The sequence below is a fragment of the Numenius arquata genome, chromosome 15 (assembly GCF_964106895.1).
Source record: "Numenius arquata chromosome 15, bNumArq3.hap1.1, whole genome shotgun sequence".
NCBI classification, from domain to species: Eukaryota; Metazoa; Chordata; class Aves; order Charadriiformes; family Scolopacidae; genus Numenius; species Numenius arquata.
The window spans coordinates 13,438,416-13,510,504 of NC_133590.1; the positions used below are offsets into that span (position 1 = coordinate 13,438,416).

Here is a 72,089-nt window from a genome sequence, read left to right on the forward strand (position 1 = left end):
CTGGGGGAACATTAGGTTAGGTATAAACTTTGGTTTACCTCTTAATGTTTGCCTGGCAAGGTGAGCCCCAGTTTGTCTTGTTAGAGGCTTCCTCAAGGTCTGATGGGGGTCTGGGGAGGACACAGTCATTCAAATCTTCCAAGTCCCAAGGAAGGGCATTAGCTGCAAGACCATCTTCCCTTCCTTTAGGCTTGATGACTACAACCATTAGCTTGGTATTTTATTGTCTGGGGCAAATCCTTGATGCAGCATTCTTGAAAGTAAAGAAAATACTAAAGAAAATACAAAAACCGAAGAATATGCAAATCTTCAAAACGGTAATCCTATGAGCAGCAAAAAATTTTTAAACACCTACAGCTGAGGTTACTTCAAATTTTAAAGGTTTGCAGTCTAAAATTTCTTAGATGCTTACCAAGACAATGGTGAGGAGTAAATATTTCTCACTAGTCCATTCCTTTTACAGCTGGAGGACCAAATCACTCTGGCACAAGCCACAGTTTCTCTAAAATACACCAATTTACCCCCACCCCTGCTAGGGTGGCTCTTGGAGCCTTTCATCTCTCTCTTTGCCCTGACTTCTCCACTTCTCCAGCACTTCAGTTCCTGAACTGCAGTGTTAAAATTCCCCATTTCCTGACTGTGCCAGCAGTTAACTTCAGCAAATCCTGCCTCCTGCGGTGCTGGACACCTACAGCTTCTGCCTCCTGAGGTGTTATCATACTCGTGCGAGTACACTTACGCTCGTCCAAGTGCTTTGAACCTTCTGGCTTCAGAAGCTCGGGATTTTGATTGCTTGCCGAATTTTTCTGTTTCAAATACCTGTCTTAGCTCATGCTGTGCTGCCTTCAGACCCCCAGCCTTTAATTACACAGCAACGCATACCTACTGGGGTGTTCATTAAGTAATATACACTTCTGTAGCACATATAGAAGAAAGGAAAACTATTGAAAATCAGCTTAATGTAAATGCATAAATTCCATACTTCTCAAACACAGTATTACAAAACCTCAGCCACAGTAATAAGGACAGGATTACTCGGCAGCACCACCTGCTGAAATGAAATACGCTTTATAATCCAGTTTCAGAAAGGCACATATTAACTGTTCAATCAGGCCAGACGTCACTCACGTGGCTTTGAATTAGGAAAAAGTGTTGCAGGATTCACTGTGAGTGATGTGACGCAGCACTGTCGAGGACTGACTCATATGACTATGATTCTATATGCGCCTGTTTGGAAGGTGTCATTTATACGTAGAGGAGGTTTTTTTTAGTCTAAGGAACTTTTTTTTCATGTTTTCATAGTACTACTGAAGCAAAAGATGCTTCAACGTTACTCAGTTTAGCAATATCACTGTGAGGCAGCACAGCACTTAGGAAATACTGTTTTATGATTCAATAAATACTGAACTGACTGCTTAGTGTGCAGCTGTCACATAGGGATTTTTCAGTGAGTATGAATTGCTCGTATGTCCTTTTCCTGGTATACCATGCTACAGGATAACTAAACAATGCACTGAAAAACTCACAGAATTTGGGCTTATGTTTGCCAGTCACAATAAGGAAGTCAGGTTTTTATTTGGTACCTTCAAAATCCATATTAGTTTCGTCGAGGTTTGAGAAAGGATTTTGTATTCGGCAGCCCAGATCAGAGTGAATTTGAAGGTGTGGGGCTACCCCAGTGCTGGCAGGCTCATGTAGAAGTGAGAAGGGGGTATCGTGATGCCAATGTCTCTACGTGAGTAGCATCAATGCCATACTGTGTGCCTACTGGGTATGTTTTGGTCCCAATTCTCCCAGTGCTCTTTGTGTTATGTTGAGTTATGTTACGTGTGAGTTATGTTGAGTTATTTTGAGCCACATATGAATTAAATTGAGTTATGTTGAGTTACATATACATTATGTAGCATAAGAACTGCTTTCCCTCCACCACTGGGTGCGATACTGGGGAAATCTCTGATAAAAGCTTTTTGGGAGTGGATCTCTCATAGGCTGCGAGCCAGGGTAGGGGGCTTTGTCTGTCACCATCAGACATGTCCCTCCTTTCCCCCGGGTTTCTTTTACCTTCTCCTGGTTGTTCTTCGCTGTGGCTGAGCTGGAGCAGGGTCTGGCCATTGCACACTGGTCTTTCGAGCTCCAGCTGAATTTCCAGATATGCCCTGCCCTCTTGTGGTCTCCTGCTGGCCTAATCATGCCTCATTTCTTGCTGGTTTTACTTATACTATTGGAAAATAAATGTCTGGTGACCCCTCAAAGCTGCAGCTGGAGGGAATGGGGTGGCAATGTGCTGCACCCCACCTCTCTGCTCCTGCCCCACACAGACTCCATCACCAGCATCACACCCCACCACCTAAAATCATCAATGTGGTTTCCCAAAAACAGAGCCTAAAATAAAAGCATATTATATTTTTGCCCTCTGTTACCCACCCTCTGGCCCAGAGTCCTGCCCTTGGACTCTCCCTTCCAGAGCCTGCAGGCAGGGATGGAAGATACCCAAGAAATCTTCTAATGCTAACCCTTTTCTCTTCTTAACTCTAAATGCAGCATTTAGCCACTCTTTCAGACTCTTAATCCAGTCAAGTAACTCCTGTTCTCCCGCAATAATTTTCCTATTCCCTTTAATATAGCTTGCTCTTTCCCAAGCCTAAAAGCAGCATTGGACTCTGTTGTATGGGCCAGTCAGAGGGAGGTGAGGAACCTGCATTTCTGCAGATCCGGTCCCCATCCCTCCTGACTCTGAGGTGAGACCTCCCAGTGCAACACACAACAAAAGCCAACTCTGCAGTGGGCTCAGACAATGCCTTCCCAGTCAAATCAACATAGTTTCCCCAGGTTATATCATTATTTTCCTTTCCTAAGCCTTTTCAGATGGTCAAAAAAAAAAAAAAATCCATTTTTTTTCTTTTCATATGACAGCGGTACATCTCCTTCTGCTTATTTTTCTGTCTGATTTCTTTTTTTTTTTTTTGCTACCTTGCTTGGTTTTTACTTTCTTCAGTGCAATTTTGCCCTATCGATTTGTCTCACTGCTCCAGGATTCCATTTGACTCAACTGCAGGATTTCTTTCTTATTTTCTCCCGCCTCCTCCATCCTTTTCTGTAGCTCTTGTATCTCAGCCTTTCCCTCCTCACCCTTCTGTAGGGCCACACTCGTATCAACAGACCGCAGTCTTCATTCCTTTCTATCTCTGATTTCAATGTACTAGAGGAGGAGTTTATATGTGTAGACCCAATTAACCACCCAGGTAATTGGGACCACCTGGGCAGGACAGCACATGGGGCAAACCTTGGCTTCTTCCAGGCCTGGGATAGCTTGGAGATATCCGAGTGTATTTCTGCTTTAATAACTATTTAATGGCAGCTGTTTGCCGAGTGGGGAGTTGGTATTTGCTTTTCTCATAGAAGACCTGTGAAAGCAACAGTCACTTAAATGAAGTCAATTCAGACCCAGAGTAATGTGTATAAATAAATATACACACACTGTGTCACCACAAAGGCTGAGCTGGGAAGACAGAAAATCTGGGAATCATCTAAATTATATTGTGCACTTGTCTGACTTATGGATGTGTCCAACAAGTCCATAAACCAAGAAAAATAAACACTGATGTTTTAAACACTTTTTTTTTCTACAATCGCTTTTTTCAAAATTTCAAAAACTGGGGGAAAAAACCCAATCTGTTTGGCTAAACAGTGAGCAGCCACTGATGAATGACATCTTGCTATGTGTGATGCAGACAGCACCAAATCTTTGGTCTCTGGGAAACACAAAATGTTCCATAATGGGGATGCACTAGTTTTATCTTCATCAAAAGCTAGACCCCCATGTTATTTGCAACTCGTCTGTGGCCTAAGCCTCTGTAGCCTAAAATAAAAAAAGTTTTGGGAGCTGCTCCGAGGCTGGGTTTGTTCTTCCACTGCAATGCTTTGAGCACATTGCACACAACCCTTCCGGTCCTCACTCCCACTCATTAGTAGAGGAGGACATCATTCCATAAGTGCGCAAGACATACCCAGACTGAGGAAAGAATTATTCTGCCCCAACTTTTGATAGTAGATGACAGTGCTTGCCCATGTTTTCCTTGGGGAAGATGCCCTGAGCTTTGCAGTGCCACTGCTGCCATGCAGTAAGTTGTTACCGCAGCAACTGCTGCTTCAGCAACTAAACAGCAATTTTAAAGCTCTTAGAGTTGTATTCGCAATATTTTTCCTCTAGCTCTTCCATGTCTGTGACCCATAGCCAAAAGGAAAGCGAGTGGATGGGGAGACAGGGAAAGGAGAATCATAGAATGGTTTGGGTTGGAAGGGACCTTAAAGATCTTCTAGTTCCAGCTCCCCTGCCATGGGCAGGGGCACCTCTCCGCTAGACGAGGTTGCTCAAAGCACTATCCAACTTGTCCTTGAACACTTGGAGACATGAGGTGTTGCAGTGTGCAGGATCCTGCTGCTGGATTGGGGATCCAGACTGAAGATGAAGGGCATGACTCTTCTGGAGGTAGGGAGCCAGGTACCACCTGCACTCAGAGGTGACCAGAGGTGATGAATTAGTCACTTCATGGGCTTGGGAATTCTCACTCCTGCAAGCATCAGAAGAATCACAACAGTCATTGTAATACAGATGTGCACACAAATCTTCTCCCCTCTTCCCACAGCCTTAGACATCATTAGAGAAAAATGCACTTGGTGGGTGATACCAGGAGAAGGCAGATGGACACCTAGGGACCCCAGCATCCTCAGTGCCCCTCTGCCCTGGCATGCTGGGCGGGTGCAAGCAGCCCCTGACTCTGCCAGCCCAGCTGTGGAGGCATCAACCCACCTACACCTGCTCCAAGGGGTGGTTTTTTCACTGAGAAAACAGATGCTCAGAAATGAGGAGAGTGAGGAATGAAAAGTGTGTCTTTCCTCTGAAGTGTGATACGTTGATTACTATTTGTGTCTCTTCCAAACCTTATTTTCTGCTAATTGTGGCTTAATATGTACACAGCAGGCCTCTAATTTTCAATGGCAGCTTTCAGCTAGGCAGTCCATTAAGCCCCTGCCACGCTGGAAATCATTTTAAGGGCCTTTCTATTGATAGCAGCAGCACAGAGAACCTGCAGAGCTTTCACAGGAGCTGTGACTTAAAAGCAGGGGTGCCCAGCAGGACATATCTGAAATCGGCAGAGATGAGCATCTCCCCAGCCTCAGCCACTGCTGACATCTTTCACCTGATGCTGGCAGAGAGATGGTACGGACAGAAGTGTGGATCGAAGCTCTTAGCAGCATCTCTGCTAACCAGGGTTCCCAAGCCACTGCCTGACAGCGGTTTGGCAGCTGCTCTGAGCGATTTATTAATAACTAGAGTTACCAATACAATAACATGACCCAACAAATTCCCTCAACGCAGCGGTACGTGCTGGATGATGGTCTGCACTGGTGCTGGCAAATCCCCTCGGGGAGGCTGCAGCACAGCAGGACCCCACAACAGCTCACCAGGAAGGACTAAAAGGATGAGGGTGTAGTGAAGTGGGGATTAGTCTCTTTTCCCACGTAATAAGTGACAGGAGGAGAGGAAACGGCCTGAAGTTGAGGTTCAGGCCTCAACTCAGGTTTTCCCAACATCTTCTTGGGAAAAATTGGGAAAATCACCGAAAGGGTTGTCACATGTTGGAACAGGCTGCCCAGGGAAGTCGTGGAGTCACCATCCCTGGAGGTAGTTAAAAGACGTGTAGATGTGGCAATTAGGGACATGGTTTAGTGGTGGACTTTGTAGTGCTAGATTTATGGTTGGACTCCATGATCTTAAAGGTCTTTTCCAACCTAAGGTATTCTACAAGTATACGATGCTGGGGCTGTGTGGAGCCAGTGCTTCTCCATAGGGTTCCCAACTCCTGGCCTGCACCGGAAATTATATTCCTGTGGGCATCTGAAAAGAAGTGGAGTTTTTGTTATTGGTTTTTTTTTTTGCACCTGCCTTTACTTTTTTCAACGTAGAAAAAAATGCGTGTAGGTCCACAGCACAAAGTATTGCCCGTGATGGCCACAGGATGGTACTGCAACACAAGCGTTTTTGTTAGAAACAATAGCTGCTCATGAAACACCTCATTTAACGTCCCTTCATTAGGGGCATCTACCATGAAAAACTTTTTATGACACTGTTGTGCTTTGTCTTTAATAAAAGGACATTTGGCTTAGTTGGGAGATAGGTTCATTTCTTGGCAGAAAGATATATCCAGAACCATGACAACTTCACCATTTATCTTCAGTTTATTAAGCCGGAGAGCACACGTCTCTGCTCTGGACTCAACAGATAACAACGTACCTTTTTCCATGTAAACCAGCGCCTGTTTTTCTTAGCAGGAGATCCTTTGTTTTTACTGTGCTTCTTCCAGCCAAGATGCTTGGCCCGAACACGCAAGGTCTTACAGAAAACACATTTCACATTCTTCTGCAGTAGCAGTGAGAACATTTGGAAACGACCCTTTCCTCGGTGCCTTTGCACTCAGGGAAGCTGCATCTTTCCCCAATTACTTTTGTTCATCAGAGATAAGAGGAAACAAAGTATGAGACAGATTTTCTGAGCTCTTCGCAAAGAGCCACTGCTACGCTTTGGCAAGCATGAAAATATATTGTCTTGATAGTAAGTCCAATTTCTTAGCAAATTACTCTTCTGGGGATGTAGGTCAGCTCAGCGCTACAGTAAATAACAACAAGAATATTGAATTCTTTCACAGCTAGAATTGTCAATAGAAAGGTAAAGGGAACTGGAAGAACTTGGGATGAGCTTTATCCTAGGCACAGATTTGCTGTAAGGCTGTCGTGAACCACTGAATGGCAGTGGTACACTGTCTGCTCTGTGGCTGGAGAGGAAGGCTCTGAAACCCAGCACTGTCACATCACTCAAGAAAATCAAATGTTATTTTATTTCATTCTGAGTCACCAGATCAATACGTTTTTACAGTTTGGACTAGAGAGCAACATCCTTATCTCCAAGATGCCCTGTTGAGAGTTCATTTGCTACTTTTTGATATTTAGTCATGCCACAACCCAACAGTCTAAGTTGCAATGCGTTAAATCAAGAGATGGTATTTTGGAGCTCAAGAAAGAGATGATGGCACAAAAGCAGCCTCATTGGGGACTTCACTTTCAGAAGGACCACAGGCTACTAACGGATCATCTATAGCCATAGCCCCTTCCCCATGTGTCACTGTGCTACACAGAACATGGTGACACTCAGTGCACCAACTGCTCTCTGGTGAGCTTATCCACACTTGAGCACATGTGGTCAACACGGTCCACCTTTGCACAGGGAACCTTCAGCCGTCTCCTTCCACTGAGTCAGAACTAGGCAAGACCTCAATCTACCAGGGTGCTGGGTGTGACAGCCTAAAACAGAAATTTTGACCATGAAGCATATTTTGATTTAGAGTATATACATAGGCAAAGGCCAGAGAGAGTCTCCCCAACCACTGGTGGACTGCATGGGTCTGCTGGCAGAAATTAAGAGTTCAGCACCATATATCAGTGTTGCACTCACTAGTGTGTGTCATTTGTTCATGGAATTAATGTTCATGCTAAAAGATAACATAGATACATTAATGAGCCTCTAGGACTGGTAAAATAATATCATTAGATCATGATGGTAGCTGACAATTAAATGGAAATATTCGACCATAGCAGATCAGGTTAGCAAACATTCTGTATAGTGTTATCGCAACCTCCAATTCAGAGCACAGCTGGCAGAAATCTTTACTGTAAATAAATTGTTGACTGAAAATTTTACATTTGCAAGCAGTGGTGAATTTAGTCTGATTTTCTGAATCATGCTGCCATGATACCTTTTTTTAATTTGTACGGGTAAAATAGTCCATTCTCAGGTCTCTGACTATTTTTGGTCTGTAAGCATTTCTGAACTAGAACTAATCTGTTCTGGATGTCTAGAACTGCTTCCCTAAATTGCTTGCTTTAGGCTTTCCAAATACCAGACTGAATACTTTTTAAACAGCGCGTTACCAGTTGGCAGAAGACCTAGAAATGGACTTCTGTTACAAATAATCTCACATGTCATCAATCATATTCATGTGTGAAATGTTAAGGATTCATGAAGTTTTCAGCATTATCTCTCAATTTAGAAACGCAGGAGGTGAATAACATGTCCCCACAAGGAGGATGGTGAATAGTTACCCTTAGTAGTTGTAAACTCCTTTGTGAAACCATCAACAAGCTTATTGTGGGGTCCAACACAAAAAGGGCACATGAAGCCAACTAGAGATGATTCTTCAGGCTTTTGATACCTGCTATCTAAATACAAGCTTTATTTGACCCACACAACATGCATTCAGGAAAGGAAAAGTCAGTTTAGCCCTTGAAAGGAAATTATCAACAGGAAGCATTTTAATTTGTCTCTTAAACAAGTCCCTAATGCTGGCCAGTCCCACCTGCAGGATGACAGCAGTGCCCCAGCCAGGTGTGTTTGAAATCAAATATTGAGTTACTTCACATTTATATAAAAATTTGTCCATTATAGTCAAATAAAAGCTTTCAGATAGTCCAAAGTTTCTCCATAGCTTTCAAGGCATTTTTTTTTCTCAAGTCTATATCTCAATGTTTTAGACTAGATGTAGACATCTTTCCTGAAGAGGGAAACACAATGTGCAACTGATAATTAATTAACATAGCCTTTCTGTGAGGATGCAAGCTACTCTGCATCCTGTCCATTTCCGCATTTAATAACAAGATTTCATTATTATTTTAAAATGCATTTTTCTTTGCAATGGAGAAGACTAATCGTGTAGAACCTAAAAGAAAACTCCATAAAAGCTCTCCATGGTCAGCAGTGGACTTTACATCAAGCCCATTAGTGGTTTCCTTAGAAAAATGTGTGAGTGACATGAACAGATGATATGTATTTCTATTTACATGAACAAAATATGGAAGACAATGGATTTTTTATGCTAAACACTGAATGTAGCCTGTTGTTTAGATTTCAGTTATCCATTCTTACCTGGAATATAAATTTTTCTAGGAAAGTCCATTTATCTTTGAAGACCTAAATTAGACTTGGAAATTTATGTAAATGCAACTCTCCTTTATCTTTGTTTCAGAATTAAGGAAACATAAAAACCTGAGTGCGAGTGAAGACCGTTGGTGAATATGCTGACAAAAAGAAACAAAATATTGGGTTGAATTCAATTAAAAATTTTAATGACTAAATGACATTGATAGTTTGAAAAAATGAACGAGTAACATGTATTGAAAATGAGATTATATGTGTAATTGTAGGAAACTGATGCTAATTCTGTGTTGCAGCATCTGAGAGAAGGTTAAACTTCAACATCCCCGTGGAGAGTGTAAGACATCGTCTTTGTACTAATGTTTTTCCACTCTATTCTTTTGTCGGGGTAAAAGAAGTTGCAATAAACTGATAAGCAAGATGCTTTACATTCTCACAAGGAAAATGTGGTATAACTGTCGTGAAGTGTGCTGACTGAAGGTGAGAGTCTCAGCTCATCAATCGGCTTCTCTTTGGAATGGGAAAAATGTAAATATTGACACACAAAAATAGAATTTAAAAAAATAAAAACTCCTTTAAGCACTGTATTTGTGGCACTAAATTTACATATTATGTCCTCTTCCATAAAAAAGCATCATCAAAAAGAACTTGTGCCAGTTTTGTATTAAAAGGCCTATAGAAATCTCTTAAAATTGCCTTCGTTGTTGGTAGCATAGGTCCCAGACTTCTGTCTTCAGGTCGTCTAGTGTTTGATGCGGGACTCTTTGTAATCAGAGCTTCTTGTTTCTCACTTAGAGGTCCTGTGGAAAAATAGAACATTATCTTAAAATATTTCACCAAAAATGCCCACGCTGAAGACAACAAATGACTAAATCAGAAGGTTTGCCAAGGGGAGACAAATGGAATTTGTGTTAGCAGTGATGATGTTTCAGAATATTGAATGCAGGCTTAGATTAGTAAAATAAATAAATCACTGTTAGTAAATATGGAAATAATATGTTTTCCTTTCACATTAATTAATCATCTCTACAACAAACAGCATAAATTATTTCTGGAGGAAAAAAAATGTTTTCAGAAAACAACTATGACATTGAATACAATTTCTGTCCATTTTGGAGTTGCAATTATTTTATACTGTTACTTCAATTTATGATGCGAGTTGCTTAATACCTGGTAGAAATTCTACAAGCTTCGTTCCTGTAAGCCCTTTTTTTGTTGATTTTGAAGACTGTCAGTGGATCAAAGTGGTACACAGGTATAGTGATGCCCCTATTCCGGGAATAAATGTAAGCCCTTGACAATGCACTTCAGCAAGATAAAAAGCCACAGACTTTTCCAGCATAAACCATATTCAGGAAGAAGATGCCAACCTCTTCATCTGTTCAATCTGCTACATTCAAACTTTCTCATCATCTAGACCAGTGTTTGGACCAGCCAGACTATTTTGCAGCCACATTTTCATCCTCTTGCTACTGTCAAATCAACATTGGGCAACATTTTGTCTGCCAGCGTTTCTCTGAGGATTAGCAACAGATGTCTCAATCAACACAGCAAAAACACAATTTCCCTCTTCTTCCCGGCTGGAAACGCAACCTTTCATCATTCTCAGATTTAGATTCTGGATCGGTGCATGCTGGCAACAGCATCAAGTTGTTTAAATCATGTGGGGTAGCTCTTGCACTTATCTAAGCCCATGACAAACAAGCCCTGATTGTATTCAGAAGCAAGACTGGCTTCCGTATGGTAAGGTATATCCCTACATTCGGAATGGTTTTGATTTGTTTTTTCCTGATATCCTCTTATTAAGATCTCCTAACACCAGGCTTTCTATGGGAATTTGGGAATTTTAATTTTGCTTGACTCCAGACAACAAGATTAATGCATCCTTCAAGGCAGATTCCCATGCTTCTGTCTTGTCTCTTAAGAAAGGAAAAAATGACCTAGAAGAAGGATAATAATGATTTTTGGCACTTATCTCAAACCAGCCAGAGGACACCTACCCAGATCCAGAAACTGGAACACCATGTGCATGGTGTATTTCACATTTGATGCATGGTCCTCCAAGCGAAGAACGAGTATCTGATCTTTGTTAAAAACTGTCAGCCAGTCCAAAAGATACACCACATAGAGCCCAACCTGCAACCTCACCTGTAAGCACAAAAAACCCAAAACAAATAAAAATTAATTCATCTTACAACCTTCTAGCAACAACAAACACTCACCTCTGTCTTCTCAGCAAAAGTCCCAACAACGTGCCTTTGAGCAACAAAGGCTGAAAAGACAGTATCTGAACATTTTTTAATCTTACTCTTGTTTTCATGAAGCTTAAGGAAATCTTTGCAAATGGCCTTTGTCCTGGTTAGAGATGTCATTTTATCAAGGGCTTGGCTAAGCACTTGCTGCATCTGCCACAGGTCTGCGTAAAAGTGCTGCACAGAGACACCCATATGCAGAAGGATGCTCGGCCACCTCTCCTCCATGCTCGGGATGACTCAACCTTCACAGAATCACTGAGGGCTTTCAACTCCTGAATGAAGAGCAGTGGAAGGGAAGATGCTAAGTCCTGCTGCCTTCTCCAGCCACTAAGGCTGCTTATTTCACCTGGAGACCTGGAGTATCAGCTGCACCAGGTCACGCTGCCATGAGCAATACAAATGTTCTGATTCGGTGTCAGGAATTAGATTTGGTTGTCTTTGCTTGTGTCCTCTAATTGCAATAATTAGATTTAGATCTAAGCTGCAGTAGCAGTGGCTGCTAGACAGTGTTAATGGTGCATTGTCTGAGTCCGCAGTGAGAGTGCCAGGCTGTGTTGGACCAGAGATGTGAAAAGGCAATTTTTCAGCTCGTCCTGACCTAATCTCTGTTTTTCTTCCCTCCTCAATTTTACATAACAAGCTGAAACATAAAAAGGGTAGCCTGGTGTTCTTAAAAGTCCAACTTCCAACTGCACTTATAAATATTTTTCTAAATCCCTTCAGGCTCCGAAGAGAGAAAAATGAATCCCAAGTCATAAGCATCTTTCATAAAATAGACTTAATTTCTTCAAGTCGCATTACCACGGAACCAACAAAGTCACATAACAATAGTCTCTTTTACTTCTTACACTGACTCATGTGACCTACATCAATACTTAAATTCCAGTAAAATAAGCCATATTTTGAATCATTGCTAAGTCATTATTATTGTAATGTATGATTCTATGTGCGTCTTTTGTTGCTTATAGCAATAAGCCTCCATATTTAGTAGGCTCCTTATATATGTGCTACACAAGAATTTGAAACATCTTACTTGATTAAGACATCAACCCATACTGGCAGGGCAGCACTCCAGCCCTCAGTTAATACCTCATTTCACCAAACACCAGGGCAAACGTGTGGCCCAGTGATGGGGATTGCTTTTCTTTCTCCTGGGAGACAGAGGTGAGGGAAAGGCAACCATCAGCTGCGTGGTACTGTTTGGGATTGCAGGACTTTCCCACATGGGCTTAGAATCCTTAGAAAGAGGAACTTTATCGAATATGTCCCTGTAATTTTAATATGTCTCCATAATTTTCAGTTTTCTTAGTATCATCAAGAATCTTCATTTTCTTCACTGTACACTGACTTCTTTTTCATCATTGTTGTTTTGAACCAGATTGTCTCCTTCCATAAAGCTCCAGCACCTCCCCCTAAACATCAAAGGCATCAGGAGAGCTTCCGAAGCCATTCTCCCTTGCATAATACCCATTTCTGCACTTTCAGTTTGATCACCCTGGCTTGGCATGCCTTTCTCTGTGTAATATGTTTTTCATTGACTCTAAGTGAGGATAAGCTGACAAACACCCCTTTCTTTACAGGTGTGCATCTATCAGCAGTGACAATGTCTGTGGCACCTCTCTTGTTTCAGGAATTTATTAACAAATAGCAAAACAAAATTCTTCTAGTGTAGTCGCACAGTTAGCAATCTAATGAGCTCACCATGGAAAATAATCCCTACTTTTTCAATATATAAGCAAACCAGGCACTTAACAGACTTTAGCAACTTGGCTGAAGCAGCAGCTAAAAAAGCCCATTGAGGAGCAGAGCCAGCATTTGTGTTTCATTATGAACACCTGCTTGTGGCTCTCTGGAAAGAGGCACACTCTGCTCATTTCCAAAAGTATCTTCTTCAGAGGGCTGCCTAAGACAACAAAGAAAGATTGGTTCTGCACGCTGAGGATGAAGGTAAGAGGAAAACCTTTCCTTTGGGTTCTCTCTCTGCCTTTCTCTGGAAGAAAGGCATTTTTGCAAGCAGATGGCTGGAGCGTGCTGTGATATCACCAAACAGCAGCTCGTGTGTCTGAGGAGGTCCTGGAGGCTACCATCAAGGAATAGCAGCTCCAGTCTACCTGCCAAAGTAAGTAAGAGGAATGTCCCATTTGCCCTGCTGCTGCGGGGCTCAAGCCTGTGCAATACACTCTTTTATGGGTATTTTATCGATTGGAGGAGGCAATAACTTCACCTTGGAGACAAAGGAGGGAAGTATTCCCTCTGAGTCCTTTATAGCCTGAGCAAATAAAACAGGGCTGAATCGCAAAGTATCACGTCTGGCCAGTTTAAGTCAATCTCTTCCATATTATTCTCCCCCTTCAAGCAAAATATGAAGTCAGTTCTGCACTAAAAATGTGAATTTTGGAATACTGAGCCTGTAATACTTATCCATTCCCCTGCCAGCACTTTCTGTATTTCCTTTTATCATTTTCTGACAGGCACAATTTGAAAAAAAAAAAAAAAAAAAAGAAAAAAAAGAAAAAAAAAAAAGAAAGATTTTATCTAGTTATTGCTAGCCTTTTCTTGAGAAAGAATGCATGATTTATTCTGATTTTGAGGCAATTTTGTACCACAAAGATCCTTGCCAGAGCTACTTTTTGGAGAGATCTGCAAAAAGCTTACACATTAAACTGTAATCTTCACTAAATGTGCACTCCATACACTCGCACAATAGAAAGACTGTATTATTACTGTTGGCATTCATCAGGGAACAGACTGAGGAGACAGCTGAGCCAGTACATCAGCTTTTACAGGCTTACATATATATTTATGTCATCCGCTTTACAAATGAAAAGGGAGAAAGTTTGGTTTCTTGATGCTTATTTGCCCAGTATTTCAGTATTTTAATAACCTTGACCCAACGTACCATTAAACAAGCAAGGAATGGAACATTCTTGGGAATACATACGGGCATGGCATTGTTCAGGGTGTTGTTGTAGACACAGGCTCTCAGTGAGTAATCCAGCATGCAATTTTCAAACAGCTGCAGTGATTCTGCCACTTTCTCGTGAAAGTCTTCCACAGATTTATTAGCACTTGCAAAGTACAGATAATCAGAGTACAATCTGCAAATGAGAGATGTGTAAGTAGATGGCAGATGAAAAGAAGGTTTATTTACATGGAAATGGCAATGGCAATTACACGAATTGAGGGAAAGTGTACATGTGTGTAACATTGCCCCACCAACAGCCTGTTCTGCCAGCGACACATTTTCTGTTCATTTTGATGAGTTTTGGCTCAGAGCAAAATCCACTCTAAGGAGATGCTAAACATCATCCCCGCTTCAAGGTCAGCATCTCTTGAGAACCTGACCCTAGTAATTGCCTGAGCCAGTATTTTCTTCTAAAAGCAAATTTTTCAAATGTATATACTTTAAATTTGTGTTATCTACGAACAGCAGAACTAGTTTCAGCTGGTATTGGTACCCCTCTATATTTGGTGCTCCACACTGTCATGGATAGAAACAGTCCTTATCTCAAAATTTTAAGTTGAAATCAAAACCAACAGAGGAATGGAATGGGTTAGAAAGAGGGATTTTTATGTGATTACCAAGTTGCCCATCACTGAAAATATGAGAAAACCCAGATTTCCTAGTTTTTGGCAGAAAGCTCCATCTCCAATCCCATATTGTTTCTCTGTTGACTTTCCATCAAACCTTCCCAAGTTACAGCATTCCACCTCTTGGGTTTTTCAAGCTGAAATACGACAGCTAGGTGAATGGTTCACATTTGCACCCCCAAAGCAGTCCCACTCCTGCTCTGAGGACAGCAGGAGGTGGTCCCATGTGTGTGGACAGCTTGCAGGCAATCAGAGCCTCTGCTTCAGCTGCTGCTGTGAGCAAGAGCCACCAGCGACAGGAATGTCTCCGAGTTACAACAGAGGAGTATCCCCTCATCGCACATTTTTAGCACAAGTTTTACAGTTGCTTAATATCACTTAAAAAAAAAAAAAGATTATCTACATTCAAGTCCCTTTGGGTGATGGTGGTGGGGAAACAACCCAAAACCTACAGGCAATACAATATCTACTTTAGTGTTAATCCCTGAAACCTTGATTAAACTTTTCCAAGATAAACATTGTTCAAAGAGACAAAGGAAATGCTCTGATGTGGCATAAATATTACATTGTGAATCATCCGCTGAACATGATATTTTAATTTTCTTTCATATCTAGACTTAGAAACTATGACCGGAACCCAAACCAGGCTTTTGGAAACAGCTTCATAACACTTGAGGAGTCCCTTCCCTGAGTGTGTTTGCAGCACAAATATTATGCCTCCATAGCACCCAACTCTTGACACAATTCCAGAAATCCTAGATAACTTTCAGCCTCTTTCAAAAAGCATTAGTTTCTAAGAAATTACCTAAAAAATCTATTTATTTAGGTCCCATTTTATTGCTGCAGTAACCTTTTGTATTGCATTTACTTTATTTATTTTTTAACTCCCTCAGATTTCCACAGGTACTTAAAAATTCATCATTTAATTTAGAAAGTTTAGGCCCTAATCCAGCAAAGCACTTAAGCACAGGAATAGCCCCTCTGCACTCATTATTTATGCTAGTGTTTTGCAAGAACAGGATTTTAATTCCCATGTGAAACAAATGAAGACACTCTGTTCATTTGAAAAGGAAGAGGAAAGATACATTTGTTGCAGGATGCTTTTAATTCAAATTTTTTAATATGTTTTTTTAGAAGAAAAATCACAGCAAACTATAGAAGATGAGGCAGAGGCACTCAGTACTATCTGCAGGAGTCACCAACTAAGAAAGACAAAGACTCTTGATTTTTTGTCCAGTTCTTCCCAGTCTGGTAAATGCAGTTGAGACAGTTTTCGTTATACAAATCAACTCCATCTCAGAGCAGCAGGAGGGAACTGGGCTTGGACCAGACTGATCAGGCAGCCTGTTTCAAAGTGATGCCCACCAGTGCTTGAGGACCACAACCACGGCAACACGTGTGTCCTCTCCCTCTACCATGATAGACCTTGGATCCCTTGTGCTGCACCCACTGAAGAGCCACCCCACCACCTCAGGGTACAAGGACGAGCTGGGGAGAAACTAAGGGACAAAACCAGCCGACTTCAACTAAATTAGGCAGACGGAACTCCTGCTTGCAGAAAAGTGTGTGCATCAACAAGACTCTGGCTTGCCCACCTTGTCCCAGGGCAGGCAGGACTGACCACTCCTGCCAGAGGAGGTGAAAAGCTTCGTGCTGAGGGAAATCAGCCAGTAGGTATCACGTACAGCATAGGCTTGGCTTTAGTTTTCTTAAAAAGGTTTAATATAACTGCTTAGTATTTCTAATCACCCATTAAAATAAACGCATCATTTTTAAAACTTGCTGACATCTTATGGAAAACTATGTTCTTGAAGACAAGTTCTCGCTCCGCAGGGTAGTTGAGATTTTTCCATATATCTTTCCATCTGTTTTTAATTCTAGGGACATCTGCCTGGAAATAAAACCTTTGCCGATTAGGATTTCAGCGGTTCCGGTTACTTGGAGTCATTACCCTCAATCACCATCCATTACAATGAAATAACGATGCCAGTGACACCCACCATCACAAACCTTGCTGCCCTTTCACTGAATTTCACTGAATTTTTTTAGAGTTGGAAGGGACCGTATAGATCATCTAGTCCAACTCCCCTGCTGAAGCAGGATTGCTTAGAGAATGCTACTCAGGACTGCATCCAGGCGGGTCTTGAAAATCTCCAAATCTTTAAATTTCCCTCGTTGGGAGCTAGACCAGACTCTGGGCAGGTTGGACCAGACCCTGTCCCAGACCCTGTGCAGCACCCACATCCTCCTGGCTCCTGCAAGGCAACTGCCTGGTTGCCCTGTGTCGCCGGTGGAGCTGCCCGGGTTGCCCTTTCTGCCACAGCTGCTTTTGCTCCTGCAGTTGAGATGAGCTATCAGCCACAAGGGCATAGGGAACCATAAACAAAAAGAAACCAATTTGTCATAAATACAGTAAGGAGGATGAAGCTGAGTTTTTATCTCACCCTTATTAAAGCTGGCAAAGAGCTACACCCCCATAACAGAGGGTGGTTAAAGCAATCAGGGAATTTGTCGGTGATTTCCACAAGGAAGCCACTTCAGCCAGCTCTCTCACATAAAATTCCCATCTGTTAAATCCTGAGGGTCAGGAGATGCCATTCAAAGTTGAGGACTGTATTTCTTGACATGGGAGATGGGAAGCACTCGCACAGCTCTGCCTCTCATTAGCAGCTGAACCCCACGACTGCCCTTCTCCTGGTGCCCGAGCCCTCACCACAGCCTGGTCCCCATCACCATCCACATCCCCCTCTCCTCTTTCCTGGGTGTTTCTTGGATTTGCCCTTGAGCACTGACCTACCTCTAAGTGTCCTGAATATCCCTACAGAGAGAAGGAATTCACACCCCCTTGGTCTGGTCCTTTTGGACTCTGCCTCCATCCCCTCCCACTCTCCCCATTGCCCTCATCATCATCATCCTTCTTCAGAGGACACCATGGAAAGAAACGCCCTAAAGATCTGGAGGAAGATTAGGGATAAAAAGTGAAATGCCAGTGGAAAGGAGAACATTCGTGGCTAACATAATGGAAAACCACTCAAGAACAGCCCACACCTCTGCAAAAGTAGAGCCCTTCCACTGCAGACGAAGTCAGGAAGACCAAGGATGAACTAACTCCTAAGCAGCTGTTAGCTGTGCATGCTAAAATTGTCTAGGGAAGCTTTATATGAGTGTTGCACCAAACATTTTTAAGATTAAAAAAAAGGTTGTATCATCTGCTGAATCTGGAGCTATTTGCAATCTTTTAATTATTTTGAACAGTATCTCCCTTGAATACATAAACCTTATAATTTACCATGAATTGAAGCATTTCCCAGGACCACTTATGCTGAGACAATGTAGTGCCACACTCAGTCTAGTGGGCCCTGCTGAGAACCAGGGCATATTAGCTCAGGCAATGGAGTTGTATTGCATTTGGTAACCTATAAATTATATTTTTCAGAGTAGCTCAGGTGTCCACACACGGCGCTCAGCTGTGGCATTTATGCTCACATGCCCCTCTTTAAAACACTATCACAATTACATCTGCCAAAATACACAGAAAAAAACCCCATGGCAGCTCTCGTTGTAAATCAAGTAACTCCATCAAATACCATGTGAGCACTTATTTGCATCCAAGAGAGCGAGAGTAAATAAGATTATTACAGTAAGAAATTTTTTCTTGCATATTTTATCAAGGTGATCCTTGCTCACCTTTCAACCGGGTCTCTCAGCATGATGATAAGTTTGGCATTCGGCTGGAAGGCATGGATGAAATCCTGGATTAAGAAGGGAGGTTCTCCTTCAGTACTGTTGTCGTAAAAGAAAATCCAAGCGTTGTTGTCCCACATCGTCGAGGCACTGGCCTCCCCTGGAAATTAAAAGGCATCTCTGCTAGAAACTCATTTCATCCTTTGTAATGGAGAAGAAATTAGTTGAATTTTTAACTAGTGTAGGCTGTTTAAAATTCACTTTATTAATTTCCATATACCTTGCTGGTCCTTACAAATTGATCTGGGTAATGGTCCTCAGAGCCAGAGCAGCCACAGCACCTTGTGCTTTTGTGAATAGGCAGGTTTTATGTAATTTCACCTGAAATATCACTGTCTGCCAACCACACCGCTTCCTGTTGGTGGTTAACACATGCAAATATATTTGACCCGGGCTGGAAGAGACTGCTCGGGGTTTTGGCCCACCCTCCAGCGAGGCACCCTTCGGTGCTGCCGAAGAACCCCCCCCAAGCTCTCTGTAGCACCCCGAGGCTTGGGTTTAATGCTCCTGATCTCAGAGAAGTAGGTTGCTAACAAATTATATAATTTGACAACACAAACTATAAAGAAAAAAAAAAAAAAAAAAGCAGAAACCACCACTCCAGTGGATCAATAGCGTTTAGAATGTAAACAGGAGTCATTGAGTACATGGGAAATATTGGGGAGAAAAAAAAATGCACTAAGCAGCTGAATTGTGTCAATGCAGTTCAAAATATCTCGTTTGAGAATTATCCATATCGGAGCTTTTTTACAGAACTAAAATTATTAATGCAGATTAAGTCAAATATAACTATTTACTAATGATTAGACAAAAGGTCTATAGAATAAATAACGCATTTAGTTAAATGCCAGATTCTGCTACCCTTAGTTTCTGAAGATTACTCTGAAAATAACGCTACAGGGAGAAACACAGTCAGTAATGTCTCTGCCAGGACACAGTATATGATGCTTCAGCTGCTAAATAAATGATCTGATACAATGTTTTGAATTGCTTAATCTTCCCTGTCTTTTTAAGTGATACTGGCATTTATGTGGCACACTACTGTTTAATAAAACATATACAGAAGCTTTTTGGAAACTTCCACTCTTTGACAGTCTAATGAGAGCTAATTCTTGGTAATGAGATTTTTTTGAATCAAAAGGAATGAGATGAAAAAATAATAATAATGTTGTAGGCTTATAGACTTGCACATGATTTCCCTTTCTTTCTTTTTTTTCCTCTCTCTCTCCCCTGGGAAAGTCCAATAAAGATTTTAAAAGATGGCCAAAACCCAACATGAAAAAGGTACTGGGCTCCAAACTTCAGCGGAACAATGTGATTCATTAATAAAGTCTGGGAGTTGTTAGAAAACACATTAATCTTCTGTCATGTTCATTTTGCCTCTTTTCAAAAGGAGGAGATCAGGTCCGTTGGCTAAAGCCAGGTGTCCACAACAGCCCCGCTTTTCCATTCTAAATTAATTAGCCAAAGCATTGCCTAACCATCGGTGGGCTTTGGCTTGTCAATTAAAACTCAATTAGCCCAGCCCCCACACTGAGTGTAGCAGAACGACAAAAGACTAAATATAGGCCGAGGGCTGAGACAGCCCCACCACAACACCATCAGGCAGGTACTTCTGTGCCATCAGAAGATGGTACAATGCACACGGGTACCAGCACCTGCACACATGGATTTACAGAACAGCACACTCCAGGGACGAGAGCAACCTTGGAAAGTCACTGCCGCATCTCCGTGATGGGAATGGCTTGGCTTAAACTGCTCCCTCAAAAACATCTGCCTAAATCACGTCAAAGACTGAAGTCTACGACCTCATCCAGCCATAGACTTCCATCCAGCCATCTATTCCTCTCTGGAATAGTTTTTTTCTGATCTTCCTTCATACTTCTCTGCTCAGTAGACCTCTGATGATATTTGATGCCCTTTTGGATTTATTCCAATTAGCTCATATATAGTGACCAAACCTGAGCATAACAACATCTGCTTACACGTGCGCTCTCTGACCTAAATAAAACCAATCCATTTACACAAAAATGGGCAGATTCTCTTAACACCACGGACCAGACCAGTTCACAGACATTGTTTCAGCTGGATCAACTGCCACCACCAAAAATCTGCAGGCAGAGCATGAGCAAGGGAAGATCACAGGCACATGACCGAACCGTGCTAAAGCAATAACAGGGACTCAAGGTGCTGCTATAAAGTCATCAGTCCAGGGTAGTCTGGGTTCAGGAAGGCAAGTTTTCACAAAACAAGATGCCCGTCAAGAATTAAGTGGGACGTGAAATTAAAAAAAAAAAAAAAAAAAAAAATCATCATTCTGGTCTCTGCTTATAATTTTAATTTCCTGAAGCAGCCAAAAATACTCCTGACAATTTGACAGTGTTCCTTTCTGGTTTATAATGCAGATTTAATATCTGCAAAGAGAACGAGCTATACTAAACATGAGATAAAGTAATCACTGCTATAGTAATTATGTTAAATTACTGCAGTGCAACCAAAAATATGTTAATTTTCTTATGGACTTAAAGAACATGTGAATTACTAAATTGCCAAAACAATAGATGTATAAACTCTTTATTCAGTCATTAACAGGTTAAAATCTCACTGTGTTTTCACAAGACATTCCTCTGAATTTATCCTATTAATGATCCCAAATAAACAAGTCCTGCTCAGAATGCCTCAGGCTAGATCAGTGTTGTCCTCTTTGGTTCGTCTCTAAGCAGATGTTGGGTTTTTTTGGGAAAATGCAATTACTAACCGCTAAGTATAATATCCAGAGAAGCTTAACTTTTCAAAAATAATGTAACATGATGAACTACTGAAATGTTTGTAGTTTTAATTCGATTTTTCTTTCTAGTCATCTGAAATAAAAAAATATGGAGGATTCCAAACAAACCTGATATTCATACAGATTCATTTTAGACTAGCTAGCTTTGTTTTGTTTTTTTACCAAGGTCATAAAAGACTGACTTAATGAGTATAATAATTCAGGACTTTTCCTGTAAACTTAATAAGAAAAGTGAACAGAACATTAATGAAACAAGAAATGAGACTACAGGAAAAAGAAACACAAAGTGAACTCTAGAAAAAGCTGTAACAGGAGGTAAGTAATCAAAGATGTACATTGCCAATTAGATTAGTGAATTTAATTAGTATAAGCACTTCACTCATGAAAGGACAGGAGATGTTATTATAAGTAGGAGGAAAATCTGCAGATGTCCTTGATGGCAACATTTCTTAAGACCCCATCTGCAAATTTTGCTCCATGTTGAATATTTAATAAAGAGAATGATAGACTTCAATGGAGGTTGAGGAAGAATTGAACAACTGTGTCCATAGCCAAGCCTCTGGTTTAGACAACATAAGACATTGTCACCATTTCATCCAGACAACAATAGTTTAAAATTTTTTTGTTAGAATGAGACCCGAAAAAATTATTCTGAGGGTATTCCCTCTGAGGGAAGGCAGCAAAAATCTTGTCTCTATTTTCTGTAGAACAACTTCAGGCCGACTTGAAAAGTCTCTTTTCAAGAGGGGACTGTCTCTTGCACAACTAGTATTTTCATGGAATGTGTCTGGTTTCCCTGGGAAATTTTGAGGTGACAGAGTAAGCCTGGTACAAGTCTCTTCCCCTCAGTTTTCTGTTTTTAGCAGACAGTAAGAGCAGAATTTAGAAACTTCTGATGATGTCCCTCACGGGCACCGTAAACCAATGGTACCATGGACCACAGCGGATGAATACGGTGTGTCTTGGAAAGCCATCCAGGGATCCCTCCCTAAAGCCCAGTCCTAACCACAGACTTCCACAAGGTACAACACAGCAGCATTTCTAAAGCATATTTTTTTTTAACGCTAATCAGGCAATTTAATATCAGCTGAAACTGTAAGATTATCTTCAAATAGTAACCCATACTGTGTCTCCAGGTTCCACGCCTGGAAAGAAATAATGCGCAAGATTGCTTCAACTTGGCTCTGTATATTCCTGCTCTTGAAGCTTGCATTAACTTTGCTGTCAACGAAGCAGCTCAGGAGTTTAATCATATTTATTTCAGTCCACCGTAGGCTACATAGGGATGATAACATAAAAAATGGTGGTCCTTCTTCCTACATATGTCTTATACTGGGACTTGAGAAGAGGCGCTTGGAGCTGTGTTGGTATCATGGAAACGGTCTCTAGTCAGCTACAGGATTCCTACAGCACCCACTGAGTGTTGCAATGTCACGATTAGTGTGTTACCCCACACTAATTGCTACAGCATTTGAACCTGAAGCTACAATCCTGTGGCTACAGGCAAACCCCTTGTAGTGAAAACAAAATGAAAACAGTGTCTGAAGGAGTCTCCCAAGGTCATCCTCCCTCTTTTTCTTTAAGAAGATTTAATTAAATGCTGATATTCATCTGACATTTATTGCTCGCTCAGGGATTTTCTAAAGATAATCACAACTTCTTAACAAAGCGAGTAACCACCCTCCAGGAAAAGGCAAGAACTTCTCTATCCACGCAGAGCAGGGCAAACCAACATCAGGGGCCCTGTGCTGTGAACCCTTCACACCTGGGGAAATGCCCCTCAGCTACAAACCCAACCTGGAGCTCCAAAAGACATAATTCCAGAGGCTGGATTTGCCCTACCAATTATGATGCTGTTCGTCTTGCCGCGCTCTTTTGCCGCTTCACTCTGCAGCACACCCTGAATCTGATGTGCTGCCAAGTCGAACAAATCGAGGTAATCTTCCACCGGGTAGCGATCGTGAAACCCATCCCTCAGACGAATGATTCCTAAAAAACAGTGAAAAGAGAGATGTTTATCAAAAAAACAGGGCAAGATTAACCACTGGTGTAAATCAAGATGGCTTCACTGACATTGCTGGCACTGATCCACCTAACGTCAGCACAAAATTAGACGGATGAAGTGTAACACTCAGATAAAAGTGCCAATAATGAAGTAGCTGAGATTCGAGGTACTATAGGATTAAGCCATAAATTCACGGTGATAGGAAATATCTAAAGTGTTCTGTTTTATAGTTCCTGCATGAATAGCTTGCATTTATTTCCTTCTAAATTTAGCTTTTGGAATGAATATAAAAGACCAGATTCTGCTTTCATTGCACCAGTATAAATTGAAGTAATATTGGACTCCCACTAGATTTACTGTACTGAGACTGAGAACAGGCTCGGATGCCAAATATGCAAATCAACATGCACTTATCAAAATCAGAAAACTGGGAAATCATTCATATTTTTGTCATTCACAACTATGAAAACAAAGCTCCAAGACAGCGTCTTATTTTTCTCCTCTCTCTGCCTACACTCCAGGGTGTGTTTAGTATCACCTTCTCCCTGCATTTCTCAGCATCTTGGGCCACATCTGTGATTTTTATACTCCTTTTACCACTCTTCTTTCCAACTTTAGGCTCACTTCTCCACTTTCTGTATGTGCTCCCCGCGCCTGTCTTTGCATTCTTGCTTCTTACCATACCACAAGAGAGTTTCTCAGGTGAGCAGAGGTCATAGGACAGCAGTGGGAAGCCAACGGAGCAGCAACAAAGCTAAGAGTATAGAGCAGGACTTCTCAGCTCTCCCTTTCCTGTTCTCACAAGGCCAATAATCACCAATTATGTGAGAAGAAAATTCAGCAAGGGAGTTCTTTTGTCCATTCCCTCTGATTTTCCCCGTTAGGAAAGTGGGATTTAATGATGGTAGAAGAAAGCTCAGCAGTATATTTTGAGGGGGGGAAAACAAGGTACATGCATGGTGCTACAGACTGTCTTGGTCCATTGCCACCCCACTCATGGGAACAGAAATTGTGGCTAAGACTCAGGAAAGAGAGACAGTCAAGCTGGGACAAAGTCCTGTAGAGCATCAACCATCCCAGCAGAAGAGGAAAGTGGTGATTTGTGAAATGGGGCCTCCCCAGGAGGGCTGTTAAGCTTCAGCTGAAATTAGCCAGTCTCATAAAATTCCACTGAATCAGAGAATGCCATAGAACAAAGAGACTTTCTTCTCCAGATGAAAGTTACAAACTAAACCAAGTTAATTGCCAGGAGTACAGGAGTCATACCCACTAGCTGGCTTACAAAGGGGGCAGTTTCAGTTGTCATATTCTTTTTTTTTCCCTTTTATTTTTAAATACTAACCATTAGCTAATGTACTGTTTGGGCAGAGAGAAAGGTCTGAGCCAGCAGGAGCAAAACTTAATCTTCTGTTCTCCATGGCAGACAGACTGAGACGATGATGGGAAGGTCACCTGAACAGATCTCCCTCCCATGACATCCCAGGCTCTGCAATCTTTCCTCATTCTTCAGCTTTACAAAATAACTTCAAAAAATCGAATTATGCAAAGAACTCTTGAAGTCTGCACTTGGTCCCCAGTGGCTGACCACAAGATCGTGCAAGTGAAGAGTTTGTGAATGCCAGCACAGAGATAGGAATGTGTCCTTGTTCTCAAACTATACGTACTCTTACACTCTTCTGCCTGTTTGGTAGGTCCAGTTCTGAGCTTTAGTGAGTCCAGTCTTGCTTTAGCGAGTCTGGATGCCCTGCGTCCTCCAACATTAATTCCAAACATTTATGTTGAGACTACTGTTGATGTAGAGAACTATTTAGTATAAAGTATTTTAGCCTAACGGATCGGTTCAGTTCAGCCTTTCCTGCCAGCACTCTCATGGAAGACACGATTTTCTACAGATGGTTTTGCTGACAATCCCTGCATCTACACACCCAGAGACAAGCAGCGCTGGAAGGCATCCAAGTCTAAAATCTCCTTTCTTCACTGATCTGACTTTTCACCTTCAGGTCAGGAGGTAATTCTTCTCATTTGTCTTCAGTCAGCCGCTGACCATGATGAACGAGTGCCTTCTCGTGGGACTTCAGGGGGCACCATGATGCATCTCTTGTTTGACTTTGTAACTAGCCCAGCTCCCCCCTTCACACCAGTACCTCCTAGGAGCATCTCCTAAACTGGACCAAATTATCTCAAAAGCAAAACTGCACTTTCATCATATTGCTTTAACTCTTAGTTTATAACAAACATTTTAAAAATGTCTAAAAAAGTACTTTAGCCACTTCCTTATGGCATTTGCAAAAGAAAAAAATACAAACTAACAACACAGCAAAATTATTTCGCTATGAGAAATATGAAATCCCAGCTCTGTGGCTGAGCCCTCCTCCTCACTGAGCAGTGAGGATCAAAGCCCCCTTCTGCAGGAGCTCAGAGGTTCTTCTGAGCTCCAGGGTACAGGGAAGGGAGATGGAAAGATCACCACTACATGCAGGAGAAATAAAGAATTGAAGGTATGACCCTGAAGTAAAGAAGAGAAGCAGCATGGCTGGTGTCCCGATTCCTCAAAAAGTGTCCTTCCTTGCTGTTAGCCACAGCAGTTCATTAGAAGAGACAGCTTCCCATTTCAAGGAAGCTTAGAACAGCACCAAAGGAGAGTAGTGATGCAAAGTCCTCATGAAATGATCTACCCCACAGTGCTAGGTTTTACCTTGTTCCAAAGGCAGTGTCTGCAGTAAGGCAACAGCAAATTGGAAACAGAATTGAAGACAATATCACTGTAAAATAACCAGTATCTTCCTCTTGGAAATAGTAATATCACTGAAAAGCCTTTGATCTTTGATATGATAGTCATACCAAGTCAGAGCATACAGGCACTTAACAGCTAGACCCAACAGTGGGAAAATCCAGAGCCTGGGTGGAATACAGCAAGCATGATACGCATCAGTGTTTAGAGGAAAGCACTAAGCCCACAGCAGAGGCAGGAATTGAAACTGGGTCTTCTGAGTCTCATCTAGTCTCTATCCACAAGATTGACCTTCCTTGGCGCCCAGGAAAGAGAGAACAAGACAGACATAAACACTTCAGATGGATAAAACGATGCTCTCACTCCCAGCGCCCTCAGACAGCCTTTGAAGGTGCAATCACGAGGAGTGTATGCGTCTTGCTCCAGCAGGCCATAACCTCAACTATTCAAGTTCTGCCTTCAGAGCGGAAGGGTCACTTCATGAAATATTGATGTCACCCAGGAAAAGAGCATCAAAAATATGTGCAGGTTCCTCGGCGTGAGACAGCTTTCTCATGCAGAGCATCTCTCCTGCTCATCTCTACTGCTTGACTGGAGCTGGAACACTAGCAAAGTTCCTACCACAAAGCACAGTTGTATTTATTGAACCATGAGGACTGAAGCCACCCACATTTCAAACAGTGATCTGTCATTTATTCACGTAAGAAAGGCTTTACAGAATTTTGCAACACACTGCTATTCTTTAAATCTCCCATCACAACCTAATAGTTTCTCTTCCTGCTTTTACGAATTCACAGGGTTGGTTTTATCTAGTGTTTTAATTTTTTTCCTGGCTTTTCCAAACCACTGCAAATAAACCAAATGAAATGTGCATCATCTCAAAAAGTTTAACCCAAAACACAAAGAAACAAAGACAGGCTGGAACCTGTTGAGCACCCACTACCTAGATTTTTCAAAACTACTAACTTCAGTGGTTTTACAGTAAGCCAATACGGAGCAAATCCATAAATATCATCCCAAATATATAAAACAAATGTTGAAGTTTCATAGAGACAAGTCGCCCAAATACCAGAGGATGCGTTTACTCACCAAACCGTTTTCTTGTCCACCAGTGTGGCTCTTTGATTGCTGAGAACCGAACGTCGGGGTGCAGCCTGAGCCGGTCGTACAGGTCTGTGGTCCCACACTTGGGCTGGCCAATGATGTAGAAATGGGGGAGACAGCGCAAGCGGTAGTGTTTGTCCTTATAATGGTACAAGTGGTTCCAAAATACCTTCCTGAGGTAATCAAATATGGTTCGAAAGCGCTTTGAATACAGTGCATAGGAGTTTGTTGCATAAGGATCTGTGGTTGTGTTTCCTCTGTACTCTTCATACCAACAAGGGTTCTTGCTATTTGGAAGGAATTTATTAGGAATTACTGAAAACATCTGCAACATAAAGAACAACAATTTCAGTCAAGGCAGCAAAAATTGACAGTTATAATTTTCTAATAACACAACAAAAACAGTATCTGGACATTGATCTCAAGAACCCAAGAAAGTTGATCTAACATTTCTTCTGATGACACTGGAACAAAATCCTGTATAAAGAGTTGGACTGGGAAAGAAGTACACTTAGAAATCCTTTGATTTTAAGGCCAGAAAGGACCTCAATAATCCCCCAACTCCCCTGCAACCCCAAGAATTAATTTTTAAAGCCAAACGTGTAATACTCAAATCAAATCAACTTCCAGTTTTTAACTCTGAAATACAAGGTTTGAAATGACTGCATTTTCAGGAAGGCACACTGGTAATCAGTTATTAGAAAGGCTCCTTTCTTATTTATAATTTAAGGTGACTGGCAATTCTAAGTCAGAATGATTTTGCATGAGACAAGATAAAAATTCAATGGGATTGTACAGCTATCGGAAGACTGCCCAATTTTTTGTTTCAGGTGTCAAGACCATTTATATGTAACTCATTGCTTTTGCCCATGACTCAGAAGGATGCGCTCTATAATATCAACTTTTCAGCTGGTGTAAATCAGGAGACTCTAGATAGTGTAAATCACTATATGAATATCTGAGCACATCAGTTGCACTTTTTACTATCTCGGTAAAAGATTGACCTGAAAGTCTTGAAATAAGCAAGTATACAACAATTTCAGACACACTTCAATTCATACTCACATGTGGCTCTTGTTTCCTCAGCTCTTCTAAATCAGGGCGCTGTCTTGTTATAAACTCTATCTTTGAAGTAATAGTGTCAATAATTAATTTAATGCTTGGATAATCCTTTACATATGAAATATTCATTTTAGAAGGCTGGTAATGGTCTTTCATGTCACTAAGGCTTTCATTGTCCATTAAGCTTGGATTGCTAGTAAAAGCTCCATAATGGAAGGGAGATGGTATTAGCAACAGGCCGTGCTTGGCTCCAGTCAGTATGTAGGATGCCATCACTAGAGTCATTATAATCAACCCAAATATTAAGCTGCATAGCTTCCCCTTCCTCAAGCAGAAAAATCCATTCCAGCTTTCACTGTGATCAGTCCTTACTTCCAGAACTGCAAGCAACTTCATCTGCTTGCTATCGGCGTACAAAGGGATCTTATTTTCTCCTTTACAAACAGGACACTTCTGGTTATTGTGATTAGGTCCACGGCATCTGAAACACTGTCTGTGCAAGTCATTTGGTAATAAATGTATGCAACAATTAATGCAATACCTCATATTACTACTGTTAAACTCCTGTATTAATGAGCCAAGCACAGCCATAAAAATGTTTCTGAAGCTTATGAGTCATCTTCTGTAAGTCTGAAAATATTTAATTCCTTGAGTGATTCTACGACTACTCAGCAACGCAAAAGGACAGGTTTCAACCAGAATAGTTAAAAGCACTCAAAAAGTGACATATGTCATATAAAGGGAAAAAAAACCAAACCAACAACCAACACACAAAAATAGATGTACTGTGGACGTGGCTTCCAAGAATTTGGCTCAGTAAGAGGAATGTGGGGGAAGGAAGAATCAGCTAGAAAATTGGCTCAAGTTTTTCCCATTGAACAAAATGAGAAGGAATAAAAATCGTTACGTAGCGTGAAAATATGCAAAAAATAAAAATAACTCATTGTCCACCGATTTACACTGGAAAAGCAAATATGGGTAGGAATTCCCAGGTATTCTTAAAACAAGTGTGTTCCAAACAGGACTGCTGCTACTGGAAGCTTCATCTTCCCAGAGATGGTTTCATAGACTTGCATTGTACAACCTAAAGAAAGAAAGAAAGACATAGAGATAGATACACACAGAACAGCAGACATAATATCTACATTCACCTTCCTTCAAAGCCATAGCAAAGTACAATCTGCCACAAGTAATTTCACAACTCTATTTGAAAGATGTCTTCTCTTTGCCCAATATATTAATTACAGCACTCACGATATTAAACCCAGGAAACGTCTGGCTTCAAGTTCACAGCGAGCTGCTCTTGCCTTTCAATCACCCGTCAATGAAGAGCTGCTACCACAGGTAACACTACACAACTTCCCTCAGCTGCTCGCTAACCCATCCAACGTATCTTAATCTGCTCTTTAAATACGGAAGAATTTTTGGACAGTGTTCAGTAACACAGGTTTAAATATTCACCGTCTATCTGTGTGTGGGGACCCTAAATTAACTGTCCTGAAGTAGGGTAGGACCCTAGTTAAGAGAACAAGGCAGGGAAAAGTTAACTGCCTTCTTTCAAGTATATGAGATAAAAAGCCAAACAAAAACCCCAAAAGTCACAAGTAAAACATTCAGCAAATGAAGGGATTAAATAATAGACATGAGTAAAGGCTCCTGACAGGTTCTCTGCTTTCTGAGAGGAGTCACCAAGATACTTTCAGCACTTCTACTCAAACATGTTTTGAAAACATAGTACCCACTAAAAATGGCAAGACATGTTACTTAAATGAATTGTACAGTCAGTACTGCAACTTCAAGGCATGGCCCTGGATCCAGCAAATCCCTTTAATGGTGTGCACTTTGGTACTGGAGAGGTCATCCAGAAACTGCAGGAGTGGATGTCCCCTTGCAGCCACCACGGGCCCTCATGGGTCCCATGAAGGTCTCCACATCCCCACAGACCAGGGACTGAAGCACCCTGCTGCACAGGGTACGTGCCATCCTCCTTTAAACATTTCAACACATGGATGCTTACAGCCAAAAAGTGACCAGAGACATTTAGAGTATTTATGTTAAGCTTTGGTCTTGGTCTGAGCATGTCCGTGCTTGGCTTCCCAGGCAGCATTCAGAACACAAGTCACAAACAACTCATCAGTTTACGGATGGTCTTAATTGAAGCATATTTATGCATAGTTCCTCTAGAATCTCTGTTTTCATGGCTTATTAAATACCATACTGGAACTACCCACATTTTAAGTTCAAAATCAACTCTCTATTTTGAGAAGCCAGATTATCACATACAAAAGTTCACAGAAAATATACCTTCTTCTATATACTAGAAAATATTTTTATTTTCTACAATCACTTTTCTGGGGGAATTAAAGACAGGAAGTATTTTTAAAAAAATCTTGAAAAGTCGGAAGCAAAACAATGAACTGGCATCGGATGAAAAGGCAAAGAAAAAGATGGGGAAAACCTAAGGGGCAGTAGTAACACATGGCTCTGACTGGCAACTTCTATTTTGGCTTTTGTCACCTGATAAAGACAAAAAACTTCCTTTTAATCCCTAGGAACAAAGATACTGTAAGCCTCCAGTGCTGTGATGCTCCTTGTCTATCCCGATGTGGATACCCGTGAAAGCAGCGACCCAGTTCCCCCCCAACAATTCCATTTCTCAGCATCACCCAGCACCCAGTCTGCCACAAGCCATTTTTCAGCCCTTCCGCAGACAACCCCAGTATTAACCTGAGCAATTACCCTGAAGGGTCAACACAAGCAGTTTTAACCATATTACGACTAAGAGGCTCAACATCGCCTCTGAAGAACAGAAGAAGCACTGCCACCTCTGGTGAGGCCAATGAAGGGCCCCACGGACTCCACGCATAAAATATAGCGCTTCATTGCAGATAAAAGCATCAGCTGAAGGAGCTGGAAGAATTCAGGACCATGACAGCTTTACCTGAACAGAATGATATCTTTTGCCCAGAGGACTCTGGATGATGAAATGCTAATTAATTAAAATTATTTTTCAGATGAAGTTAATCTATGTTATAATTAACTTCACTAGACCGGAGAACCAGCTCATTGCTTTATGAGACATCTAGAGGTCCAACATTCACTTTTACTACTTAAATGAAAATACATTTTCTAAGTCACCTTAATCAAACTATGAAATAGAAGAGATGTTTGACAATTCACATTTACAAAAAATTAGTGTAGCATCAGAGTAACACACAAAAATATCAGCACCATTATAAGTCTCATATAAGTTCAGTTCTCCCAGTTTAATTACACCCCAGAAGCCATGTACAAATTTTTTTCTTATTACTTTTTGCCAGTGGCTCCCTCCTTTGAACCCACAGTGGTTGCTCCTTCTCTACAAAAATCCATCTTTCCTTTTAAGGCTCAGAAAAGCTGCTTCTTTTCATTGTTTCCAAACATCTTTCTTTCTTCCCTATCCTATGGTGCTCTTCATTTCACCCAGAAACACCTAACTTAATTCATCCTTTTGCACACATCTGTCTTCAGTAGAAATCTTCCTGTCTGACTTTGTCCCTTAGCTCCCGAGGAAAACCAGACTTACACGTCTGAAGTGCACATTTGTGTAATGTCCGAGACACCGATAATGAAAATAATTTGTCATAACAATACAATGGATACACAAAGGGTCCTCTGAATACTTCTACAACACACCAAATCATAGAAGTATAATCATTACTAATTATGAGTCCCAGAATTTGGCTATTTTGCCTTTAGCTTTTTCAACACTAATTTTTAATTCTTAAGAAACATTGGTGTAATTCTAGATAATAACTCCTGGTTCATTCCTACAAAAGTGACCAGATCAAATGGGGCAGTCAGTTCAGATCCTGAATTAATCACCATTCCTCTAGCTGCATTTTTCTATGACACGAAGTGCTTTTGTGAAATTATTTGTATTCTTGATGTTTCTCCCACCTAACACTGTCACGTGTTGGTGGATTTCTGCAATCAGAGCAACCAGACTGTGTCTCAAGGACTCAAGAATAATTATTTAGATAAATACTGAACAAAAGTATTTGCAAAATATCTTCCTACAAAGAAAAGTTCATTTCCTTAATGAGTTTATTCTACAAGTCAGATGAGGCAGACAGAAATCGCAGCATAATCATTACTGACTATATTTAAACCAAAGGCTAAGAAATTGCTGTAAGACTTCTCCAAGAAACTAGTCTTAAAAGCTTCTCTAAGGAAATGGAGCTGTGATGATTTTGACAGAAGTTTGAATGACTAGAGACGCTAAATCAGATTCATATGTGTAGTGTTAAACACAAAGTTTATTTTTCTTATACCTAAAATATGCCTCCCCACTTCCCCGAAAACAAATGTCCAAAACAAAAGGAGAACCTATGGACAGGATCCAAGACTTAAAGCTGGAAAGAGCTCAACAGTTGTCCAACCACCACCGATGGTCCTAATGGCTGGAGAGAAGGAGGATGAGAAAGGGGGGTCCTGACATGAAGTGAAAAGTTTCTGCTTTGCAAATAAACATTTCAGGCAGGAATAAGTCACCTGAGCAAAGATGAGGAAGCAAAGGAGGAGACAGAAATACTGTCAGGGGAGATTTGGACATCATCCACGGAGGTAACAGAGGAAATCATGAAAATAGAGACAGTTCAAAAAAAGACTAGAAAGAGAGAATAGAGATGAGGGTCCTCACAGCACCTCTTAAAAAGATCCACAAAGAAGAGACTACAAGTTACAGTGGCAGCTATAAAAGGATCTGGTAACCAGAGGTACCCTATAGCATCACTTCAATTAAATTTATCATGTGCTATACATTTATTTCCTTGTAACCCTTTCACCCTGAACTCCTCCACTTTGACACCCAGTGAGTATCTCAATATTCTGCCAGACCTCTGCTCTCCTGCTCCTTGCTGTTTATTTTCAGAGGGACTAGTAACTACGCACTGTTTATTTAGGAAAAAGTACAATTTATTTTCCAGTCATCTTCAAACAGGAATCTGAAACTTGCTCAGTGATACTGATTGAACAGATTTATCTGAGATAAGTCTTGAACTGATTCTGTAAAACCTGTGTATTTGACATTAATTCTCGATTTTTTTAAGAAGAGGCATCAGAGATACATAATGAATACAGAGCGCAGAATCTTAGAAAAACCACATAAGCTTCTCTGTCCCATCTTACATCCATTTGTATGTTCATAAAATGGACTGGAATTTATTGAACCCTTCCCAGGTGCAGACACTTCTCATGAAACTCCATTACAAATATTACAAACTCAAGGAAAAACCACGTTAACTACATCGTTGGCAGCTGAGGAAAATGCTGTAGCGGGAAGCTGATACAAGTGAAAAAAGAAAAAAAAGAAATATGCTTAGGCTACAGTAAAACTGAGATGTTAATCACACTAGTCATGAGGGAAAATTTAAAGTCTCACCAGCAACCATAACTCTGCCAACTTATGCGTATGCACTACAACAGGCTGCTTAATTAGATGATCAGTTTGATGACCTACCACAGGGCAATATGACATATTGCTCAGCTAATAGAATAGAGACGTTGCTTTTCTTTTTTTTTTTTAAATAATGGCTAGTTGCAAACGTATCATTTTACATTATTTTCCACTGTCATGTTCATGTAATAAAAAAACCCAACTGTAATAAACACATAAAAGTGAGGATATAATTCTCCACTGCCATTCCCTTCTTTTTACCAAGAAATTTTTTAATAAAAGTTCGTTCCTCAGCCTTTTACCATGCAATGAAGGATGCTCACCAGAAGGCCAGGAACCTTCCCCAGCATAAGCAGCCCTTGTTTTCCTCATCCACCCCAAGAAATCAAGACATCTACAGCATCTTTTTGTTGTTGTTTCTTCCATTCAACATTTCCAGTAGTGATAACCACAGATATACTTCACTTTTTTTTTTTTCTAATTTCAATATAGAAAGCAGAAGGATGTGAACTGCAGGCAGAATAAAGGCTCCGAGATTTGAGTTGGTAATAAACCATTTATGTCTTTTTATATTTTAGTTGCAAAACTGCTGTCGGTTCACTGGCAGAATATTACTCTCTTTACACAACAAGCTGTGTCTTTGTATATTGTTGAATAATGTAGCATGTAATTTCCTCTTGTTGAAAAGAATGGTGAATTATTTATGATCATGTCTATAAGGTATTTCTCTGTTGTACATAAATGTATAACAGCCCTAACCACAAAGCAGAAATCAACATAAACCTTTTCAAGGTCCTTGGCCAAAAGCAATCCTCCTCGTATAAACGAGAATACTTTGGGAACCTCCTAAGCAGGAAACATGGATATAAGAGATGACAGACAGTGGAATAGGAAAAAAAATGCACAGCTATCTTAGATTTCAATATATTCCCACTGAAGCCAAGGGGACCTGAACCACTGTTTCAAACTGAAGCAGACTCAAGCTAACAAATATATTTATATCCAACAGAGAAGTTAATAGCAACCAGGTGAGACCTTGTCCTTGCTTGTTTCCCTGTGCAATTCCATCAGAGGAGGAGCTGTCGGGTGCCCAGGCTGCAGGATGCAGGAGGGAAGGCTGGCAGGTAACACTTGTAGGTACCACAAAAGCAAACAGCACAAGGCAATAAACAGCACAATAAACTACTGAAAATGCTGTATCTGCCGTGTCATTGCTATACAGGAATCTAAATAGGGTAAAAAGTTAAATTCTTCCAAAAATAAAACACGCAAGATTATTCATCATTCACATATTTTTGTTAACTATATAGAAATATTTAAAATTCTGTTTTATTTCTTTTAAATAAACATTTCATAAAATTCCTCCCCTTTCTCTTAAAGGATTGTAAGGGAAGACAGTAATCAAAATAGCTATAAAAAGAAATTACTTTCATATGCTCAGTCATATAACTAAGATTTTCCTCCTCTATGAATAAGATAAAACAGATGGAAAAGATTTTACATGCACACACATCTTCTGGACGTCTAAGTTTATGACCTATTTTTCAGGTCACCAGCCTTACTATTTAATGTGCTTCCCTTTTTTTTTTTTTCATAATTCTTTAAAATAAAGATAAAACAAACTTTTACTCTTAAGGTTAAATTTTATACTAGTCTTGTTACTTTTAATCATATTCAGCTTTTCCTCCTACCACATGAAAGAGTGGCATGCTGTTAACCTATTATAAACACACTTCAAGAACACCAGTAACACATTTCTCAGCTTGATGTATAACTGTTTTCCCTGTTTGATGTCAATGGAGCTACAACACTTTGTCTCCTCTCTTCACACAATATAATTAAAATGTGGAGCTCATTGAGGCCAAAAGTATGAATGCATTTGAAAGACATTAGACAATTAATGGAGAATAAATCTGTCAATGGTTGCTATCCTCAATTCCCAGAAGCTAGAAAGGGATGGGAATCAGAAAAATCTATTAATACCTGTTCTTACATGCTTTCACTGAGCATTTAATACTGGCCATGGCCAGAGGCAGGAGAGAAGGACAAAAGCATCTGTGCCAGTTGAAGATATGAGCTAAGATTGTCCTGTTGGGCAGGTCATAATCTGAATTATGGATGTCCAAGACAAGTTAGAAACCAATCTACCAGCTCTCAGGTTAGATGGGATGAAGCCTAGGCAAAGCGTGCCCCTCAGCTAGAACTCCCATGGACAGGCTCTGAAGTCTCATAAAACACATTTTCTTTTTTCTTTCTGTCCATTTTCTTATTGTGGCTCACATCAGGCATCACATCAAGGATTTGTATGTTGATGTCCTTATTAGAGCAGAGAAAAATAGGTTCTTTTTCCCAAGCAATCTTATTACTTCTCTGCAAAAGTAAAAAACCAAAAACTTGAACTATTAATATGTGGAAACACAAGAGCACTCCCTGTTCTTGCTCTGTTGCTTCCTTTATGGGAAGACCTTCAGCTGCTGTGATGTCTTTAATTTTTCCATGTGATGGGAAGCAGTTGCACCATGAGAAGATACTTCAGCTTAAGCATCATGCCAGGTAGAAAAGTGGAACATGTCCTCTGCAGCAAGTAGCCTTTGCCCTCCTTCTTCTTGTTTAAATAAAAGCTACAGATGCCAAAAAAATAAGCATAAGCACATTTACCAAAAAAAAAAGGGGGGGGAGAAAAAAAAAAATATTAGGCAAAAGATAATACCTCTTGATCTCATCTGAACATCAACTTCTGAAGGAGCACATGGCTCCTAATTTAATACTATCTAATGCCATTCTTTGAGTAACCTCTGTGTTTTTTATCCATAGTCTCCTAATTGTTTTCCCTAATCTGGATAAATATTCTAACTGCCTAAATGCCTTCCCTGTCAAACCAGGGAGATTTGTCTAATTTAAATTCTCAGTTTGCACTCGTGATGTTTTTTGAAATCTCAGAGCAAAGCTAATCCCACACCCTCCATGAACACTCCAGAAATGAACTTCCCTTTGGTAATATTTCACTCTCAAGAGCTCCTGTGAAGACAGAGATGTCATTAGTCACCAGAAGATGTAGGTCTCCAAGTGAAACGTTGCCCACAGGCGTACCATGATAAACTTCCCATGGCTCACATGAAGAGGAATGGAAACATGAAAGGGCAGAGTGAGGCTGGTAGAGTAAAACCTTCATAAAATTTTCATATTAAAAAAAAAAAAAAAAGCAATATTTAGTAGCACTACAGCACAACCATGTAATTCCTCTTCCACTTCTCCATCACCCATTGCAACGTGGCCCACGGCAGCGGGGACAGGCTTTCTCCCTGTACATCAGCAATTCTTCAGCCAGACACATAAAAAAAAACCCACAAAACTTTACCATTACGGACATTTTTTAGCTCTCGAGCTACCTGGAAGGGTCAAGGACTGAACCAGACTAAAGGCTGCACAATGATTTTGCTCTCAGACATTGTCTCTTCAGAACAAGCCAAAGTATTTGTACAAGTGTAGTGGAGTATTTGTACAGCGTGAGGAAGTTCATCCTGTTAGAGGGCAGGTTGTACTGTTTTAATAAATAAACAGTACAAGTTCTAAAAACCTGACCTAAAAAAGCAAAAGAAAACGAGCTCAGGAAGAGAGAGGAATAATCGTAGATTTTCTCTATCCTGCTTTTTGTACACGTTTGGCTCTTCAAGTTAACATTTTTTGGAAATAAACTTTGCCTGAATCCACATCTATTTACCTCAGAGAAATCAACAAGCTGCCAGAAAGAAGGTATGTCAATAAAAGGAGAATCATGAATCACTGACCTCTACAACCTTCTTGCAAAAAAAGAAAAAAAAAGAAAAAAAAAAAAGCTATTGCAGTGGTTTAGAAAAGCAGCGGGACTCATTACAAAGCTCAGCAACCTCCTGCAGACTGAAGTTATGTAAAGCCCCACTATTCGCTTCAAAAACCTAATTTTAAAAAAATAATCAATAAACTCAACTCCCAAGAAATTATATAAACTCACTACAAACATTTTTAAGGCAATCATTTGAAAAACAGTCACATTTTAAAAGCTAGAATATCTGGTCATAACCCATGATTACACATTGAACCTGCTGAATGCTTGTTCAAGTATAAAACATTCTTTAAAGGACCTGGTTCTGAAGCCTTTTAAAGCCAAAGAAAACCTCCTGAATCACCACTGAATCAGCAATCTCGCCTAAATAACAACTGTGGCTTATTCCATAACCCAGCTGGTTTCCTTCTAAAGATCTAATCCAAACGTGCTCTGCTCCTTCCTCACCAATATACTTCCAAAGAAAATGTGAGAATGGAAAAAATGACACCTTCCATTTGAAAAAAAAATAAATCAGCAAACTCCCCTAAAATCAGGCCAACCATAGTCTTTTCAATCAAATAAGGACCCACTCCTATTATTTGTTCTGCAATGCTCAGGAAATAGTTACTGAGCTTGAATCACCATTCGATTAGGGCATGAACACTGCCTGAATAAACAGATTACTTGAATTAAGGAAAAAAGGGGGGGTACAGGGAAGGGGAGCAGGAGACTGTCCTGGATTAGCCACAGCAAGGCCACACCTTCCCCTAGAAACCTGTTAATTACACCTGAAGTCTGGTAATTTCTAGGAACCCAAACAAAAGTCCAGCGTCTTGCGCTCCTAACAGGCCACATCCACATGTTCTGATGTGCTCTTGTTTGACTTGACTTGAAAATGTGAAAATAATAATTAAGCTTGATATCACCCATTTTTAATTGAAAATATTTTTCAACAGAAAAAATATCACAAAACAATTTAATGACTTCTGTATTGGTTTTTTCTATTTCACCTGATTTAAATCACTCTAGAATCAGACCCATCATTTATTTTTGGGCTTCTTGCAGAATAAAAAGTCCAGTCAGGAAAATAAAACCAAACCAAAGCCAGCCAACCTCTGGCTACCAATAAACCCCAAACTACATGATGGTCTCCCAATTAGATCTAAACTACTATACAGGTTTAGAAGATAACGAACCGGTTCCTCCATGTTTAAGGCAAGGATGAGATCTCGCCAACAGTTCCTCCACAGTAACATCTGCCTCAGATCCACACGAGGTCATTCTCCAAAAGCTATTCCCATGCAGGATTTATAAGGAAGGTTTTATGAGAGCTGAAGAGAAGTGTAGGGATTTGGGGCATCGGCGCTGCAAGGGCTTCTCCAGAAATGCAGGTCCAGAAGCCCTTGAAGAAAAAAATCACCACTGACAATCACCCAACCTGTGGGACCACATGTCCCAGAGTGATGAATCCATCAGTCTGTGTATTTAAGTCCTCCCTCTTGTACAAATGTGGAGCAAAATTCTGTTCTCATGTATTTATAAGGATGCTCAGAGCAGAATTTTGCCTACAGTACACGCTGGCTTCTCAACTCTTGATCAAAACCTGCTGCCCATGATGCGTAACATCTCCAGCAATTCATCTTTTCACTTCACTTCGTTTCTATTCATCTCACATAGTGGCCTGCTACAGGAACACTGATAGATTTATATTGAATATGAGAAAAACTGCACACTGTAGAAAAACGTTGTCTTTACACAAATTACTCCAGTACATGTCTTCTCACAGAAAAGCCATTTTAAGCCAGCTTCAGAAATCATTATGCATGGCTGAAGTTTAGTATCTTTTCTGTTTGTTTTTGATTCCCATAGTAAGCAACTTCCCAATATATCCTACACAGTCCTTGAAGTCAGCCCATTAAAACAGAGATAAATCAATGCATCCATCCTGTGAGGCTCACAGATTCCTCTCCCAAAAATCTGGAACCAGATTAAAAAGTTCTGGTACTCAGAATACAACCAGAATTCACATCTATTTAACAAAAAAACAAACAAACAAAAAACCAAAACAAAACAACAACAACAAAAACCAAACACACCAAATAGTCAGCCTCTCATTAAATTAATCTAATCACTAAGAGCCAGAACAGATATAAAATACTGGTGCTAATGGGAGTTAACTTTTATGCCTTGCTAAGAAAAAGTGTTTTTTCTTAAATCTCCAGAAAGTCATCCAATGTCAAAAATAAGATGAAGACAGACATAAAAGGTTAAATCCCTTCTTCAGTGATTTAATTCAGTGATTAAATCACTTCTTCAGTGATTTAATATCAGTGAGAATTCTTCAGGTTGAATTTCCTGTATTTATTTTCTTTTGTTATGTAGAAAAAGGCAAATAACCAAAGAGGTCACAGTAAAGGATCACCTAAAATACAACTTTGAGTGCAGAGAGCAGATGCGATAAGGCTGGTCTTGCCACCAATGTTTTTATTACATTTTTAATAAGATCAAACAGCCACTGAAGTTTCATTCCCAACACAGGATATCACATTACTTTATAATAATAGAAATTCTTACTTACACGTTCTTTCAAGGAATAAATCACACTATCCTCCCACAAATCAGCCAAATTCCTCTTGTAAGTACTAATGCAGCAGGGAAACATGAAGCATGAAGGCTGAATCTGTTATGAAACTCTTCCACTCCAGATATTTTTAACAAATAAATCCAGGGGGTTTGGGGTTGGCAGGTGGGAAAAAAATATCATATCTAAATACAGCTCCCGTACACCCTGCAGTCAGGCTGTAATCAAAAATAAATAAGTACTTATCTTCTGAAAACTTCAGAGGCAAAGAATCGGTCTAGTATTGACAGAGTTCACTTATCAAATGCAGGCTGTTTTTTTGTTATGCATTTCTTCCTGACAGCTGCCCATCCTGCTTCATTTTCAGGCTTCCAACTCTGCTTCATTGTTGGAGTCACTGGACAGATACTGCTGTAATTTACTCAAATAGCTCTTCTGGAGCAACTTGCTCAATAGAGATATGGGGTTTCCCTTCATGCCAAGCTCGGCTTGGTGAGGACAGTGCGCTCGTTTTCATCACCTTATCTGAGCACGGGGAAATCGCTCCGGACAGCCAATTTCTCTGTGTTGGCTACAACGTGAGATTCGAGTGACTGCCTCTGATATAGGCGTCTGCCATCCACACCTTTAGGTGAGAGGGACACCAAAGCCTCCTTGTGCTAAAGGAAAGCAAATTTTCACATTGAGAGTTCCAGCTGACTCTCGTTTGAGGAAGAGATGGAGAGCCCATGTAGCACAGTTGGGTTTGCAGGAAGAGATCTTTCAGTGCTGAAGATTTATTTTAAGCCCAGGTCTTTGTCTCTTGCATCGATTACTGGTCCAGAACCAGCACGTGGGAGAAAAACGTTCTGAGAATATTTCCATCAGTCCTGCCAAGCATTTTCAGCCTCGGCATGCTGCAAAAGAGTGGGCATTCACAGTTATGTTGCTCTGATTACCATCTTGTTCTTTTTACACGTTTGATTTTACTTGATTTTAGCAGCTGCTGCCTCAAGTTGATTTAAAGTGAGAAACATATTCTTTCCACCATCTGAAATCTAATACTTACTGCCACTTTGCAAGTGGTATACTGTATGAATTGCTAAATCTTGTGGGTTGCGAGAGATCAGCTGCTAATTTAAGGCTGGCTTTGAGGGGTGAATAACATTATATGGAATAAATCGAATATGCATAACCTAATGCCTTCAGTGCCTGTTTATCTCATGGTGTGGTAAAATATTTTTGCATGCAATAATGCAACCAAATGGTATCTACTAGAATTCATTTGATACACCTTCACGCTTCATAAATAAGCACTCTTTCTGAGAGGATCAATCTATGTGATACTTAACACTGCTTTAAACACAATATTGTTGTGACAATTCTAGAACAACATATATGCTAACAGCTCCTCATTTGATTTTTAGTGACTGCAGAGGGTTTTTCCTCCACCTCCAAAGTAAATTTTCTCCATAAACTTTACTATCTTACCACAGTCATCTGAAATTTTTTGTTGTGACTCATATACAGTCCCTTCTCCCTGAGACATACATTAAAATGGATGGAAAAACATATCTCATCTGTACATAAGTACTGTGTAAGTACTTTTTCATGAATAGGGCATTTCATCTTTCATCTAGTGCTGAGTGGGTGAAAGGAAACATACACAGCTGCATCCTGAAAAGACAAACTCAGTATTAGAGTCTGTCATTAAAGTTTCTTGTAAATTCAAACAAAAATTAGTCAACAAAAACTATTCATTGATACCAAATCACAACTGTGGCTTTGTTTCAATACTTAAAAAAAAAACCAAAACCTGTGTTCCATGCTTAGCAGTAACTTTTATAAATGTTCAACAACTTTAATTCTTTAAGCAAAAACACAGCAGATAAATCTCAGCCCATTGAAGTACCAAGAGGCTACGCACTTGCTCCAAGGTGAAGTAGATTCAAAATTCAAGTGGAGATACCCAAAAAGATGTAAGTATTCTCAAGAAATTGCTCATCAGTTACCTCTGTAAGAGTAACACAGTATCACCAGATAAGATTCCTTCTGGTAACTACAGCTAATTAAGCAAAACCTTTCTGTTATAATCTGTTATATTGCTTTCAGCATTTTATAAAAGTGTTTATTCTGCATAAGTCAAGAAACGTTTACTCCCCAAGTCTACTGCTACTACTCATAGTACTTCATGGAAGGTTTAGAATCCATCACTCATCCATATCATGCGCTCTTTAACTACACAGAAGTGTAATAAATTCTTACAAACCAGCCTACAAGATACCATCATTCTGAAGAGGTTTCTGCATGGCTATACTCTGTTTTCTGTTGCTATTAACATAATATCTTTAGAGGCAGAGCATATACTTGATGTGGAACCTAATGGATTAAACACTCAATATTGTCCTCTCTTCTGTCTTTAGATCATCACAGCTAAAGAACACCACTCCTATCACACACTGCAAAGAAATTCAAATATCTTCATTTACTGATTTCCACTATTGCAAGAAAGAGAATTTGTTTCACTCTTTCACCAGCCTCTCAAAAACAAAAATATCACAGCTCTTCAATTTTCATAACGCAGTAAACTCTAGCCCAGTAATCTTGCAAGTGCACGAAGACCCTCAGTTACAACAGTAATAAAAAAAAAGAAAAAAGAAAAAGAAAGAATAGCCATGCTGTGTATGGGACCCAATAAGTAAATACTGTAAAATCCATAATAAGAATAAGATAAATCTGTTCCTCAGCGACCGAGTCACTGACTCCCTTGACTTGACTGTGTATTCCTGCAGGTTTCACCCGTGTTTGGCTTTGGTATGTTTGTTTTCCGCTTGGAAAGAACACAACCACAAATACCTTTTCATGCTTCATGTTGCACTTAGCTGGACTGCAGATTGTAAACAAACAAGATAAAAATCTGAGAGCTTTCTTTACTGAAATTCCACGGAAAGAAACCAGAGGGGAAAAAAAAAACAAAACAAAAACACACAACAAAACAAACTCCAAAACCAACCAACTCTGCATACTGACAAATGCACCAAGAAAAATTTGGCATGCACTCCCTCACGCCCTACCTCTTCTGCATGATTTTCTGCAAGACAAAGGCAACATTTAGTCTAGAAAACTAGATGGTCTTTATTTGTGGTGCAGAGGCAATCCGAGGCAAGCTCTCAAAGAGACTTTTTTTTTCCAATGGAGATGTTAAGTAATTAACTTCTGCTGTAGGGAGACTGTCTCAAACTAACCTTCCACTCTTCCTCTGTTTCAACTGAAGAGGGGTCAAAATTCACTTTTTAAGACCTTGCATCGAGAAATTGAAAAAAAGAAAATCCCACCCTTGATAGAGCTCCCAGATGGCAAAAGTGCCCAGTTCATACGGTGGTCGGTGTCCTTACCGATCCCTATCTGAACATCACTTGGGTGCTACACAGGGATGCCTGATGCTCCTCTCACTTGCTCTGTGGGACAGACCATATCCTGAGATGGCCCAGAGGATGCAGCCTTAATGAGAAAAGGAGAACAACTGTTCTCAAATGCTCTGCTCCAGCTAGAAAGCTCTCATTCTGAGGAAAAATCCCCATGTCCCTGGGGGTAGGAGGGCAAAAAAGCTCAAAAGCCATCAGTGGGAGGTAAAATGAGGTTTTACTTTTAAACAGCAGCGTGTGTTGATCTATTTGGCTCTAAACAGAAGAGGACATAGAGTCGCTATAAGACGTTGCAGCTGAAATCAGATTGACACCAGTTCTGGAGCGAGCTCATGTTCCACTTCTCGAAAGAAACCATTTACTCAAGTAATTCACAGAAGAGATTCGAAGTGACAAAAATTCCATCAACTACAGTTGGCAGCCAGCTTTTCAAGAACAGATGCACAGCTGTTAATTATAACCCAAAAAGCTTAGTTTCTAATGCAGGAAAAATTACATTATAAAACTGTGTAGACAACTAGAAGCATCTCCAGAGTATACCCCATGAAATACTTTGCAAGGACCTATGAACTCCAACTTTAGCAGAATTAACATATCCAACCCAAAACCATCTCCAGCAAAAATACCTCCCAAGTTTTGAAATGCCTTTCCATCTGTTAAATTTCTCTGTTGCCAATAGTGTTTACTCTACCTTGAGTGAAAGACATGAATCTGTGATTTCAAGAGATTAATGTAATAACTTGGTTTAGGCAGTTAATGCATTCACAGCTTTCAGACACACAGGAGACTAAGATGGCATCAAGAGCATACAGACACATTTGGAGGGGATATTTTTTATGTGAAATAAACAAGAAATTCCTTAATATACATCTGCAGCAGGGACTACATGGAAATAAAAGCTTACTAGGGTGCCTTAGGGCTGGAAGAGAGCGCTTCCAAGCCTGTTGATGGTTTGTAAGCACTACTATATGATATAAATAATAACACCAAGGTAAACCCCAAAAACCCTATCAAATCAGTGATGACACAAGCATACCAAGAAAGCAGTGTTCATTTCTCGAAAGTGAGACCCAGCCACCACAAAACAATGATCAATAAAAATATGTACATTGCATGCAGATAACGGTATGGAAACACACTATTTGTCAGAAGAGTGTCTGAAGAGCTCAGTCCAGCTGATGCATCAAACTGCAGCTCCAGAGACAATGGTTCTTTCAGTGCCTCAGATCCAGAGAAATGTGGAAAATGGGTCTATATTGACCTGCTCTATCAATAATGCTATTAAGTTACACCTATTTTTTAGTGGTCACCAATAGGAGACATGATTTCAGAAATAAGGCATTGTAGAAGTTAGCCCATGCTCAGTTTCCTTTAACGCTTTCCACCCTCAAAAATGATGTTAACAAAAGGCGGCAGCTGCCGCAAAAAGCTGTATCAATCATTGTTTTCTACAAAGGTCGCTCCACACCCACGTCTAAAGACAGCAACATACAATAAAGTGCCACAAAATGCCACATCTTCCATCAAAGCTTCAGGAATGCGACTCTGCAGCTGGCAAAAGTAGTTTCAGACACTGCAACCCCTCCACCCTGCACTACATCCTCTACAGCAGAAGTCCCAGAAGAGCAAAGCTGCCCTGACCCCACCTGCTCTGGCTTGCCCTGGCATCACAGAATCGCAGAATGGTAGGGGTTGGAAGGGACCTCTGGAGATCATCTAGTCCAACCCCCCTGCCAAAGCAGGGTCACCTAGACCAGGTTGCACAGGAATGTTATTAAACTTTGATAATAAAAGCAAATCAGAATAAAACCTTACAATTACATGCTTTTTCTTCCTTTACACGTGAAAACTTGACTTTGAAATTGTTTTTACTTTTCCTCTTAAAGGTTACTTGTACAGGCCTAAGTTATGCCCTGGAACAGACAAAATACATTCTCCAAACATGAGCGTTTAAATACAACGTATATATTTTTTCATTAATCTTTTTATATAGAAGCTTCTGTCCAACCTGAAAAACTAATTAAATGAGTAAAAGCAGTAGTTTCCTTGCAAACGTTCATGCCATACACAGCAGACTCGGGGGGATGCCAGAGTCCACTCAGATATATCTTGGAATTTGCTTGACATCCATGTGTATCAGACCCTTGGGGCACGGACAGTACTCGCTTTCTCAGAGTAACTCCCTATGGCAGAAGTCAGAGTGCTTTTCAATTTGTGGATGACAAAATGACAGAGTCCTGACGTGCGTTACCTACCATACCTACTATCCATACCTAACCTACTACCATATGACATAAAAAGGTAGAAGTCCAAGAAAAATCTACATCTCCCAACTCACCATCCAGAATCTCATTACATGGGGACTGAGGGACTTCGAACACAATTCAGATACATATTGCAGAAGATAGAATGTCACTGGCAACCCAGTTTGAAATCACAGAATCACAGATTGGTAGAGGCTGGCAGGGACCTCAGGAGATTATCCAGTCCAACCCCCCCCTGCCAAAGCAGGGTCACCCAGAGCAGGCTAGACAGGAACGTGTCCAGGCGGGTTTTGAATATCTCCAGAGGAGGAGACTCCACCACCTCTCTGGGCAGCCTGTTCCAGGGCTCTGCCACCCTCAAAGTGAAGAAGCTCCTCCTCATGTTTAGATGGAACTTCCTATGTTCAAGTTTGTGCCTGTTACCTCTTGTCCTGTCACCGAGCACCGCTGAAAAAAGACTGGCCCCATCTTCTTGACACCCTCCGTTTAAGCATTTATAGGCATTGATCAGATCCCCCCTCAGTCTTCTCTTCTCCAGACCAGAAAGACCAATCTTTTTAAATAAACCACCTAAGGCAGACAACATTGAATCTGAATTTCCCCCAGTGACCATATGAAACAGAGCAAATTTCAGTCTTTCCATAAGCTCAAAAGACAGAGAGGGTAATTTTTCTAACGTTCCCAAGCTGCCATCAAACTCCCCATCCCAGAGCCACACCAGGACCCTGCTGCACGATGGCGGCAGCGATCATTTTTTGGGTCCAAAGCCAGCAGGTGGCATTTTCGGGAGCAATGGTGCAAGACCAGCAGCTAGGAAGTGAAACCCTTGGTCTCAAAAATAACTCTCAGTTAAGAACACTGGAGCCCTCATTAATATAATTGGTTTCATATTAGCTGCTAAAACACCAATTCACTCCATTTCTATTACTTAAGGACTGCTTTGCTCACCTCTATTTTTGCTCAAGCATAGAAGAAAGAGGGGAAAAATATCTGTGCCCGCACAAAAATACACTCTGCCTGCAGTTAGTGAATGCCACACTAGAGCACATTTGTCACCACAGATGAAAAATGAAGGTAGGTAGTCTTTCAAACAGGCTGCTCCTGAGGATCCAAACGGAAAGGAATTTGGAGAGCAACTCCCACATCATTCACTCAGAGCAATGGATTTACATCCTTCCAACCTGCATGAGATCCACAGAGCGACTATGACTCCATTCCAAACTGAAGTCCGAGGTAGAAGACACATTCAAAAAATAAAAACATGCTACAGTACTATCACTGGGGAAAAAAAAAAATAAATAAATGCCAAACCACTAATCATTACCCTTCAGGAAACCACTCAATTTTCAGTCTTTCTGCTTCAAGTCCAGAAAATTAAATTTCTCCTTTCTAACGGTGCTGGCTGTGGGTACAGACCAAAAAATAAATGACCATGAGGCTTATGTCACCATGGAACAGGAAGAGGGTCTGCACCTACCAGTTGAGCATCTCTGGTAAAGGGAGGAAAAAACCACCGTTGAAGACCACAACCCAGATCACAAGCCCTTTGCTCGCTCTCATGGGTGAGTCATTAGTTGTCTCATCCTGCTCACTGATACTGTTCATGCTCATTTGGGTCAGGAAAAAGAGCTTTGCATTGGGTCCCAAGTGCTACTTTTCCACTTTAGAGACATAACCCTATCTACCTACCTACCTTTATTTACACTCTTCTTTGAAGCCTTAAAGACCTGAGGATGAATTGCATCATTCTAGAAGTGGGTACTGTCTTCTTATTTTAGAAATGGTCCTTCCCCTCTCTACATGAACTTCCACCTTGCTTTCAGCCCTGCATGACTTTAAGACCCATCTCACCGCTTTTAACTTGGCTGAAGATTAATATATATTTAAGCCGCTGGTTAAAGTGTCTCGAATGATAGTGCAGTTCATAATAATAAAGCTGTCCTTTCCCTAAAATGTACTTTCATCCTTTTGAATATTTAGTAAGCCTATTAATTATTTTCTTAAAGTCTGAATTTCAAGATGTCACTGCTGACATTTAAGGCTCATAAAAAATGCAAGTCTATCTTCTCTGTGAGAAACAAGTCTACACAATCTATTTTAAGATGAAAATATTTATCAAGGAAGATAGTTCCCAATTATGAACACAAACAGAAACAAAGCCACTTATAGCAACTGGCTACTTTTTTTATCTTTTACATCCCAAGGGTGTACTTCTCCCCAGCACAGTGATGCACAAAATAAGTGACATCTGGTGGCTATATGCTGTAATATAATAAGGTAACTCATTTCAATGCTGCTAACCAATTTGATTTTTAAGTTTGCTGCTTCTCAGTAAAGCTTCTTCGATGTTTTATTTATTTATTTTGACACAGATACTTCTGAGACTCCTAGGCATCACGATCCCCATGCATGGTGACAACTGCTGTTATCTAATTAAAGTTGGATTGCCATATTCACATTAGGAAAAACATAACTTCAAAAAGGAATTAGCAAAACTGCACAAAGATTTAGCTGGGCAACACCAGTGAGAGCCAGGCTGTAAACAAACAGGCTGCGCAGAATTTTTCAAAGGAAATCCTTCAAGCGCTCAAAGTAATTAATATCAACTCAGTTTTCTCTGAACTGTTTTTCATTAGATTTTAATTAAACAAAAAAAGAAAAGAAATAGCTGTGATTTCCATTCTGAGCTTAGCAGCATCCTTTTTACAAACGTGAAACAGCCTTTCCGCTCTTTGTACCTTATTGATCCTCAGCGACGGTCACATCTAATCCATCCAAGCCTTCTGCACCTAAACCTGCACTCCAGGCGTGCAGCAATTACAGCTCCTCTTCTAACTCCTACAGTCCAGAAATAAAGTTCTCTTTTAGGAAGCTGTAGCTTTCCTTGGATAATTAATAAATATACTGTCAGTCAGCTACAGTTAAAATTACAAAATTGCTAGCACTGCAATTTCAAGGCTTGTAACACCAATTTCTTCAGTAATAAGTATTTATGGAAAAAAAAAATCTGTAAGCACTATCTAACAGAAATCAAATTAAATATAAACAGAGTCTAAATATTTATCAGCAGAGGAAGTTCAAAAATATCCCTGCAAAAATAAAGCGGATGGCAGGCTAAATCCAGAGCCATTGAGTGTTCTTCGAAGGATGTGCTAGGAGGAACTTTATTTTCAGTTTGACACTGCTAAATCAAATTAATTCCTTCCTCCTATTCAACTGCTACATAAAAATCCTTGATGCCAAAAGGACAAAGCTAAAAATGTCCCTAAACCCATGCCTGAATGCTGCACTTGATGCAAAAGACTGCTCAAACTCCTACCGACACAATGCAGTAGTGCAATACTTTAAATAACAGTTAGACTTTGGGGCTTTCCATCACTTTTAAGGCCTAAATATCCTTCACAGGAACGTCCACCTGCACGGTCAGCTTCCCTGAGCTCTGAAATGGGCACACGTCTGCGGTATCCCAATAAAAGGGGACCTCTGGGATAACAAAACTACTGATGTATTATTTCAAAGAGATCTATTATTTCCTTTTCACACACCCTCATCCCCACCAGGCGTTATCTTCACCTTAACGCTTCCTGGCTGAGCTAAAGAACACGTGCACAGAAGAGTACGGCTGAATGACTCTGGCTCCAGTCACTCATCAAGAAGAAAACTTTTTAAGATCCCATTTCAATTTATTTTTTTTGAAATCCTGGCATGCTGAAGTCAGCAGGAAGACATTTCATTGACTTTAATGAAGTCAGAGGTTCATCCTGAGAATTGCTGTTGGGAATGAACACAGCATTTATATTACCTCATTTGAAACCCTCAATATTTTTGCTAAATGCAACTTAACAATATTTGCTGTTTCAAAATTATTTGTTACCTTTAAAAATACACAAAGAAGGTTATTAAAATACTGCAGTGTAAAATTTTTAGTGATTATGGTTGGGATATTCTTGTTTCAGGCAACTATTTGTAATGCATAAATACACATTGTCATAAAGTTTCAGTTCATATTCTAATACTGAAAATCTATGAATTGGAATAGTCCATCAAAAATCACTGTTGATATTTACATGCTTACCTGTATTTTCACAGTACATTTTTAACGGTTTGTGTGTTTTTCATTTATTATCCAATGTACCAGTATAGCAAGATGAAAAAAAAAAAAAAGAAGAAAAAAGGGAAAACTGGATAGATTAAATAGATTACAACACTACACTAACTTAATGGGTACCATTAAAAGAAAAAGCTATCAAAACTCAGCAGAAGCTTTTTATGCATTCCCTTGTATTACACCAAAATGAGCTATTGCAACATTGCAGCTCTGATACCAAACGAGAAGAATACTCAGTTTTTAAAGCTGTATGTAGAAATAAGCAGCAGGCGATTTGAAGCCATCTAAGAAGGATATTTTACCCAAAGAGTTACTGAAATCTGGGTTTTTTTTTAAAAATAGTAGTAGGGACTTAAGCTAAAAGCTACTCACCGTGAAGTGCAGACTTCTGCTCGGGTGTACCAGCCTTACCTCCGCAGCCACACACTTCATGGAGCAGAGGACTCTGAACTTCTCCAAAACAACTGGAAAATATTTCCAGTGCCCACAGTTTGGAGAAGCCAGATTCTGGTCCCCCCCACATTCACCAGCGAAAACCAAGAGCTGAATTACTCCTGATCTACCCTAATGTAAGAGAAATCCACATGGGATTTCCATGGATACCGATATATATTCCATTTTACTATGCTGTGTAATTTTAATTTTTCTGATCTCCTTAGCAATATTAAAAAATCTTCTCTGAAGAGTTAAACACTTCAGTACTTAAAATAGCCTCATGTTAGACAAATGAATTTTTGCTCTTTTCCTATAACGAGAGGGATGAGCTGAGGTTCTACTGTTCCCTTCTGTTCACCTCTCACATCTCATTTCTTGTTGAAACTGTTTTAAAGCTGGTATAAATAGCTTTGCAAAGTAATTCTAATACTAAATGTCAAGAGCGATAGTGGTTTCATTTTGATTTATCCTTATCTGTTCCTCAGGCAAGTTAATCCTCAACCTGAGATACTGTTTTCATAGCTCTATAATTTATGAAAATTTTCATCTAAATTATTTACTTTATGAATGGCTCCGATGAGTTGCTCAGGGCGTAAAGCTGTAATACTCAGTGCTGAAGTGCTCAAGAACATGTTTTTGTCTTATTTAAATGAAGAGATGACCACTGTATCTCGTCTTGTAATATCTAGTAGTAGCCTTTAACGCACAGCAGTGCTTTTACCCAGCCTTTTTATCTGACCTCTGCACTTGGAATAGACTTGGTTACAACCCAGATGTCTCAGTGTTATCCCAGGCTGGAGCTCCAGGGAGACACAAAACAAGCAAAGAGTCCCTGATCCTGAAGCACAACCTCCCAGCGTAAAACCATCTTCCTCCAGGGAGCTGAACTGGCACCAGCTCGGTGTGGGCTCAGAACCTGATGTACACGTGCAACCTGCTCCTCTTCCACATCAACACGGTGGCATCCAAAATCCCTTCCAGAAACGGCCCCAGGAAATTCTCTCAGGCTTCAGCAATCAAGCCAGAAAGATGAACCATACAGCAGGAACCCTACAAACCGGTGACTGGAGACAGAAGAGGAGCACAACCGCTGGTCTGCCATGGTGAAACAGTCTGCAAAAAGCTGAGCTTTCAGAGCAGTCCTTGAAAAGCCTGGAAATTTCAGATTCATTACTCATTTAACTCATTTAACATTAACAATACCTATTTAACATTACCTGTTTAATATCCGCATAGCTCAGGCAAAAGACAAATTTCTCAAATAACAAGCAGCCAAAATCAAAGAGGCTGGAAAGGAATATTAGATAAGGTGTTTGATGGACTTGCAAAAAAAAGTGGTTTTAAGACCTGTTAAAGGATTTTCAGGAGATGAAGCTCCCCTGCAAAGAGCTGGCCCTGCAGGCAAAGCCATCTCATTAGGTGGTAGACACTCATAATAATCTATTAAACTATCCTTCTCCATTTCCTCCCATTCCTAGCTTTACACAGTCAAACCTCCTGGCTGCACCAGTCAAACAGATTCCTTCTCCTTCTTTGGATCACTAAGTTCTGGCACTCGTAGGCCATTATGTCCTAACTTAGGCAGAGCAAGGTTAACACTGCGCTCTTACATTTTCTTCAAATCATGTGCAAAACCTTCCAGAATCCTGATTTCTATTACTATTTTCCTGAGATCTCCCCTATTTGTTGGGATCTCACTACTGATTTGGTGCCAGATCTAAAGCACTTTCATTAAGTGCTTTTTTGCCTCCATCCTGCTCCAAGATCTGAACTTTAACTGGGCATGCAGAGCATATGAGGACATTATCATCTTCAATCAACTGAAACCATCCAATACCGCAAGCTCGCATCTAACGTGCTGCCCAATTTCACAGCACTCTCTCAACGCTACCATCTACCAGGCTTCTTCCATCCCCTAAGTACACGTTACAGATAAATCTTTATTATTTTTCCTATGTATCTTACAGGAGTTTGCATTTTGTCAAAGCAGTCTTATCTTGGTTTTTCGGTACATCTTTGAACCTTACATTTTATCTTCACTCTTTTTGTTTGCTATACCCAGTTCTTCCCAGTTAAGAATCACGTGTAACACAATGCCTGCCATTATTTGAAAGAAATGTCCTTCCTTATATTCCATGCGATCCTGAGAAGTCACCAGGTCTAACTTAAACTTGGCAGATTTAAGCCATACACCAATATATGCAAAAAAAATAATACTACAAAAGTCTTTTTCAATCTCATCAGTTTTTCTAATTTTATGGTAAGATAGCAGGGTACATTCACCCACACTGAACATCAAATTTTTTTACAGGAAAAATATCTCCTTGTGAAACGTATTTTTTCCTACTGGAAGGCGTGAAGCAAATTAAAAATGTCAGTTTTAGTATTTTGCTATTTAGGTATAGATCTGCACCTTGTAGAGTGAGGAACGACCTACCTTAGATACAGAGTTGGCATAAAAAACCCCACACTTATTTATAAAATGCTGTGCATATTGATGAGTCCAAATGACAGCACATCAGGTTTTAGAATAAAGTGTATTTAGTAGTGCTTGGTATAAATGAATAAAGGCCTGTGTCACTTCCCTCTCTCTCCACCACCACATTTCTTCACACGGCTGTGTTCTTTTCAAAGGAACCCCATTGAGCAGAAGGCAGCACCTTGGCAGCCAAGTGCCTTCCACCACCCCTGATGCTGCAGGGGCTTTAGCTGCTCTCTACAAACCAAGGGAGGAAGGTTTGCTGCACCAGGAGCTCCAAAAATGTTTCTGGAGCTGGGTTAGCTTATACTAGGCAGCTAACATGCATTTCAGCCAGGTGAAGAGAAGACTGAGAGGGGACCTCATCAATGCTTATCAATATCTAAAGGGTGGGTGTCAAGAGGATAGGGCCAGACTCTTCTCAGTGGCGCCCAGCAACAGGACAAGAGGTAATGAGCACAAACTGGAACATGGGAAATTCCGTCTGAACATGAGGAAAAACTTCTTTATTTTGAGGGTACCAGAGCCCTGGAACAGGCTGCCCAGAGAGGGTCAGGAGTCTCCTTCTCTGGGGATATTCAAACCCTCCTGGAAGCGTCCCTGTCCAGCCTGCTCTGGGTGACCCTGCTCTGGCAGGGGGTTGGACTAGATGATCTCCAGAGGTCCCTTCCAACCCCTACCATTCTGTGATTCCGTGAAACTATTATGGGAATCCTAAGAAGCTGGGTCTGGGAATGGGAAGAGGCAGGACAACGGGTTGGGGTTGGTGAGTCCATGACCTCTGGCATGCTGCCACACGGGGAACAGAGGTAGGACATTGGGACAGGGCCTGCCGTGGACCACTCACTGCTATTCACACTCATCATCACATCTGGTCTCTCACCATCACCACCTTGTCATTGCCATCAGCCTCTGGTACCCAACTGAACATAATTTTTCTTTCTCTTTCTTCTCCCTAGGTATCAGGCACATCACCCAGTTATCTCCTCCTTCCAGAGGATGCCATGCTCCTTAAAACTAGTGCTTACAAACCATGTTCAACAGCTGCTGGAAACCAGGTGTAACATAAATTAATAAATATTCCACGGCAAGGCTACATTAACTGCTTGCCCCTAAAGTGCTGTTTAGTGGCATGTCAGGCACAGCTGTGTAATCAAAGGATTACAGTGCTCCCATTGCAACCCGCCTGCCGCCCTCCAGCTCCGCGGGAGCTTTCCCGTCTCCCTCGCATGTAAAAACCAAAGCGAGTAACCGGGACAGAATTGTAATCATGTCTTTCAGCCCGGGAAACACAAACAAAAGGGTCACAGGGACATATAGTGTGACTGTACAACATGCTTTCTGTTACATACATGGATAGCCCTGCGTATTTTTAAGGGAACGGGTCAACAGTGCTGCAGGTAATTAGTTAATTTTAGTGGAATTGCAGTATAAGTGGAGAGATTGGTGGAATTCAGGCTGCTTTGAGATAAGAACTAGTAGAAGCTTACAGATCCCTTCCCCTCGCGTGAATAGCTGTATTTAGACTCCAAATCTGGCACCGCACTTCATCGGTAAGAAAAACAGTGCACTTTACTAAAACACATAAATAAATAAAAAATACTAATTTGTGGGGGAGAGCAGTGAAAATTGGAAATCTACCTTGTTTTTCCACAGCACTCTGGATTCTTCCAGCTGATCAACATAACTCCAGCCAAGCAGTATGGTGGGAACTCAGAGTTGTCCCTCACTGTGCAAGGTAGGGAGGAAAATAGGTGGGTTAAGGGAGGAAAATAGGTGGGTTAAGGGAAGGAATTGAAGCCTGAAGACAGCAATTAAGGAGCCCAGTTCAAGCCAGGCCACAGCTCCTACAAACTCTATAGGATGTTGGAAACTAGGTGATGCAAATCACCTGAGTATCCAGAGTAGCACTGAATGATTTAACAGCACATCTCCTCAGAGTTTCTGATTGTGGGTTACACAGCCTTTAAGGATACAGTAATTGTAAGGGTAATTAAGACTTGGGAGGGAGAGGGAGTATATTGGCACCTGTTTAAGTTACAACTCTCTTCACCCGAGTGATGTATCTGTACCAAAAGAGAAACACAGTTGGATGTTCTCACTTCCTAAATCAATATGTCATTTAGGCAAGCTCAGGCCGCTGCTGCTGGCTTATCTCTAGAGAAAGTATGTCGAAACACCGTTAAAAACACAGAACGCAATGGTAACACAACGCTGAGTTACAACTTCCTAGAATTTTGCTCCTATGAAAATATGAGGAAGCACTCAGCATGGGAAAATAAGCAGAAGAATTTGGTAATAAATCCTTATTATAATATCATGGTTAGCAATACCTCATGAACTTTGGATGAGTTTGCTGCCATCAACAAATTGATCTTAAATATAAACAAATACTTTGAGAGATACTTCAGTACTGGGGCACCATCCACCTTTAAAAACATGTGCGATAAAACTGATATCCCCTGGGCTTTCCCCACTTTGTGCCCACCTCTTTGCCCACTTAAAGCCCTGGGTCTCACAGAGCTCCTGCCGCAGGTTGCTTACCATAATGTTAAAATACAAGCAGTATCTTATTTGCATCCCTCTGATTGTGCCTACGTAATCCCATCCTTGCTAATGCTGCTAGTGGATTACATAACTTCAAAATGAAATAATCCGAATACGAGAGTCTGCTTCAACCTTCTCATTTATACAGTTCCAGATACCTACTTTTCGTTTAGCAGTAAGATAAAATCCATTACTGTCTTCCATTGCATTAGTGGAATTGGGTTTTGTCATGTAAATCTCCACTGTTTCATCATGCTCCTGTTACAAACCACCAAATAAAACACTCTGAATTTGAGATTAGTCTTCCTATTAGAAAATCTGAACCATAAAACTATTTTGTTATTGATTTCAGAACTGCATGGTGGCTACACTTACAGACACAGGATCTAAGTGCCATTTAAGGAAAAAAATAAAAGGTAGTTTCACTGCTAAATCTTCATGCAAGCGGTTTCCCCTTTTCTGCATTCAAATTGATTTTCTTTCTTTTGGCATGTGAAGAGCCAGATGAATCCTTTGACTCAATACCCAAGAGTGAAATGGCACCAGCAGCAGCAGAGAAGCTCTCAGGGCAAGAGACGTGTGACAACATTTTAATCACGGGCAAAAAAAGCTTCAAGACAACACTAGTCCATTAGTATTTACTGTTCGTAAGTGAGTGTATGTGTATATATATGTGTGTGTGTCTGTCTATAAAATACATATATCAATATATGAATAGCATAGATATAAAAACATATTTATAGCTCATATATATGTTGTGACCTCTTACTGATGGAAATTTCCCTTTTTGCCAGAGATCAAGTAGTCCCCAGTTAGTACCAAGCACAGTGCTGTTCGATTAGGTGTTTGCTTACACAAACGAGCACATAACATTTTCAGTTAATCCTTAAAAATATTTACTCTTCATGAAGAGTTCCAGCAAACTTTGAGTTTTAATCTGTAATCTGCTCATCTGACTAATCGGCTTTTTTTAGTCACAAAATACAAAAAGCATGTGAGTGTTCTACAGGAGTTGATAATGATTTTTTTTTTTTTTTTTTTGTCTGGTTAACAATTCAAGAAGCGAAACCATTCTTATATTATATGCAAGCAAATCAATATGAAGAGAAACTTTAGGCCATAGAACCATAGAATAAAATAAATAAGTACGTTTCCATATCTGAAAGTTCGGTAGGTGTTTAGATGCACCATCCTAGAAATACTACCATCCATCCTATTAACCTACAAACGCAGCAGTGTCTAAGAAAGTCAGTTCACTGCAGAGTAAGGCTGTAGTATTACAATGAAGCAGCACAGGAGGGGAAAAAAAACCACCAAAAAACGCCCGCATATATGACAACACCAAAGTTCAGCTGGTGAATTGTTGCTTAACAGACTCTAACCATAATAACCCATCACTGAACCTTGACTGCATTCTCAGCAAAAGCATGCCATGAAGCTATTTTTAACAGCCAACAGCTTGCATTTAAGAAATACCCCCTCTTCACCCAAAAATATGCATCTGTGAACGGCAACATCCATCCACGGCTTCATTCTAGGTAGGATGCGCTGCCGGAATGAAATGAATCTTTCACAGAAAGCCGCTTTCTAAGTGTCTCCTCTCCCAAACCCCCCCGTGAAACCAGCGCAATCAGCCCCTGCGCGGCTCCCCGGCTGGCAGCAGGACCTGCCCAGCACAGATGACAGCAAATGGCATTATCTTTGTCATCATTCCGTCCTCTCCAGAGCAATAACCTGTTCAGGGGTACGTTTTAAAGCAGTGTCCCCCCCCACCCCCTCCGCTCACCCTGCTGCCAAGCACCGGGGGATGCTCCCCCCAGGGACGCCCCGAGGTGCCCCGGGGACCCACCCGCGGAGTGGGGGCGACACACTCCCGTCTCCCCCCACACTTCGCTGGGGAGTCATGGCCAGGCTTCATCCCGGCGTACGGCGGATGTGGTGGGGGCAGCAGGAGGGGTCTCCGCACCTCCGGAGCCCGGCTGCCCCGCCGGGATCCCGGCGTTCCCGGGGCCGCCCCCCCGGGGCTCCGCTCCGCCGTACCGAGAGCCCAGCCGTGCCGAGCCCAACTTCCCGCAAAGTCCCGCCGCCTCCAAACTTGGGGTGCTGCGGCCCGGGGAGCCCCCAACCCCATCCCCGTCACCCCCTGGGCGCACCTACCTCCGCCGGCTCCGTCCCGCTCCGCGCCCGCTCGTCCTCCCATCCGCCGCCTCCGCCGGCTCTACCCTGCGGGGGGGCGGAGGAGGAGGAGGAGGAGGAGGAGGAGGAGGAAGAAGAAGAGGGAGGGAGCAGCCCCGGCCGCGCGGCGCAGCCCGGGAGGCGGCGTGCTGCCGCTCGGCTCGGCCCCGCCGGCTCCGCGGGGGCGGGGGGGATCCCCAGTGGTCACACACACACCCCCCCCCTTCATCCCTAGGAGGGGTCCCGGTGGGCATCGCCCCCGCGGCTCGGCTCGCCGGTCCCGGCAGCACCAGCTGGCTGGGAAGCTTTTGGGATGGAGACGGGCCTCTCTGCTGGGCGATCCTACGGGAAATACGAGCCGTCCCAGGGAAACGGCGTTTAGGTGGAACCAGCATCCCAAATTGTGGGGGAGCCGAGGCGACGCATTTGCTCATCGGCTGCCGGGTCCCCGTCACTTGAGCGGGTCAGACTTTCATGCCGCGTACCTGGCAGACCACCCGCAGCACCTACGGCCCGGGTGCAACGCTGAAATTGGCACGAACACGGGCTAAGAAGCCAAAATCTTCTACTCAATAAGTGCAAAGTTCCTTCTCAACCAAGAGGATCCTACCATGCATGCAGAAATATATATACACGTAAATGTATAGTCTGCTTATTAAGTCATCCATGTGATATATGCACATACCTTCTGTGAAGTACTTTCACGTGGAGGTTTAATGCAACGCTTGCAAAGCTGATGGTATCAGAAGTTGTTGCGCAGCTGTGACTGTCTGTGGCTGGCCAAGGTTGGTCTGAGCACACTGGAGGAGGAAAGCTCTTCATATTTCCCCCCTATCAGAAAGTGAACCCGCTGTTGGGCTTAAATCCCCATGTTTAATATTCAGCGACGCTATTTCTAAGAAGCTGAGGTGACGAAGCATGAGCTAAATACGAAAGAACTGTGAACGCTGTATTTTAGTATCTCTTTTCGTGATCAGGTCCATCTTTGGTTCCAACTTTCAGCAGCACCTAAAACTTACACAAATCTGTGGGAATCTGTTTTGGAGTGAAACCATATGCAACTTAATAGTGAAATGCAAAACAGAAGCTTCCAAATTACACAGCTGCGACTGGGGAGCCAAACAATTCAAGGATTTCAAACGGGTGATTATACACCTGTAAGACCATATATAAATATATATATACACAAATATATATAAATAACTAAGAGACTGACTTAAAAATCACACGTGTGCAAGTTTCCTACAGCGTGTTCTATCTCTGTTCATGTCACATCTGATTCTCACCTAATTCTTAGCTAAAAAAATCTCACAGAATAAAACACCTGACCGGGTGAAACCTGTGGTTTATAGAATATTCACGCATATTCATATAGAATATTCACGCATATTCAGTGTTTCTGGTCTGGGTTAAATATGCTGCCCTCTAAGGCCTTTTTAGGCCTCCTGGGATGCTCTGAATAGCAATTATGCTTAGCCAGATTTCTGGATAATTATACTCCCTTCCTTTTTATGTATTTTTCAAAAAAAAAATTCAAAGAAGCTGTCACGAAAACAAGATCTTCATTCCCTGGGGAAGTCTCTGTTCACGCTATTCCTCACCAACCACCAGCTGGATGGAGTAAGTATCGTGATGGCTGTATCTACTCGTGGCAGCTCAAACTTCCAGGCACTCCATAAAGGCTGTGTCTACCCATCTCATGGACATTTGCAAACCATCTTCAACATTACCTGGTGAGATGGGGAGGGAAATATAAAATTTTATGGTGTAATAAATTGTGTTACCATGAACAATGATTGTCAGGAGATCAGTCAGAATAAATAGTATAAAAAAAAAACCCCTAAAAACTAAGACTGGGCTTTAATTCTCATTAATCAAGATGTTCAGAGAAAGAAGAAATTAAGAGATTTCAATACAGAAGTTATAGTCAAACCTTCTCTGACTGGATTGGTTTTCATAAAATGAAAGCTCCTGACCTCCACCTCTGTAAATAAGATTTCTGCTGGTTGCCATGCTTACTCCGCAAAGTATAAAGGATCATCTCACTTTTAAAGCAAGTTTATACATATTTCGTATCTCTAAGCGGGTTTATCTAGTGAAAAAGATGGGAAAGTCCTTTAGTAATGTTGAAAAGCAGGCACACAACAAGGAGTGCAAGTGTGTGAATTTTCAAGGTGATTATTTTATGCAGGGGAATCTTATTGCTGCTGACCACAGTTTGGGGCAGAAATCTGGCGAAGAGGGCTGGTGACTGGGTCTGACAGCCGCAGAACTGTGCATTTATAGCCAGATTTAACTCTGGGATAAACAAATCAGATCGTGCCCTCAGAGCAGCGCTGTAATGGGATGCTAATCCGGGGAAATGGACTGCTCTTCCCCTGCACGCCTGTCACAGCATCAGCATCTCCAGGTTATTCTCACAAAGAGGGGTTAGAAAGGCAGAGGTTTCTGCTTTGTGTTTCTTCTCTCCCAACCTCGAAAACCGGAGAAAGAAGTTCATTGCCCGCAAGCGCCGGGGAGACTTTTGCTTCCCATTCCTGCTGCTTTTGGGGAGCCCTTTTCCCATGACCTCCCGTCACCAGGCACTGCTTTCCAAAGCTTTTCTCAAGGGACCTTGCTGCAGGGTACCAGCATAAACTGATACCTTTACGTCAAATTGTAATCTCACCAGAAGCGGATGTGGTCTGGGACAGGAAAAGATGAAAACTTCCCCAGAACGCCTCTGTCCCCCTTCTGCCGTGAGCTGCGAGGAGCAAACAGACACGCCGAGTTCCCCAAAAGCGAGCGAGCAGGTTCACGATTCCTTCTTTTCCCAGGAAAGCAAAGGGGTGGCTGGAGCTGGAAGCAAATAATTTACTGGGTGGGGACCTCTAAATTCAGACGGGGAGTTTCCATGCAGTAAGTCTGAAAAACCACAAGGTGATATATATGTTGTACTTAACAGTTTTAGGGCTTACACCGCTACACCGCTGAGCCGCTCCGCTGAGCAGAGGCACAGCAAAACCCGATTTCACGCAGACATTCAGTCCCGTTGAGTGCACAGTTGCTTCCTAACACGGGCTGGGGTCAGGATGTGCATCTTCCGACACCCGTGGAGACTATTTGGGCTCTTCTTCCAGCACTGAGGCTGGGCTCTGAGCTGTGAGTTAGTCCGATGAGAAAATCGCAGGAAGATTTATTCTTCTTAGTGGCCTGTTCTCCCATTAAAATATCGGTATAACTCTCACTGGAATTAATGGAATGTGTATGTTTTAAAGAAATGCATTATTACTTTTATTTTCCCCATGGTATCCTGGCAACAGACACGTTCTCAAAATACAGATCACTAATTTCATATCTTATACATCCTTCAGCTCTCGGTAAAGGGTATATCAACCTTCAAATACTCGGAATGTTTTTTTGCTGTTTTCCCAACTTGGATTTGGGATTATTCTTCTTGGCACGCACATCCCTTGAGTGCATCTGGGAGTTCATGGTCGATCTTTAATTGAAGACAATGCCTTTTTTTTCTTAGAATAGGCAAAAATTAATACTGCAACATGATTAGATAAATGTGTCAGAATTTGGTTTCCCACAAATGGCCTGTTAGATTTTAATGATGTATGTTGAGAGCGAGCTTCCTTTTGCCTGTCGCCATCCTTTTATCCCAAGTTGTATGTCCTTCAGCACCCTAAAGAATTCCTTTTTATTTGTGATATTTATGCCCTCCAAGTACTTGTTGAAGGGTATCGTTTCCCTCTTAGTCATCATTTAGCTAAGCGATACATATTAAGTTCCTTTAATCTTCATGCATAACTCAGTCTTTTCAGACCCTTAATCATTTTTATTGCTCTTGCATGAATTTCTTCCAATTTGTCTGCATCTCTCTGGCAATGAGGTACCCAGAATTTAATGCCTTATTTTAGGTGTGATCTCCCTGAAGCAATACAAAAGATGTTACCTCCTGCCACCTTTTATCTACTGCTGATTTAACAATATGCTGGAATCATGAAGTAGCTGGGAATCAATTAAAATAGATTTTAAATGGTTCAGCACTCAGAATTACCATAATGCTTTTGTGGCACCACACGCAAGGAGAAGGCTTGAAGCCTGCTGCTTTTGGAAATACATGTGTGTCACTCCTAGGGCAGAGAAAGCTTTTAAACCTGCTGCACGCCCAGCTCGGTGGTTCTCTAAAGGAATATGAACGAGGAGTTACGATTCAGAAGACAAATGGAGATGGGTTCAAACCGGCACCAGAAGTAGCTCACGCGTGCTGATGGCCTGAGGGCTTCACACCGCTCCTCCTGTAACTCTTGGATAGGTAATGCCAACCAAGGGCTCACCACAGCGACGGCAAAACTAGGTGAGCCAGCAGCCAAGCAGCTTGACGTTAGATTGGTTCAGGCTCTTATTTGAATTGTTGGCTTTAATAAAAAGAAAAAGTAACACTTCACGAGCTTTGGCTAAAGAAGAGCTTGAGGTAGCTAAGAAGGAGACTAAATGGGGAAAGATGTTCTAAGGCCTCTCAGTTAAAATGATCAGGTAATGGGGAAAGATGCTCTAAAACCTCTCAGATCTCTGCTAAAATGATCAGGCAGCTTCTCTGTCGCTGCTGCGTGTGGTTCCTGATTAAAGGCACACATCGCTGCCACCAAAGCCAATGGGAGCTCTGCACCTGTCTTCTCCTCTCCCAAATGAACCACATCCTTGTTTCTTACTGCTCTTGTGAATGAGGAGTAAAGAGTGTTACCCTTGGAGGCATTTAGTTTCTGTTACAGAACAATCTTTCCCCCTCTGTGTCATATATTTAAACTGTCACTCTCCAGATCTATTATGTATGTTAATATATTTAATCTCTGAGCCACTGGTAGGGAATAGTAGGTCACTGGGCCATTTCGTGTGCACTCCAATACCCGGAGTTTTTACTTTCACGTCATTTATTACTCCTCCTCCAGCTCCTGAATTCAAAATGAAGCATTTAAAATTTGATCAGGGCTATGTTCTAATGAGGGCTTGGATCATAAGTGTACCTTATTTCCTTAACTAATTTTTACCATTCTATCTACTTCAAGAGAAATCAGATTAACTGTATTTTATAAGTTATTTTCCCTGCATACTGTAGTCTTTTCTCCTTCCCATCTGTTTCTCCTCATTCATGCCTAAACACGAAGTTCCTTGCAAATCCCAGCCTTCAGCAGGGGCTTCAGAGTTGAAAAAAACAGATTGTGGCATGAAGCAAATATACATACAACACATGTGGATGGATGTGCATGCATATGTGAATCTTTCCTTAAGAATTATTTACATTCTGGATAAACACCCCATATTGCTGGACACAAAAATTACTTTTTAGCCATAATGTATAAACATATAAAGTACCAAGGCTGATTTGTTAATGTTGAGTTTGTGGGATGAGCACTTACAGTAAGGACATGCCATTTGTTGTGACAGAAATTGATGTATGAAGAGCAAACCCTGTACCCCTATGAGAAGGGGATCCAAAGGGGACATGGGCTTGATGAAAAGCTGCTACTTGGGCAGTATTAGAGCAGGAAGGGACAAAAATCTGATGAATTCCCATTCTGCCATGCTTTTACACGCTCCATTTTAGCCCAGATGGTACTTGGTTGAGGGAACAGCATGGTCAGCAACTGTTCCCGTAGGTATGAAGTCACTGATGAGGTCAATGCATGAGGTCAGCCTGCTTTTCAAAGAAGAGGGTTGACTTGTACAGAGATGGCCCCTGTCATGCTGCTTTCCCTCAGGACCAGAGAATGGGCCCTGACCCCATACAGCTACCGAGAGATGAATTTCCAAGCATGCTTGTGCTAGATTAGCTTTCATCTCAGATATACAAATAAAATCATTTCACTTGCTAGATGTTATATGAAAAAAATCAAGATAAATCAACTGTCTTTACCTTCAAAGTTATGAAAACCATTATTACAAAGATAAATGACATACCTCCTTGCTGACATAATGATAAATGTTTTCTCCAAGTGTTATTCTTTCTGCTAATTTCAGAAAAAATGAATATTCCTTTTTTCTTGCCTTTTTTTTTTGCTAACTCAGACTTCGTTACAAAGTCATTTCATTTTGCAGTCATTCTTCCAGTCCACCTGCAATGATAGAACTGATAAACACTGTCTTATATTATCATTTTTAATGACTACCATAGTTGCAACAGAATTTTGGCTTTAGGAGGAATACCAGAGATGGCAGAAAACAGAGAGATAAAATCTAGTCTCCATCGTAGAAGCTGAAGAAATAGCATGGGAGGGATGAATTTCATACATATATTATCTATTCTTAATGCTTTTTTTTTTTCTGATGATTTTCTACTCACATGGTTAAAACACTGCCACACTTGAATCTGTAAAGTTTCTCCTCGTGCTGGTTACTTCCTCTCTCCCGGTGCCTAAAAGCTGAAACATAGGAGCAGAGCTTCTGCTCACTGCCAGTATCTTGCTGAATCAGGCAGTTTGGTGCAAAGCCAATTCCTGTGACTCCCATGGTATCGCATGAGAAATTACTTCTGTTGAATAAGCGTTGACCATTTAATATACGGCGCTCATGACTCACCATATATTCCAAGAGCACTTTGAGATATTTCGATACTGTCTCTGTATTTTTACAACCTAAACATATTCCCTGGAGATTTATTCAGCTTTGCATTCTTTTTCTCATACACATTTCCAGGGGTTTTTATGGGGAAGCAAAGAGGGAGCCTAACCACTGCAGGCAGCTCACTTAATTTAGCGCAGTCCTGTCCTTTCCAGTTCACCCACCTGCAAAATGGGAATAATAATAAGCACTTAGGGGAGAGTATTCACATGTCTAGCTTGAGACCTCTAATGTTAGGCTCTCCAGGGGCTCAGCAGAGAGAAATAGCTTCTAATTCGGAAGCTTTGATTTGGCTTCTAATGGAACCCGCTTCTCTCTGCTGGCAGTAAGGGAGACCACGTCCTCAGCTCAAGCACCCCCGCATCAGGCACCATCGAAAGCCAGACACCCTGAGCATCCTCTTTCATACCCCGTCCTGCCACCATGTCCATGCTCAGCTTTCTGCTGTGGAGCAATGTCTGATAAATCACTGGTTCTCCACATGTGCGAAGTGGAGTGGGCTGGAGGATGAAGACCATGCGTACCCCCGGTGATGAGCAAGGGTGAATGAATTAGTATTCCAGCAGCACTTTACATGTATTATGCTCAGTGAAAGTGCTATTAATTATCAATATGGCCAGTCATTATTATTCATTAGCGGTTACAGAAAACTACTGAGACTCGAGATCTTTGCATTTCAGTCTCAGGACTGCAAATGCGTGATATTGAGCAAGTCCCTTCGCTTCTCTTGTTCTCATTTTTCCTGTCATTAGGATATCTGCCTCATTCTTAAGTGTGATGTGAACCTTAATTAGGCTTGAAAAGGGCTTTGGGAACTTCTAGGGAAAAGTGAAATATTAACGTCCAGCATTACTATAGAGCAGATGAGACAGAGCGATAGTCTCATCCCTATTCAGAGAGCTCGGACCGGTGCCACGGAGCACTTCAATGGCTTGTGAATTCTACCCAGAAACACTGAGGACAGAGAAACACACCGAGCCAGTTCTCCTCAAAATGAGAGCCAAGAAGCACCACTGGGGAGTTCAGCTTTGGAAAAGCCATCTCTCTCCTGCTTTTCTTCTGGTTTCACAGGCAAACTGCCCATTGGTATACAGAAATGGATATTTAGGCATCTAAATACCCTCTCCTGGACTTAAAAATACCATTTGTAAGTGTGTTTCACATAGAAGGACTGGCACAGAAATCAATCTTTATTTCAGAAAATAGTCTTTGAGTTGATTATATGAATTAGTTCCCTATTACAAATGAGCCTCATGTCCCAGAAACTAATGTGCTTTGCTCAAGAACCAAGACTTTCTACATTTCATCATCATTCTGTTCGTTAATGATTCAGCTTTCCTGGCACTGATGAGAAATGTTTATTTCCCTGGAGTATTTCTGGATGGTGAAATTATCGTGTTAGTTGTGGGCAATTGATGCTGTATTAACTCACCAAGGTTATATTGCTATGTTTAATCATGCTGTTTGGAAACGTGGCCACCATCCTTCGCACCTCTGGTTGCCACGATACCCTTTGGCCATTATTAACTCATACAGTTCACTTTTATGCTTAAGACAGTGGCTGCCAGCTTCTGGCTGCGGGAAATCATAATAACAAGACAAAATGAAAATATGACAGTGACATAAACACTACTGAGAGGTCTTAGTCTGCATTTTAAAGACTGTAGTAAATCAGAGTGTTGGAGAAAGACAGATTAGCAATGCCAATGTAGAGAGGTGAATGTGCATGTTGGAATCTACATATTCCTGTAAAATGCATCTACATTTCATTTATACCCAATGCTAGTAACACTCTCATACTGGTGCCGAAGAAAAAGCTATGCTCATAGCAAGGTCAAGCTCTTGCAGAATTCCTTTAGCTCTCCAGGGGTCATTGGCTGAGTTTGTGCAGCTTCCCAGAGTGATAAAGCCACATTTTCTTATTTACATCTGCCATCCTCTTTACATCTCCTGGTTAGAAACAGAGAAATGCATTATTCTAGCCTGTCATGTACACTACATTCTTCTTCATTACGAATGTCTCGTCACTTCTGTCTCCAGCTGTTTGCTGATTCTCTCTGTCCCATTTTAAAAACCAGCTACCTTCCCCAAACTGGAAAGACAAACCCAAATATCTGAGGTTGGATGAGTTACATATCCACACACATATATATATACACCTTTTGTCGAGATGTTGTTATCAGTGAATTTTTTTGGTCATGTAGCAGCAGCATCTAATGCATATTCTCTGTGAATTTGACCACACGCTTCCCTCCACCAAAAGACTGCACTCAAGAAAGTTGTATTAATGCAATGTCAGGCTTGAGATCTGCCATCTGCTAAACCAGGAAACCTTAAAGTTAAATTCCCTCTCAGAACCAATGCTTGGCTGCTCTGCAGTTGCCATCTGTAGTTTTTTACATTACTGTTTATTTTGTTAGATTTATGCCTTAGTGCATAAAAATGTCCACAAACTATAAAAGCAAATGAACAATGTGACAGGTTCAGTGCAGTAAAGACAATAACTTTACAATTATCAGATTTTGTAGGCTTAAAAAATCTCAAAGGCTTAACCTTACATAAGCCCATGGTTTTTAAATTTCCAATCTCTATGCTTAGTATTCAAAATCTTGCAATATCCTTATTCCCTCTGTCTGCACTTTCAGCAAATTGGCATACCTCTCGTGTTAGACTAACAAAATACCATATGTTTGAGAGCTCTTTGTTCAGAATAGATTATTCTCTCTTTTACAGAACATACTACTACTGGTATCAATTGCTCCTATAGGAGTTTTTAGGTCAGCACAGCGTATGCTGTAGTAAAATCTTGCAAAAAGCTTTACTGCTCAGTTTCATGTGCTCCCAATCTCAAATTCAGCCTACATGAGAACAAAGAAAACATGCTTGGGAAATATACAGGGATGCAAAAATCCCCGTATTTGGTGATTTACTTGCAAGTGACTCTTTTTTTTAAAGATGGAAAGTGATGCAATGAAAGAGGGAGCAAGTTTCTGCGTGGTTGAATGATTTATCAAATGAGTTCTACAATGCCTTTGTCCCAAGCACAAATCCAGGCTGGGTGAAGAATAGATTGAGAGCAGCCCTGAGGAGAAGGACTTGAGGGTGTTGATGGATGAGAAGCTCAACATGAGCCAGCAACATGCGCTGGCAGCCCAGAAAGCCAACTGCAACTGGGCTGCATCCCCAGCAGTGTGGCCAGCAGGGCGAGGTGGGGGGAATTCTGTCCCTCTGCTCCGCTCTGGGGAGACCCCCACCCCATGCTGCCTCCAGCTCTGGGGTCAACAATATAAGAAGGACACGGACCTGTTGGAGCAGGTTCAGATGAGGCCATGGAGATGCTCCAAGGGCTGGAGCCCCTCTGCTGTGAGGACAGGCTGAGAGAGTTGGGGTTGTTCAGCATGGGGAAGAGAAGGCTCTGGGGAGACCTTAGAGCCCCTTCCAGTCCCTAAAGAGGCTATAGGAAAGCTGGGGAGGGACTCTTTATCAGAAAGTGGAGCCATAGGATGAGGGGGAATGGTTTTAAACTGAAAGAGGGGAGATTTAGATGAGATATTAGGAAGAAATTCTTTCCTGTGAGGGTGCTGAGACCCTGACCCAGGTTGCCCAGAGAAGCTGTGGCTGCCCCATCCTTGGAGGTGTTCAAGGCCAGGTTGGATGGGGCTTTGAGCAACCTGGTCTGGTGGGAGGTGTCCCTGCTCGTAGAAGGGGGGTGGAACTGGATGGTCTTTAAGGTCCCTTCCAACACAAACCATTCTATGATTCTATGATTTGCTTCCACAACTTTTCTTCTCTGGTGGGCTGCAATTTCAGGATTTTCTCCACTTGACCAGGATTTCCAGTGGTTCATACCAAGCAGCAAGACCTCTGGAAATGTTTGACGTGTCTTCCACAGTAACACGGATCAAACATACAGATTGTTCATGGCCAGACCAGTGTTTCTGGGCCATCCCAGGCAAATTCCTCTTGCCTCACACAGATGAGCTGGAGACGTGCAGGAGATCTAAAGTTCCTTGAGCCGCCTGAACAGACCGTGAACTTGCAGATTCCCTGCAGACAGGACGTCTGCGCCTTCCTGGAAGCTCTCAGCTCCCTGGGCGTGGGACTGTCCTGGGACATGACCTCTGGCTTTGCTTCATTTGACCGTGCAGAAACAAAACCATGTGCTAGCTGCCAAATCAGCGGTGAAGCTGGTCTGGCATGTCCTGGCTGCAGCTAAGGCTGCCACAAGCTCAGCTGTTGTACAAACCACAGGAAGAAATGGCGGAGAGGATAGCTGTTCAGATAAGAAAATGCAGATTTGCCTAGAAAGGCTGCTTTAGCACTGTTGGTTTCGGTTTTTCTTCTCTTCTGGATCAAAAAAGAAATGTCAGTCTGGCCCATATGCTGGGATCCGTGGAGAACCCCAAAAGACCAATATACACGCTGGAAGACAAGTGGCCATATGGTGTCTTCATTCATTCATCGCAGTGCTGGTAGGCAGCAGAAATACCTCAGGGAAGAATTGAGGCTGAGAGGATATTTTTAATAAAACAGACTGCAGTGATCTATAATAGGAAATAATCATTGAGCTTTTTTCACAGATATCTAAATTTCTATCTCTTATACTTTCCCTTCCAATGCTGCCAGAGAAAAAACAGAGAAGAAAGCTTTCTTGTACTACAAAACACTGAGAAAATTTCCCACTTACCGGTGTTCTCCTGTATCAAGGTTACTGTTAACTTTATTAATATTCATTTTCATTTACACTACTGCAAAGTCATTAATGTGATAAGAGCGTTATTATCTTTACAACAATAAGTATTTATTAAAAGCATGTACAGTGAAAATTGGTAATACGATGAAGCATTGCAAAGTAGAATGCAATGAATCCCTTAGGAAGAATAATAAAGATTTCTGGCTCTTTTTATTCCTCCCTACAACTTCACAGTATAAAAAAAAAAAAAAGCAAGATAACAATGCAGGCCTGAAGTCACTTATCAGAATGTGCAAGTGCTCTGAGTGTTTATCCTCAGTGAGAGCTGGAGGGATCCATTTCTAGAAAATTATTATTGTCTGCCCTTTTAACAACAAACTGTCTTGCTGTTTTTGTTTAATTAAACTGCCGCTGTCAGTTACTATCGGCAAATAACATAGAAGTATTGAATGGTGAACTTCGGAAGGCACTTAGCAGTCACTGGGGTGCTGTGAACTCCCTTTGCACTCCCTGCACATTTATTGAAGGTGGGAGGTCTGTTGCGGGATAAAGTTCCCCATTTCTGTCCATTTCCCACTTTCTTCAAGGAAATAAAAATGATCTCCAGTTGATGTGGCACCATTGATTAAAACATCAACGTTTCCATCCCAAGTTGCAATATTTAGTCCCAAACGCTTTGTGTTTGTGGAGCCTTTCCTGTTGCCCTGGCAAGGGTTTCCTCCCGAGGGGGGGGGTGAAGCAGGATGCTGACCGCTGCCCTGACTCCCGCCCAGCCCCCTGCAGCACTGCCCCAGCCAAACCGGGTGCTCCTCTTCCTCTCGCTACTGGCACGTCCTTCGATTTCCAATTCTTTAATCAAGTTTTTATTCCTGCTTTTTTTTTTTTTTTTTTTTTTTTTTCAGCAGAAAAAGTGGTGAGCTTTATGCTCAGCTATTTATCCAGGCTCTCGGGCCGGCGGCTACGCGAAGGTAGAGCGGTCCCAAAGCAAAGGAAAACAAAGAGCCGTCCTTTCCGCCCGTACGCTCTGTTCCCTGCAGCTCGGCTGGAGACTTCCTCAGGCAACAAGAAGTCCCACCGCCGGCCTGCAGCTGAGTCTGGCAAGGGTTGCTGCGTGAAGAAGGACAATCTATTTTTCCTTTTAAACCGGTCACCAGCTGAGCAATGGCTCCTGGTGCTTTCTCTCTGGTGGAGAGCTGAAAAAGTGACCTCTGATAAACTTTCTGAGCCTCTTACACTCACTGCAAGTGTGCACTGGGGCTGAGGACTGCAGCTTGGTTATTAGCTGCTCCAGAAGTCCTTTCCCATATTCCAAATCTTCCCTTTTTCGGCCCAATGCTGGCAAAAAAAAAAAAGTGTGAAGACAAGTGTTAGGGACGTATATGGTCTTAATTGCATTGGATGCCATCTCTGACCAACGAAACTGAATTCTCAGGATGATACAACCAGAGAAACTCCACCACTAGATTTTTTTCCTTTTTGGAGTGTAATTTTTCTTTAGGCAACTCTTCATACTAGAGTTGAAGGCTTTGTGCTCTATCTCATGGTCATCCATAAAAAGATTGTTCCCCAGCAGCTTTGAATGTTGAGGATAATCAACTCTAGGGTAAGATTTTTCCACGATGTATGTGAGCTGTACAGTCAAGATAATGTGTACCTGGACTCTGAGCTCTACTTTCTACTTTCTCAAAGCTCTACTTTCTACTCAAAGCTTCTACTTTCTACTTCAGAGATATGAAATATCATTTGTAATATCATTGTAAATATCATTGAAATATCAGTAGAGTGTAACGTTCATTAGGGTCAGTTTTCCTCCTGTCCGGTTGGCCCAGCAGAGTTCACTGATTTTATTTATGGATTGATTGTACCAACGTTCAAGATATACTTGAATATTGAATACCTGCTCTTCCCACATACCCATAATTCTTTGTTTTCAGTAATTTTTGTAATGTTGTCATCACAGGAGGAAATCTAATGTCCTAACCTGCTCTTTTCCAGAGGTGTGTTATTACCCAGAGCCATTCCCATGCTCTCTCAGGGTTTGCCGTGTCCCCCACCTCTGTTCACCCAGCCTGAGACACCCCCTGTGCAGCTGCTGAAATGGCACTTTGTCTTTTTTAGAGAGCCTCCCTGCCAGCACTCAGATCACAAAGGCCATTTTGGTGCCTGGGCTTGAAAAAACATATAAATAAATTGTGTGCTCCTGCGAGCTTCTGTGCTTGGAGAGCCGACGGTCCCCACTGGAGATGGGCATCAGCTGCCGTATTTCACAGAATCATAGAATGGTTCAGGTTGGAAGGGACCTTAAAGACCATCCAGTTCCAACCCCCCTGCCCTGGGCAGGGACACCTCCCACCAGACCAGGTTGCTCAAAGCCCCATCCAGCCTGGCCTTGAACCCCTCCAGGGATGGGGCAGCCACAGCTTCTCTGGGCAACCTGGGCCAGGGTCTCAGCACCCTCACAGGAAAGAATTTCTTCCTAATATCTCATCTAAATCTCCCCTCTTTCCATTTGAAGCCATTATCTTTTGTCCTATCACTACAAGCCCTTTTAAAAAGTCCCTCGTCCTTTCACATGCGCCTCCCCAGTGCTTGCAGAGAAATATAATGCCTTTGCCCAGTCGCACTTCTGCTCTGGAAGACAAGGAGAGAGATGGGTATCCTGGCATAGACTGATTGGGATATAGATCTGGGAGGAGAAGGGCCAGCAAACACTCCTCAGGCTGCACTTGAGATGGGACATGGCAGTGGCGCAGTCGGACGCAGAGACAGACCCAGCCCAAGGGGAGGGACCCTGCCCTTTAAATCTTAACTTCCATCAGTTCCAGCACCGCTGTCGATACCATTATCATATGAACCTTGAAAACATTGCTCCACTAAATATTTTCTAAAGTGTACTAACTTCACTTTTAAGCAGCTTTTTCCTATTTCAGGTGCTATGCTTAGTTTATATCAGAGGTGTTACTTCCAATAAGAAGAACGTGAACGTGATAACACATGGAGGTGAAAGAACCACAGCTAAAGCAACACATTTATTTTATTTCCCAGATGCTTGCAAGTTTTCCTTACTATTTGAATTCTCTCTTCTCTCCACATTACAGATTTAGCTTTGATCCATCCCGGCAGAATCAACAATCTTTTGTAAAAGTTCTTTTCAGTCTGAGCCCTTTTTGTGATAACAACTAAAACAGTATACTGAAAGAAGATTTGGCTTATATTTGTGTGTGACTAGACTATTGATATCACAGCCCAGGAAATGAAAAATAAGATGAAATGAGTGTGATTTTTAAAT

General features: G+C 41.4%; 1 protein-coding gene across 1 annotated transcript; it reads right to left on the minus strand.

Moving 5' to 3' along the window:
* Positions 1–9,151: 9,151 nt before the first annotated feature.
* On the minus strand, positions 9,152–57,556 carry CHST15 (carbohydrate sulfotransferase 15). Its single transcript, XM_074159071.1, has 8 exons — positions 57,484–57,556; positions 28,270–29,350; positions 27,190–27,529; positions 23,207–23,353; positions 18,520–18,676; positions 14,183–14,339; positions 10,987–11,134; positions 9,152–9,786 (listed from the first exon to the last, which is right to left on the minus strand). The coding sequence occupies exons 2-8, from the start codon at positions 28,855–28,857 to the stop codon at positions 9,596–9,598; spliced, it is 1,728 nt and encodes a 575-aa protein (XP_074015172.1). The 5' UTR covers positions 28,858–29,350; positions 57,484–57,556; the 3' UTR covers positions 9,152–9,595.
* Between the last annotated feature and the right edge of the window lie 14,533 nt (positions 57,557–72,089).

Coding starts and splice junctions, on each gene's coding strand:
- CHST15 (XM_074159071.1), bottom strand. CDS start 28,857: ATGGCTGTGCTTGGCTCATTAATACAGGAGTTTAACAGTAGTAATATG. Junction 18,677..23,206: donor GACGAACAGCATCATAATTG/GTAGGGCAAATC, acceptor TTTAATTTCCAG/GGGAGGCCAGTGCCTCGACG. Junction 11,135..14,182: donor CCCTGAACAATGCCATGCCC/GTATGTATTCCC, acceptor TTGTGCTTACAG/GTGAGGTTGCAGGTTGGGCT.